Source organism: Balaenoptera ricei, chromosome 19, assembly GCF_028023285.1.
Source record: "Balaenoptera ricei isolate mBalRic1 chromosome 19, mBalRic1.hap2, whole genome shotgun sequence".
Classification (NCBI taxonomy): Eukaryota; Metazoa; Chordata; class Mammalia; order Artiodactyla; family Balaenopteridae; genus Balaenoptera; species Balaenoptera ricei.
Window position 1 is genome coordinate 39,586,732 of NC_082657.1, and position 63,318 is coordinate 39,650,049.

Genomic DNA, 63,318 nt, shown 5'->3' on the forward strand with positions numbered 1-63,318 from the left:
CTAGGTATTTTTTTATTTCCTCTTTTATTTCCTCAGTGATCTCTTGGTTATTTAGTAGCGTATTGTTTAGCCTCCATGTGTTTGTATTTTTTACAGTTTTTTTTTCCTGTAATTGATATCTAGTCTCATAGCATTGTGGTCAGAAAAGATACTTGATATGATTTCAGTTTTCTTAAATTTACCAAGGCTTGATTTGTGACCTAAGATATGATCTTTCCTGGAGAATGTTCCATGAGCACTTGAGAAGAAAGTGTATTCTGTTGTTTTTGGATGCAATGTCCTATAAATATCAATTAAGTCCATCTCGTTTAAGTATCATTTAAAGCTTATGTTTCCTTTTTTATTTTCATTTTGGATGATCTGTCCATTGGTGAAAGTGGGATGTTAAAGTCCCCTACTATTATTGTGTTACTGTCAATTTCCCCTTTTTTAGCTGCTAGCATTTGCCTTATGTTTTGAGGTGTTCTTATGTTGGTTGCATAAATATTTATTTATTTATCTTCTTCTTGGATTGATCCCTTGATCCTTCTTTGTCTCTTGTAATAGTCTTTAGTTTAAAGTGTATTTTGTCTGATAACGAGAATTGCTACTCCAACTTTATTTTCATTTCCATTTGCATGGAATAACTTTTTCCATCCCCTCACTTTCAGTCTGTATGTGCCCCTAGGTCTGAAGTGGGTCTCTTGTAGGCAGCATATATATGGGTCTTGTTTTTGTATCCATTCAGCCAGTCTGTGTCTTTTGGTGGGAGCATTTAATCCATTTACATTTAAGGTAATTATCAATATGTGTGTTCCTATTACCATTTTCTTAATTATTTTGGGTTTGTTTTTGTAGGTCTTTTTTTTCTCTTGTGTTTCCTGCCTAGAGTAGTTCCTTTAGCATTTGTTGTAAAGCTGGTTTGGTGGTGCTGAATTTTCTTACCTTTTGCTTGTCTGTAAAGCTTTTAATTTCTCCATCGAATTTGAATGAGATCCTTGCTGGGTAGAGTAATCTTGGTTGTAGGTTTTTCTCCTTCATCACTTTAAATATGTCCTGCCACTCCCTTCTGGCTTGCAGAGTTTCTGCGGAAAGATCAGCTGTTAACCTTATGGGGGTTTCCTTGTATGTTATTTGTTGCTTTTCCCTTGCTGCTTTTAATATTTTTTCTTTGCATTCAATTTTTGATTTTTGATTAACATGTGTCTTGGCATGTTTCTCCTTGGATTTATCCTGTATGGGATTCTCTGTACTTCCTGGACTTGATTGACTATTTCCTTTCCCATGTTAGGGAAATTTTCAAGTATAATCTCTTCAAATATTTTCTCAGACCCTTTCTTTTTCTCTTCTTCTCTGGGACCCCTATAATTCGAATGTTGGTGTGTTTAATGTTGTCCCAGAGGTTTCTGAGACTGTCCTTAATTCTTTTCATTCTTTTTTCTTTAATCTGCTCTGCTGTACTTATTTCCACTATTTTTTCTTCCAGGTCACTTATCCATTCTTCTGCCTCAGTGTTTCTGCTATTGATTCCTTCTAGAGAATTTTTCATTTCATTTATTGTGTTGTTCAACACTGTTTGTTTGCTCTTTAGTTCTAGGTCGTTATTCAACGTTTCTTGTATTTTCTCCATTCTATTTCCAAGATTTTGCATCATCTTTACTATCATTACTCTGAATTCTTTTTCAGGTAGACTGCCTATTTCCTCTTCATTTGTTAGGTCTGGTGGGTTTTTACCTTGCTCCTTCATCTGGGGCATATTTCTGTGTCTTCTCATTTTGCTTAACTTAACTGTGTTTGGGGTCTCCTTTTTGCAGGTTGCAGGTTTGTAGTTCCCGTTGTTTTTGGTGTCTGCCTCCAGTGGGTAAGGTTGGTTCAATGGGTTCTGTAGGCTTCCTGGTGGAGGGGACTGTTGCCTCTGTTGTGGTGGATGAGGCTGGATCTTGTCTTTTTGGTGAGCAGTATCGATTCCGGTGGTGTGTTTTGGGGTGTCTGTGAACTTAGTATGATTTTAGGCAGCCTCTCTGCTAATAGGTGGGCTTGTGTTCCTGTCTTGCTAGTTGCTTGGCATGGGGTATCCAGCACTGGATCTTGCTGGTTGTTGAGTGGAGCTGGATCTTAGCGTTGAGGTGGAGATCTGTGGGAGAGCTTTCGCTGATTGATATTACTTGGGGCTGGGAGGTCTCTGGTGGTCCAATGTCCTGAACTTGGCTCTCCCACCTCCGAGGCTCAGGCCTGACACCCAGCCGGAGCACCAAGACCCTGTCAGCCACACGACTCATTTGCCAGGGTGGAATTTCTTCTGGACTCTGCTGTTTACTTTCCACTCTCTCCTCTTCAGAAGTAGAACAGCCAGTAGTCCTCCCTCCAAGGAAATGGCGAGCTATGTCGTGACTATGCAGCAAGGTCTTTTTTACTCCATTGGAATCACTGTTTAAAATTTCATGTTGAGCTTTTACATTTCCTTACTGACCTCAACCATAGTGGGTAGATTGAAGAGATACGGCAAAACGTTTAAATTTATCCACATTTAGCAAAGCAGTACCCTTCCTCTCCTCTGCCTTCCCAAGACTGCTCATTCCTGTTTCTCAAGACAGTTTATATCGTTTTATTCTGCTTTATGATATGATCTGTTTATTTTTTTGTTATCACATAGTAAAACATACACACACATAAATATATACATGTATATGTGTTTATGTATACATGTATATGCACATGTATGCACATGTGCATATGTATGTCTTTATTTTTAAGTTAAAATATCTTTATTGAACTTTTTGGTGGAAACCCAATATTCCATACAGGAAATGAAACACTGGAAGGACAGTAGCCTGAGAGAGTAACCTAAAACAATTTCACGCATTCCTTTATATATCACCATTGTATTTATTCAAAATACCTATAGATTACCCAGAAAAGAAGTGTTCTGAAGGACAAACCACAAAACGAATGCTTCTCGGTAAAAGTGTAAATACCTCAGTCAGTTATATAAGACACTTCATGAATAGGTGAAGAGACAGCTCAGAGGTCTGGGGGAGATTTACATCCTGTGTTTAGAATCAAGCACTTTCCCTTACTAGACTCACATTTTTATAAGTCACTTTTCTAGGTCTACATTTTTCCATTTATAAAAATGAAATGGTTAAAATGTTTATCTCTGATGGAATTTCAAGTTCAAAGAAATCCATGATCCTGTTTTTAACAATATTGCCTTCTACTATATTGTAACATGAAACTTCTTCTATTTGGGTCTATGTATTCTTCTCAAAGTAGATCATTAATATTCCTGGTGGAATCAAAATGAGAGCTTGAATATGCAAGTTTGTGGATATGTAACATACTACATTTAAAAAGTTTTACCCCTCCAGATTTGCTCCTAGCCTTTTCTTTGTTTTTTAATTAATTTTCATTGGAGTACAGTTGATTTACAATGTTGCATTAGTTTCTGATGTACAACAAAGTGAATCAGTTATACATATACTATATCCACTCTTTTTAAGATTCTTTTCCCATATAGGACGTTACAAAGTATTGAATAGAGTTCACTATGCTATACAGTAGGTTCATATTAGTTACCTATTTTATATATAGTAGTGTGTATATGTCAGTCCCAACCTCCCAGTTTATCCCCACCCCCCTTTACCCCCTAGTAACCATAAGTTTGCTTTCTACATCTGTGACTCTATTTCTGTTCTGTAAATAAGTTCATTTGCACCATTTGTTTAGATTCTATGTATAAGCAATATCATATGATATTTGTCTTTGTCTGACTTGCTTCACTCAGTATAACAATCTCTAGCCTTTTCTAACCTTACTCCGTGACTCAGAAAGCTAGCCTCTATAGACTGTATCATCTGGGCTCCCTTGCCCTTGAATTTCCGTTGTGTTTGGCCTGTGGAGATTGGATGATGGAAAAAGAGTGAATGCAAACTCCTTTCCTGCTGAGCTGCACTTTGATAATAACCTTCTCTACCCAAAGCCACAACTCCTGACTTACAGTTCTCTTGCCAAGGTTTAAATATAAGATGTTGTGGATATACACAAGAAATAAATCTTATTTAAAACTATAGATAAATATGTAAATTAATTAGGGCCCTGGAGAAAAGCTGGCACATTAAAAAGAGACGATTGAAGAGACTTTAATAAAGCATCTGCTTTTATCAGGACCAGGACCAATACATACATCTATCATGTCATTTCAAGTAAGTATTATTTGTTTCTTGTGCCTACCTATGCATCTTACTTTTAAACCTTGGTCAGAGTGACAAGATAGACTGACTTGGTAAGGATGTGAGAAAACAGACTCTATCGGTAGAACAGTAAATTTGTGCAATCTCTTTTGAGGTCAATTTGGCAGTATCTATCCAAAGTAAAAATGCACATATATGTTTTGTGAGCAAAAACATTGTTGAATGAAATCTACAGATGTATATAAATAGGCTATGTACCTTTACACGTTTGTAAGTAAAGGAAGGTTTTTGTCACATTGTTGATAAGCGCATAAGACTGAAAATATGCTAAATATCCATCACTAGGAGCATGGTTACATTAGAATACACTCCATTTGTTTAAAAAAAATAATCTTGTGTTAAGGGGAACAAAAAAATCAAGTTTTCTGTGCATGGAATAGGAATATAAAACATAGTGGTTGTATCTAGAAAGAAATACTGGTGTTCTATTTTGGTAAATAGACTCATTGAATACACTTTTGTACTCCTTTTAATGTTTATTTTGTGCATATTTTACTTTCACTATTTTTAAAAGCTTCTTAAAATCCACTGAATAAACTAGAAAACAGTTTATAAGCAGAAGGTGTAATATTCACTGTGACTATTAAACACAAGGAAACAAAACTAGTTTGAGATGAAGATGTTGGTTGTTTTAGCTAGGCTGCATGATTAATTCTGCTCACCAATCACATAGCAATTGGTAATTGCACAGAGGCATGAATTTGACTCTAACTAATGTATTATACACCTTGCAAGTTACTTCCAGAAGTAGGAATAATGGTTGTTGAATGGATGAACATTAAAGGTTTACTATGTTTTTTTGTTTTGTTTTGTTTTGTTTATTTACTATGTTTTTATTTAAGTAAACACTTATTGAGGCACTCTGGACACATACAGTACACACTTATTTCTAAAATCTAGAATTTGGCAATGTTGAGTCCAGGTACAAGGTTCTTCTTGAGAGCCTATTCAAATGCTGCTCATTCTGTGACTCAAACTTCAAGTACCAGTTGAAATTTAATCTTCTCTCTTTAGTCTGCAATGAATATTAATTATATCTACTGACCACTAAATCCATGTTCTGTGGTCAGAGTCCTTCTGCAATGAATGATGCATGTGAATTTTTGCAGTAGTTATGAATGCTCATATTCACTACCTAGTTCTATGGAACCATTTATGTATGTTACTTCCATTCTACCAAAACCTTTTGAATACATGTATTTACAAACTAATGTGCTAGACACTATGAGAATATAAGGATAAATAAGATACAATCCACTGTAATGAAAGTTACATTTAAGATTAGAGGATGTGAGAAATCATAAAATCAAATTGTCCAATACTATAAAGAGAGTCTATGGTCTAATTATTACATTACTCTGTTAGTGCCTGGCATTGGGTTATGCTTATTAAATAAAAATATTCCTAAACTGAACTCTTCAACAGCTTTTTAGTGAAATTTTTGTTTTATAACAGTTTTATAATTACAGAAAATTTGTGATCATAGTAGAAAGTTTCATATACCTCATACCCTTTCCACTATTATTAACATTTTACGTTACTATGATATCTTTGTCATAATTCATTAACCTATATTGGTGTATTATTATCAAAGTCCATAATTTCTTAGATTCAATAGTTTTTACCTAATGTTCTTCTTCCAATCCAGGATCCTATCCAAGCTACTTCATTAGATTTAATTATTAGATCTTCTTAGGCTCCTCTTGGCTGCAACAGTTTCTGAGACTTAAAAAAATTTTTTTGATTACGTTGAGAGTATTGAGGAGAACTGATCAGGTATTATACAGAATGTCCTTCAACTGGGATTTCTCAGTTATTTCTCAGTATTGGACTGGAGTTTGGATTTGGGGGAGGAAGATCATGGTGGTAAAGTGTCATGTCATATCAAATCAAGTGTGCCTACTATTATCATGACTTATCACTGTTGATGTTAGCATTGATCAAACCAGCTGCTGTAGTGCTTGTCATGCTTTTCCAATGTAGAGTTACCCTTTTCCTCCATTTTCTTAGTGTAGTTTTGGAAAGAAAGCAATATGCACAGTGGGAGTTACACTCCACTTCCTTGAGGGTATACTATCATCATTCATTATTTAGAATACTTCTACATAGGAGACTTTTCTCTTCCATTTATTTCTTTTATTCCATCATTTATTTATAGCAGTATGAACTTACAGATACTTATTTTATACTTTGAGTTATAATCCAATACTACTTTATTTTTTCTTCAAATTATTTTATCCTTGCCATTGGGAGCTATTTCAACTGGCTCCTGTATCCGTTTGACATACTTCCATCCTTATGTGTGTATGTTTTGTACACTTCCTTTCTGGAACTATAAGATGCCACCCTGGTCTTAGAATTCACCATTTCTCCAAGAAACCCTGGGTCCTCTTTTTTTGGAAAATGGTATTAGAAACCAAGTTCTATACACTGCTGTGCTCATTGCTACTGGGTTGTTGTCGATTCTTGGATCTCTCAGCTGACAGAGCAAAGGAGTATGTGTGTATACACTAACTCACATATATGCATATCAATAAGTATGTCTGTATCTATATTAAACTAAACATTAGTTTAGGCTGATGTCTCCAACTATAAACCATTATACATGGATCATTGTAGCTTGCTCCCTTTGCTTATTTGTAACCTTTCACTTCAACAGTTGGAACCTGAATTCCACCATCCACCATCCCTCTGTTTAATTGTTCCATTCCAGTATACATGTATAGTGGTTTTAGAAATGTTAACCAGCACCACTGTGGGGAGGGTACTTTATCAACTAGAGTACAGTGCTTGTATTTAGTTCTGTTTGTGTTTAATCTTACAGACTCCACTTACTTCCAAAGTTTAGGTCAGCATCCTTTTCCCCACCTCTACAATGGGGTAGTTTTTTTTACATTCCTACTATAGTTTGATTCCTTGGTCACATTCTGCATTCCATTCTGGGATCTCCCAACCTCCTAAATAATGTTGAGTTTTAATTTGCATGTATTAGGTTTCACTCTTTTGCTATAAATTTCTATGGATTTTACAAATATAATGTCATGTATCACCAGTACAGTACCATAAAGAGTAGTTGTACCACCCTAAAAAAGTCCCCTGTGCTTCACCTATTTACCCTCCTCTTCTTCCTGATCTCTGGCAGCCATTGATCAGTTTACATTGTCTATAGTGTTGGCATATAAATGGGATTATATAGTATGTAGCCTCTTCAGCCTGGCTTCTTTCACTTGGAATTATGCATTTAAGATTCATCCATGTCTTTGAATGGCATGATAGCCCATTCCTTTTTGTCACTGAATAGTATTCTCTTGTGTGAGTGTGCCGCAGTTTATTCTATCCACTTACTTGTAAAAGACATCTCCGGTGCTTCCATTTTTTTGGTGATTGCTAATAAAGTTGCTATAAATATTTGCATAGAGATTTTTGTGTGGACATTGTTTTACTACTTTTTCACTTTTTTATTCTTAAGTAAAACCTTCAAATTGAAGAAATTTTCTTCATATTTCATTGTATTTCACTTCCAATACAACTGAAGTACATAAGAGTGCTTCTTAAATGGTTACTTGTCTAGCTTACAAATGCATTTTAAATTCCAAGTTCTGCCTTCAGAGGTGGCTGTTCTAATCTAATCCTTTAATCTTATCCCCCATTCAATGTTGTGCTGATGGTAATTACCTATTTTATTGTCTGTCAGTCAGTTTTATGTAGATGGACGCTGGTAGTTTCAATCAGACAGAATCCTTCTAATTTCTCTATTAGATTTCCCAGCAGAACTTTTTTGAATGGTTTAATAAACTCTAAATAAATTACACCTTCTGAATTGGTTTCCAACTCTAACAAGAGTCAAGGAAAGCTATCAGTTGTGTCTGACATGCTCAAGTTTTATTATCAAATGCTATATGTCTGCCAGCAGACACTTTGTCTCCAAAAAGAGGCCTTTGGTCCATTCATTAAAAACAACTATGAATGTTGATGTATTCTTAGTAAAACGGTAATTTTTTAAAATGTGTCTGGATGAACATTATTTGGGTCTGAGGAATCCTGGCCTTTCTCTCTCTCTTCTATGAAGAAGATTCTGGCTTTATCTGCCTACTCTATTTCCATCCTCTCTCTGCAAAATATTTTGCTGGTTGTTTATTCTTGGTGCTTTGAGCAGAATCTGGAGACAGAGGAGAGGTAGGAAGAAAAGAATTGTGATGGCTAGAGAAGAGATATGGACACAAGCGCTGCTGTGGATTGGAGGAAAGTGATGAGGAGAAAATGGTGAATTTTAAGAAGATTCTCTGCATCATGCTCAAGAAATGCAATAAAACACTTGAGCTAGCTTGGAATTATTTCTGCCTTCCTGACTGTATTTTCTAGACTGTTACTCTGCTCTGAGTTTGGATCAAGTGGTCTACAGCTTCAAGGAGGTTACAGAGTATCTCTATGTCTCATTCAATCAGAGCATACACAAAAACAACAGTAGCTATAGCAAATACAACCACAGCAAGGCTAACCTAAGTTGGTGTAAAATGCAGGTGTTAAACGAAATAGAAATGTAATTTTGAGTGATTTGGTTTAAAAGAATTAAAAAAGACTAGCAGAATTAGAAATTTCAGAGCTAAAATGAACCACTTTAGGAACCTAGAAGATACCAAAAAAGTGTTTCCCAACTTTGCTCAATCTGTTGTTATTTTGCTATAATTTTCTTTAGGTCTTGGCTCATTCTCCTCGAACGATACATTATAACAGGAGCACACAGTAGAAAAGCCAGAGCTGGCCCAGGTCAGTTCATAGAGTCATTGACTTTTGCAGGGGGTTGATGGAAAGAACACAAGACAGAATTAAAAAGCTCTAAATTCTGGTCACGGTTCTGGCTCTATAAACCCTGAGACCTTGAGGAGCTCACTTGCCCACTTGACTGCTATAGTCCTTAGTTTTCTCATATGTAGAATGAGTTCAGGTAAGATTTCTATGCCCTTTGGACATTAAACTAGTATCTGATCTCTCTATCACTGAAGCATTTTGAAGAACCCGGCACAGAACCAGAAACTAAAGGATCTGACTTCTAGTCCCACAAATGCTATCTACTATCCATCAATTAATAACAGTCTTCATCAGGAGCCTGCAAATTACTACCCATGTGGCAAATCTGGCCTCTGCCTCTTTTTATAAATAAAGCTTTATTGGAACAAAGACACACCCATTTATTTACATATTGTCTATGGCTACTTTTGAGCTACAATGTCAGAGAGGAGTACCCACAAAGACAGAGATGACAGAGAACATACAGCCTGCAAACCCAGAAATATTTACTACCTTGCCCTTTACAGAAAACAATTTGCCACATCCTAGTCTATATAAATGTCAGTTTCTTCATTTATAAATAGAAGAAATCATATCTGTTTTGATCAACTCACTGAACTGTTGTGACAATAATTGGGGAAAATGTAAACAAAAAAATAGTTTAGAAAATTACAGATGCTGGAATTTTTTTAAAATATTATTTCAAAGGATGAAGCTGATATTGTATTACTGTCCTTTCCACCTATTAATTTTGAGATCATGCATCTTGCACTTGTCTCTCTCCCCACTGCCAGATCTTCCCTTAATATATGCAGGGCCTCTCACAAAATCACACGTGGAACATACAGGCCACAAGCCTGAGCCTGACCCCAAGCCCAACCTGCTTCTCTTGTACCCCAACCTCTAATCCACATCTGAAGAAGCTAGTGCACATCTATGTGATCACCCCAGCTTACAGTGCATTATCCGCCACTCTACTACTAATAGCAACCCCTTAGCATACATTTAAACCAATGGTGTGGGCCTCCCTTGGGAGATCACATGAGGAAGGAGGTCTGCATAGGCTCTGGAAGAAAACTGAAGGCCTTATAAGAAAGAGAAAAGTTGGACAGGGCCCAGAGCAGGACCCTCTAAGCTCTGAAACTCAGAACACCAGTTGCCTGAGACTATGAGCAGGCAGAACTGCTCACTTCCATCTTCTGTCTAGTCCAAGCTACTATTAGCTTCTGTGTAGAAGTTTGCAGCAGTCTCCTAATGGTCCTCGGCACAAATATTTTCCCCTTCCATTTATTTTTAAACCTGATGGCAAAGTAATGATTTGAAAGGCAAAGTTCCTCCCATAAACTTTCTACCTTCATTATCCTAAGAATGATAAGAATCCATGAAAGGTTTTAAAGACATAGACTTAAAAATGTGTGTGTTCTGGCCCCTGTCTACCTTATCAACTTCATCTCATGCCTCTTTCCTGTGTGTATAAGCCATGCTGCCCTTCAAGTGTGTTAATAGTGCCATGTTTCTTCTAGCCACAGGGTTTTTGTCCATATTTGTCTCTATGCCTGGGATGCTACACCCCACATATACTACCCTTGCCTTGGTTAAACCCTTCCTCTTCCCTCGGAACTTGTAAACTAAGTCAATTTTTCCTTTATATATTTATATTTCTCCATCCTAGCTGCACATTAAACTTCTCAAATACCAATGCCTGGGCATCAACTCAGATAAATTAAATCAGATTCATGGAGGTAAAGAGGTAGACATTAGTATCATTACAAGTATGAGAATAATAGTTTCATATGCTACATCGTGACTATATTCATGTACCTGTCCTTTGTAATTCTATAAATTGAAAGAAAAATCCAGAAATATACCAAATATCTTTCTCCCTCCTTTGTAAGCCTCATGAGGGCAGTGTCACCCCCTTATTAATTCTTTGATTAAGTTTGTTTTTTTTTTTTTGGCTGTGTTGGGTCTTCGTTTCTGTGCGAGGGCTTTCTGTAGTTGCGGCAAGTGGGGTCCACTCTTCATCGCGGTGCACGGGCCTCTCACTGTCGCGGCCTCTCTTGTTGCGGAGCACAGGCTCCAGACGCGCGGGCTCAGTAAATTGTGGCTCACGGGCCCAGTCTCTCCACGGCACGTGGGATCTTCCCAGACCAGGGCTCGAACCCGTGTCCCCTGCATTGGCAGGCAGACTCTCAACCACTGCGCCACCAGGGAAGCCCTGATTAAGTATTTTTTAAGGATCTTCTGTGTAATAGACTCTGTTCTAGTTGATAGGGATGGAGCAGCAAACAGTATCTTCGTTTCTTCTCTTACAAAATTTACATTTGGGGGCATTGTAGGGTTTCAATATATATTTGATGGGAGGCTAAATAAATATTCCTATGTATTCAATTTTATTTGTCTAGAAATGTAACATTTCCCTCTTCCTGAGGTAACTCTTCATTTCTTCCAAAATACTTAGAGCAGTGAAGTTCTGAGCTGAGCTTTTTGAGTACTTTAAGTTCAACTTCCTGCTTCATATTGTCTTTTATGACAGTCTTTGGATTTCTTAATTATTGCATTTGTCTTTCTCTGTAGCTCTGATAATAAAACCATAGTCTGGCTCACCATTCTTCAGACAGGAGAAAAAATAAAAAAACTTTCTGCTTTATTTTGTGACACTGCTACGTCACCATTCCTCTCTGCCTTTGGAGATAAATTGTTGGCAGCTCTGCAATTTCTTCTGTCTTGCTCCTCAGAACCCTTGGCAACATGTCACCTGTTCCAACAGATTTTTATATTCAGAGCACAGTTCAGAGCTCAGCAAGAATTCTTTACTGATTTCTTCCAGTCATTAATCATCGCCTACTGCCTCACTATTAGGGAAGCATCTCAGTCTACACATGTGCATTCAGTTAAGGGTTGATTGTTTTAGCTTATGGATTATCTAGCTACTGTGTTTTTTTCCCCTTCTCCATTCCTCTCCAATCCTTATTTCCTAACTTAATCCTTCATGGGCTTTTGTCATAAACAGAAGCATGGGGAGTGGAAAAAGTAAAAATAAAGTTAGTCTTTAGATCTCTGTTAGTAAATCTACCCCCAAATTTAGGGATAATCAAGCAATTTGTTATGGAATAAATAGATTATATGATCATTACATTTGCTTCTGTTATTTTTCTTGTCCCTTCATCTTTCTGAAAAAGCAGCACAGTGAAATGGGAAATTTCGATAAGCTGAGAGTCAGACAGCTTGGCTTTGAATCCTGGCTCTGTCACATAATAGCTGTGGTCTCAGCCGAATATCTGAGACTCAGTTTCTTCATCTGTGAAATCAAGTAATGCCATGACTTCCTGCATGTATCAAAGAAAAATTGATAGATTACAATAAGATTCCCGATTTAGAAGCTTTATGATATACATATAAGAACATCTTATTATATAGATTCACAAAAGTTATACCAAATCGATCTGTGTCAGTAAACAAATACCATAATACTGATGCTTTAAGATTCACCTGAAAGCTCAGTCACTTAAAGTACCCATCACTCACCATCATGGGTCTCTGGGTGTGACTGGAGAAGCTCATCCTGCCTGAGCCCAGCTGGTGGTTCTAGTCCTTGTATGCTTTTTCTGTGGCCCAGACTGAAGGGACGGAGCTGATCTAGGAAAGCTCTTCTCATGGCAATGGCAGAAATCAAGAGGCCCAAAGTTCAATGGGGACAAGCACTTTCCAAGCCCCTCTTAGTGTTATGTCTGCTAGTATTTCATTTGCTAAATAACATCACATCGGCAAGTTCAAAATGAGACAGGGAAGTACATTCTAGCTTCAGGGGGAGGGATTATGAAATTACATAGCAAAGAGCGTGGATACAGGGAAGGGTGACATACTGGGGACAAAAATACTGTCTATCCCACTTCTGATGATTATTCCAGATTCTGTCTATCCTCTTCAGCTGTCTGTCCTTCCTCTGACCATCTACATGCCACTCACCCTTTTATATTTCTCATGTAAGAGGATACAATTTTTATTGGAATCTTCAGTCTGTATTGTGAGAATGAGCCTTATGAATTACATATTACACACAGACACACATGCAGTATACTCTTTTATGCAAGCACATTTGTATAAAATATTCAAAATGATGCTTGATTTCTTCTTGCCATTTAAGAGGACATAATACTCCATAAATTTTCAATGTAACAGGGCTATATCATTGAACAAATTTGAGTAAAAAAGTATTCTTGCTTGCAAATATTTCTAGATTTATTGTATATCTGCCATCTTATATGTAAAGCAACACACAGACACATATCTGAACTTTTGTAACTTAGGTCCTTGTGATATTGTAATTTATAAAAAAGAAATATATATTTGGGCTTCGTCCAGCTTTCTGGGGTGGACAGAGCTCCTAAAACTGTTGAAATTTTCTAAGTGATGAGAATGATAGAGGTGCCTATTGTTATGTTAATGATGTGACTTTTGGAAAGCACCTGGGGAAACTTAAGGATAGGGGCTGGTGGCTACCCAACGATGTGATTAGAGGGTTGGAACTTTCAGTTTCACCACTGCCCCCCAACCTCTGCGGAAGGGAGAGGGGCTGGAGGTTGAATCAGTTGCCAATGGCCAATGATTTATTCAGTCATGACTATGTAATGAAGCCTCCATTAAAAACAGCAACAACAACAACAACTAAAGGATGGCTTTCAGAGAACTTCCGGGTTGATGGACATGTAGAGATTTGGGGAGAGCTGGCTATTCAGAGAGAGCATGGAAGCTACACACTTTCTCCATACGTTGCCCTATGCAGCTCTTTTATCTGGCTGTTCCTGAAATTATGTCCTGCTGTAATCTACTAAGTAAAATGTTCATCTAAATTCTGTGAGTCACTCTAGCAAATTAATCAAACCCAAGGAAGGTGTCGTTGGAACCTCTGATCTACAGCTGGTGGGCCAGAAGCCTAGGCAATAGCCTGAGCTTGCGATTGGAGTTTGAAGTTGGCTAGGGGTTGCGGGGCGGCAGGGTCTTGTAGGACTGAACAGGACACAACCTATGGAATCATCCAGTGCCTCAGTGGAAACACAGCGCAAAATGCCAGTTTCAGCTCTCAAAGCTTTTTGTCCCACCTGAGACCTTATCCCTCAATTGCTCGCTTTTCTGACTTGGTATTCCTGTAGTAACTTCAAACATTTTTTAACTCTTAATTTTTGAATTTTTTTTTTTTAAACTTAATTTCTCACTTTTTTGACTATTTCTCCAGTAACTTCAAACTTTTTTTCTAGTTTTCTGAGTGAGAGGGTTAGCCAGAATCACCTAGTCCTTGACTGCCTGAAACACTACCTTCAACTATAAAATGTTTAAAGAAAAAAAATCCAAAATAACACTTTCTAGCTCCCTTTATACCACCACCCCATTCCCCTAAGGCTGTTAAGTAATAGAGTCAGTTAGACTTAATAGAGAACAAATTAGGTGAATTATTTGTTGCTAGCCCAGGAGATAATGCTCTATATTTTTCAAGGCTTGTTATTCTGTTTAAAGCTATAGGGTTTTAATTATTACTTCGATTTGTTCTTTCAAAAGAAACTATAGTGGTGTAATCACACTATTTTTTTGCCTTTAGATCCAGATGAAATTTACTGATCTAAAGGTGAAGACTGGGTCATTTCACTCATTCAACACAAAGTAAAGGACATATGTCACCACTCTGTAAAAAAAAAAAAAAAATGACCAACTAAACAACTTGGCTTTTCTTCCGGTTTTTTTTTGCATCTGATACACAGGTTATAAAATTACACATCAGATATTCTATTCCTTTTGAGATAATATATTGACTATAAATAACCCTATTATTTTGGTAGAAGTTATTTTAACTTTGGGTTTGGGAAAACGTAAATATTGCTTCTCAGCCTCCAGCAAAAGACTATGTGGTTCATGCCTCATTCAGCCCTGCTGGCGTGTTTCCAGTTTTTATCCTTCTCATCAAAGAATATAAAACAGCATATACTTCATGCTCCATTAGTGTACAGATTGTTTCATTTCTCTTCATTTCTCTCTCTCTCTGTCTCTTTCTCCATGCCCACCTTCCTCCAAAATCAGTATATGGCACTTAGAAAATATTTTTTTGGATGACTGCACATTTCTCATAGTAAGCTCTCACTCAAAAGGGACATATTTACTGGAATTCTAGTTCCTTGGTTTATAGTGAAGACACTTACTGTCCTAGGGACAAGAAAACTTGCAAGTAAATCATGTATTCTTTTTATTAACACTCTAAGATGCTACATAGAGTCTGTGCTCTTAGGGAGCCTGCCATCTTGTGGGTTTCATTCCTTCCTCATAATGTGCCAGGCACTGTGATTGGCATTTGACAGTCATTGAATAAATATTCACTTAAATGTGTGATTGAACAAAAGAAGGAAATGAACTGCTGATTGCTAGGTGACCATAGAATTAAAAGAATTAGATGTTTCAAATACTTAGTATCAAGCTATACTAACTCATTATATTCATCTACACTATAGTAATGTCTTTCACATAAGTAAAAGGTCCTGGCCCCTGTTTTAACGTTATTAGCCTGGGTGAGGTATGGTAAGACCAGACACAGATCGAGAGAGAGAAACCAGAAAGAGTTTTGCAGTTTTGTTGTGCTCACCGTTTCCTGGAGACAACACGGAGTGCCCTACAGAGCCATTCTGTACCAGGAAAGCACTGGGGTTGGTCAGGAAGCAGAAGAACGGAGGGAAAAGGTGGAAAAGAGCATTTATTGTGGTCTCTATGGGAAGAAAAGAGTGAGGCAGGGCAAGTAGTTTTAGGATTGGTTAATTTTAATGATTTCAGCAGGCTCTGGGGCATAGATGTTGTCCCTGGTTTTCTGATATCTGACCCTGGGTGACTAGGGTGGGTGTATAGTGGCCCATACTATGAGAGTTTAATAAGGGAAGTATTAGGATGTTGATTTAATCTTCCACTCAAAAAAGGGAACTGATTGGCCTCTAGCCAGGGCCTCAAAACTGGAGCAAAACAGCACACACACACACACACACACACACACACACATCCCTATATTACAGTTCCTGCATTCCCCCTTCCACCTCTGTGAAAAGTTGCCAATGGCCTTGCCAACAAATGCTTCACAGATTTGGAAATAAAATTTTAAAAAATAATAATAATAGAAGAAAGAGAGAGAGAGAAAAGAAGGAAAGAGAGGAAGAAAGGAAGGAAAGAGAGAAAGAAAGAAGAAAGGAGTAAGCTAATAAATTCCTCTCCTCCTTCATTAACAAACTCTTGATATAATACTAACATTGGTTAGTAAGTAGTCAGTTCATTCTTTTATGCCTGCGTACAGTTTCATTTTTTAAGGTATCTTGGATTCTGAAAGCAATAGAAAGAATGAGATAAGATAAACTTTAAGTAAGAGACTCCTGATTGTTATCACTCTGTTCAACACTTATTTTCTTCTGAGACAAAGGGAATGTGGAAGAAAAGTAAATGTCTCTGCTGTAGATTGAATGTGTCCCCCTCCACCAATTGATAATAGTGAAATCCTAACTCCCAAGGTGATGTTATTAGGAGGTGAGGCCTTTGGGAGATAACGGATCATGAGGGTGGACCCCCCCTCCCCCATGAAAGGGATTAGTGCCTTTATAAAAGAGGACCCCAAAAGCCCCCTTGCCCCTTCTGTCATGTGAGGTTACAGCAAAAAATGGCCATCTATGAGGGAGCAGGCCTGCACCAGACACTGAATCTGCCGATCCCTTGATCTTGGACTCCCCAGCCTCCAGAACTACGAAAAATCAATTTCTGTTGCAAACCACCCAGTCTGTGGTATTTTGTTATAGCATCCTGAATTGACTAAGACAGTTATTTTCAAATAACTTAGATTAAGGGAATAAAATGTTGTTTAGTGGACAAGCTACACACTGGATTGTACTTCCATTTGTGATGACATTGGAAAACCAAGTAGAAACAATTAGCAAACACTGTGCAATATCTTTAATCATTCACTAAAATGAGGCTTATGAATTTTAATTGCAAAGTTTTCAAAACCTATCTTGGGTTATTTATTCTTACAGAAAAATTTGCTTTCAATGTTACCAGGATTTATTTTCCTATAAAGGTTAGTCCAGCAAAAGGAAAGAGGAGAAGAAAAAAAAAAAACACATACAAACACATACACCAACCAACAATGAGCATTACCTTCCTTGATACTTTACGGTGCAAAACATTGACTTGTCACATGACGGGAAATTTTGTCAGATGGCAAAGACCCCAAGACAATTAAATTTGATGTTGAATCTAATCGCTTGTATTTTTCTTTAAGAATATCATGCTACTGTAAAAACCGGTTGCTAATGAGGTGATTGACTTCAAATGTCACCTCAGTTGCTTTCTAATGTTTGCTTAAGCATATTCTTTTTTAGAGATATTTAACCATAATTTGAATTCTACATGGTATGTTGGCATAAATTCCAAGTAGAGACATAAGTATGACAATGTGTCACCCAGTTTTCCAGATAACTATTGGTTTTCATGGGATTACAATATAAGAGGGACTGCCATGGTGGCCACCCATGTTGAATTACAATTATGTAACCTAATGTGTCAAAAGCTCAACAGTTGCCAGGTCGATATACAACAATTTAGCACACTTTTAAGGGGAAACTTTCAATGCTATATTGGAATCCTGATAATGAACTTCCACATTTTTTCCTTCTCTTAGTATCAATCATCAAGAGTTCACATCTTATTAGAGCATATAGCATGGAGTTGGAGAAGTAGAAGGAAAGCTATGAGCTTTGGAAGAGAATATTGTGAGGACTTCCAAATTTATTCATTTTTTACTTTATTTAGTCATTCTTTCCACATAAATGCATTGTTTCCAACACATGTCACATACACTCGTAAGTGCTGAAGATATAGAGATGAAACAGGTAGTTGCTGCCTATCACGGTTATCAGTCTCATTGTAGGACAAATTGACTGTGCAGTATCACACTCCTCAAGATGGGTTTTTTATCAAGTGCCCTTGTATCTTTATGTGATGGCTGTGTTGACGTATAAACAAAACATAGAGGATGAGTAATTTGATATGAGACTTCAGGTGAGAAGAGTCTTTTGTCTTGAGAATCCTGTTCACCTGAGGATGTAAACAGAATTATGTTTACATGTATTATGTATTATGGTTGCAAAACATTACAAAAGCAAGTGTGTGAGTAACGCTGGAGTAGAATTTGCAAAATGGAGACACACAGAGATAAGGCCATGCAAAACATTTAATTTTCATTAAAATTTTGACAGGATAATAATATCAGGACCAAATTTAATTGTAATACTAATGACTACATGATCCTTCTATATGATGGATTGCAGAGTGTGCCAGTGAATTGTTTGTGTACTTTCCAATCTATTACCTGCCCTTCTCTTGTTCTGGTCTCTTATTCAGGGTAACTGTATTTTCCAGAATCCACTTTTCTCTGACTTCTAGTGTGTTCTTCATTCAATAAGACTCCCTGGTAGAAGTTTGGAAGGGAGAGAGAAATGATGTATTTCTTACCTTTCCTTTGGCTTCCTATGTTGCCACTGACGATGGCTGCCTTACTTATCTGGTCCAGATCTCTTTCCCCTCCCGCCATGGTTGCCTTTCACAACTCTTGAAAACTCCTGCTCTGGCTCCTTTCGGATGATTCTGCATTAATGGGTCTGGTATACCTATTTCTATTAAACACCCAGCTCTAACGGTGTAGTGTCTTCCCGCTGTTGCTAATCTCTGGATTTCCTCACTATTCTCTGTTGGGTTTTCCAGTTTTTTTCTTTACTAATGTGAACAAGTGTCTATCTATCTAGCTAGCTAGCTAATATATAATTAAAGTATCTATATATAATTGAATGTCCTAGAGTTGTTCCTGTTTTCGTGTCGAAAATTGTACTAACATCTCGAAATCAGTCATGTAGAACAGTGAGATGGATAATACAGTAGACTCTCTGAGTATAGGCCCTCTCTATCAATTATCCAGTGTATTTAGTAATATAGAGAAGTATAAGTTTATTTAAAGTATTTAAAGATAGAATTACAATTTTGGAATTTTTTGATGGTGAAGCAATGTCTGCCAGAGTACAATCTTTCTTTTTGTATAGATTTAAGTTTGCATCAGATAATTTATTTCTTCTGCCTAAAGATTTTTTTTTTTTTTCAAGTTTCTTATAGTACTGGTCTGCTCGTAATGGAGTTTCTGTTTTTATTTGTATGGAAAAAAACTTTACTTCTTTTTCAAATTTGAAAGATAGCTTCACTTGATATAGAATTCCAGACTGATATTTTTTTCTATTTACATCACTATCCAAATATCACTCCATTTCTCCTGGTTTACATAGTTTCTGACAGGAAGCCTGTTATATTTCTTATCTTTATGTAAATACAGTATGTTTTTTCTTTCTCTGCCTACCTCCTTCAAGATTTTCTTTTGATCTTTTGATTTTCAGAAATGTTGAGTATGTGTCTGTGTGTGTGTGTTGTATTTATTCTGCCTACTGTTCTCTGAGCTTCTTGAATCTGCAGTTTGACATCTTTCATTATTTTTGGAAAATTATCAGTCATTGTTTCTTCAAATATTCTAGGATTCCAGTTTCACAAATGTTAGTCCATCTGATATTTTCCTATATTTCTTGATAATATCATTATATTTGTTTGTTCACTCTTTCTCTCTTTGTGTTTCACACTGGGTAATTTCATTGACCTATCTTCAAGGTCACTGTCTTAGTCAGCTTGGGCAGCCATAACAAAATACCATAGACTGGAAGGTTTAAAAACAGAAACTTCCTTCTAACACTTCCAGAGGCTAGAATGTCCAAGATAAGGGTGCCAACACGGTCAGGATCAGGTGAGAGCCTATTCCTTGCAGATGGCCACCTTCTCACTGTATCCTCACATGGTGAAGAGAGAGAAAGCTCTGTCCTCTTTTTCTTCTAATAAGGGCACTAATCTCATCATTAGGATGCTACTCTTATGACCTCATCTGAATCTAATTATCTCTTAAAGACCTCATTTCCAAATACCATCACATTGGAAGTTAGGGTTTCAACATATGAATTTTGAGGAGACACATTCAAGTCATAACATTTGCTACTGGCCCCCCAAATTTTATGTCCTTCTTACATGCAAAGTGCATTCATCCCATTTCAACAGTCCCCAAAATCTTAACTTGTTCTAACATCAACTCTAAAGTCTAAATTCTAAAGTCTCATCTAAATATTACCTAGATCAGATAATATAGTTTAGACCGCAGGTACAATTTATCAGGAGACTTTTTTTTTTTTCTCTAGCTGTGAACTTGTGAAACCAGGTTAAGTTATACTCTTCCAAAATATAATGACAGAACTTGCATGGGATATTGTTCTCATTCCAAAAGGGAGAAATTGGAAGGAATAGGTGTTGAGTCCCTAGCAAGTACAAAACCTAGCAAGGCAAGCATCATTAGATCTTAATGCTAGTATAATCCTCTTTTATTCAAAGTTCCACCTTCCCTACTGGGGTGGTGGTCCTGCCTCCTTGGGTCTACCTGGTGGGAGCTGAACCCCCAAGACTCTGGCAGCCCTACTCCCAAGGCTCCAGGCAAACGTCATCTGGCCTGTTGACATTGAGGCAGTGGCTTTCCCCTTTGAAACCAAAGAGGGAGCCCTGGTAATCTCTGAATCACCTTCAGAGTCATTCTTCTTTTGTCTTGAAGAATAGCACATGTTTATAGTCAAATGGTTCTGTGGTCTTGTCCTGTAGGACCTAAGAAGTCTGACAGCTTTCCTTCATTTTTATCCCATCTACATCCCCTTCAGTTCAAACTGATAGCATTTCTGCTGGAGTGGATGATTATGTCTACGGTTCACACTCAGACTAATCACTTTATAAAATGGTTGCTTGTATACAGTCTTAGTATTCTCTTCAGAAAAAAACTTTCTCATTTTTTGCAATACGGATAGCCTGAACATTTTCCAAATCTTTAAGTTCAGCTTTCTTTTGATTAACAATTTTGTGTTCAAGTCATTTTTTTTCACTTCTGCATTTTACTATAAACAGTCAGCGGAAACCAAGCTACTTCTTCACCATTTTGCTTAAAAATCTCCTCCACCAAATTTCATCTTTTGCGAGTTGTATCTTCTACAAAACACTAGAATATGAACAGAATTCATCCAAGTACTTTGCTGTACTATAACAAGGATTACCTTTTCTCCATTGTCCAATAACATCTTCCTCATTTCCATCTGAGACCTCACCAGAATAGCCTGTAGTGTCCATATTTCCACCAACATTTTGCTCAGGATTCTTTGTGCATACTCTTAAGAAGATGTAAACTTTCTCTATAGCAGGGCTCCCCACCCCCTGGGCCACGGCCTGTTAGGAACCCGGGCCGCACAGCAGGAGGTGCCTGGCGGGCAGGCGAGCGTAGTTTCATCTGCCGCTCCTCATTGCTCGCATACCGCCTGAACCATCCCCTCCCACCACATCCGTTGAAAAATTGTCTTCCATGAAACTGGTCTCTGGTGCCAAAAATGTTGGGGACCACTGCTCTATAGCTTTCCTCTTCTCTTTCTGAGCTTTCACCAGAATCACCTTTAAAGGTCCTTTCATGGCAATCTTGGATTTTTCTATCGTGCACCTCAAAATTCCTCCAGCCATTACTCAGTTCTAAAGCTGCTTCCACATTTTTAGGTATTTGTTATGGCAGCAATCCACCTCTCAGTACCAATTTCTGTCTTAGTCAGCTTAGGCTGCCATAACAATAAGTAGTTTTAAAACAGAAATTTATTTCTCACAGTTCTGGAGGCAGAGAAGTAAAATATAAGAGTGCCAGCATGTTCAGATTCTGGTAAGGGCCTTCTTCCTGGTTTGCAGACAGCTGTCTTTTCCCTGTGACCTCACATAGCAGAGAGAAAGTGAGCATTGGTCTCTTCCTCTACTTATAAGGAGCCTAATCCCATGATGGGATCCCCACACTTATGACTACATTTAAACTTAATTACCTCCCCAAAGTTCCACCTACAAATACCATCACCTTGAGAATTAGGGCTTCATCATATATATTTTGGAAAGACACAAACATTCAGTCTGTAACAGTTGCTGAATCTCTTTTGACTATGTAGAATCTAATGAGTCTGTCAAAGACATTCTGCATCTCTGCTACTATATTTTGCTTGGTTTTGTTTTGTTCTGTTTTAATCCTAACATTTTCGTTTGATTCTCTCTTGCAGTTTCCATATCTTTACTAAAATATCCCATCTATTAAAATATCTACCACTTACACTAAAAACTTTTACATATTAATCATAGTTATTTTAAATTGCTTGAATGATAGCTTCAACACCAGTCCTTATCTGAATCTAGTATTGATTATTTTGTCTCTTGACAGTGGGAATTTTTTTTTCTTTTTATGTTGTTTGTTTTTGTTTTTTAGTTAAAAACTGATGATCAATAGGACAGTAGAGAATAAGATATATAATACATATGCCTGGAAATAGACATCTTTCTTATTCTATAAGCCTTAGTGTGTTAGTCTATTTGGGCTACTATAACAAATACTACAGACTCAGTATCTTATAAACAACAGAAATTTATTTCTAATCTTATTTGGAGGCTGAAAGTCCAAGTTCTGGGTGACAACATGGTTGGGTTTTAGTGAAAGCCCACTTTCTGGTTCATGGATGGTGTCTTCTCTCTGTGTCCTCACATGCAGGAAGGGGCAAGAGAGCTGTCTCAGGCCTCTTTTATAAAGGATTACTCTCATTCATGAAGGCTCCACCCTCATGACTTAATCATCTTCCCAAAGGCCTGCAACTCCTAACACGATCACATTGGGCATTAAGATTTCAACATATATATTTGGGGGAGGGGGACACAAACATTCAGACCATAGCAGGAAGGGAGTGGGAACTTGAGTCAATCAACTCAATAGCTGAGCTGGGTTAGGGTTTTGTTATTGCTGTGGTTATCCTCAAATTCATTTGGTGTTACTGAATGGTTAGGATAAAATGTGCTTTGCCAGAGAGATTTTCTCAATGTCCTTGCTCCATTCTCAGCTTTAGGCTTCCCCTAGGAACCTGATCTCCCACAGGGTCTTTCTCCATCCTTTTGCTCCTCCTCCTGTGCCATATTGCTATTTTTTGTTAATCCTGTTTTTTAGATTGTGAGTGAGAGTGGGTAGGTCACGTGTGTCTGTGTGCATGCGTGTGTGTATATGTGTGTGTGAGTGTGTTTCTGTTGCCCTGGTTCAGCCTAAGTCTCAGGCAATTTCTGTGTCTTTAGATCTAAATGGTGGGGCTTTCTCAGAGGTATGCCTGTGCTCCAGAGATGGTGTTCTACAAAGGTCTGGGCTCAGGGTAGTTTGTAGCCCCTCTCCCATGCTTCCTGCCTTTCCACAAGCAGCAACTCTCCTTCTCCAGGCATGCTCCATGAGGAAAGCTTTCTGTAGACGACTGCCCTAACTCCAGTCTTTCACACTGTCACCTGGCGAGGTTCATGGAAAAGAGTCTGAGAATGCATGTGGACTCTTCTGTGTCTGCAACTCCCAGGGCTTCTGTATTCAGAATCTATCACATACTCAGCATTTGCAAATTCTTTAAATATGTTAGCTAAGTTCTTCTTTCCTAATTGTATGACTGCATGTCTTCTTCCTATGATTGGCCCAAGGTGAGGTACTATGCCTGGCTCTCCTTGGAGGCACTTTTATTTTCTTAGATTTCAGGCTAGTTGGTTTCACTATAATCTCAGTTCTCCGATCAGTATGATTTTGTATATTATCCAGCTTTTCCTTGTTAGGATGAGTGAAACCCTCTTTCCAACTTTCCACATTCTAAGAAGAAGATGGAAGTCCTCAGAATATTTTCTATGTCATATTTTCACTTTGTCCTTACTTCTTTAATTATTCAGGAATTTAATTTATAATCAATAACAAATGCAAAATTTGACTTCTACCCATGGTCATGTTAGTTGCTTTCTTAACACTTCTCTTATCAGCTCTGGAAAAAAAAATTTGGGAAGCAGTAATTCCAGGAATTCCCCTCCCCATAATAAGGTTTTAAAAATGCTTCTTTGTTCAAACCCAGGAGCATTATCACAAAGGTGTAGTTCTTAACTATGTGGTGCATCTGTCTTAGTTTGTTTGGTCTACTATAACAAAATATTATACGCTGGGTGGCTTATCAACAACAGAAATTTAGTTCTGGAGGCTGGGGAGTCCATGATCAAGGCACCAGCAGACTGAGTGTCTGGTTTGAGCTCTCTTTCTGCTTCCTCATAGATGCTGGCCTTCTTGCTGTGTCCTCACATGGTAGAAGAGAGAGGGAGTTCTCTGAGTTCTCTTTTTTAAGACCACTAATCCCATTCATAAGGGGTCCATCCTCATGGAGTGTGAACCATCTCCCAAAGGCCCCACTTCCAAATACCATCACACTGGGAATATAAATTTAACACATGAATTTTGAGGGGACATAAACATTCATTATATAGCAGCATTCGTTGACATCATCTCCTCTTTTATACATTGAAAGCCAGTATGTACTACTACAGTGTAGAGTCTTCCAATGTTGGTACACTATATGCAAATATCTGACATTGCTTCAAATCCTCAGATCTTTACATTGACTGTATCATCTTAGATTGCACATTTAAAATATTACAGACTGTAGGCAGACTGGTGAGACCTCAGTAGTCAATAGTTTTGCTTGTCTATGTGTTTTGATCAGTGATGTAGTCTTTTAAAAGCTGAGACAATTATTTCATGGGTCTGTGTACTATTACTATGATTCTGATTCTCTATGGTGATAAGAATATTTGCTTATGTTTCATTTTCCCACTGCATCACTCTTATCCTTCTTCTGTGAACACAGAGGTCACAGAGGTCTCAAAAGTGACTCATCTGTCAAATTTCAACTCCAGTTTCCTTTCTGAGTGCCTACAGTTTTACCCAGAAATAATGTTTACCAACCCCACCATCATCACATTACATACAAATATACACCTGCTATATGAAAGGGCAGAGACCTCTTTTTACACATCTGTAGTCAGGGTCATTGGAGCCATGGTCCTTTGTTAATACTTAGAGGGGATTAATCATAATAATTAGAGAGTACAAAATAAATGGCATTTTAATATTATGTTAATAATGGTAAAATGAAGAGATTTTCAGTCATTCTAAATATGGCCCATGCATTTCACATTAGCCAGAAAATAACAACAGAAATAAAGAGAAACGGCATTTATTAAGCATGTACACCATATAAGATGTTGTGAAACATGTTAAATACAGTATCTCTAATTCTCCTTCCTTAATCCCTGATACCCAAGGGATTGAATCAGTTCCCTGAGGTCCAAGCAGGATATGAATTCAGCTCTTCTACATTCCAAGTCCTGCACTTTCTCCTCTCAACTCACATGGATTATCTCTAATATTGGAAGTGCTCAAACATATTTGTTAAAGATATAAGTGAATGAATGAATAAATGAATGAATTATGAAGTAGCCTGAAGCTTTACCCCTGAAACTCCATGTAATATACTTTCTATGCATTTAGTCTCACCAAACCAATTCTATGATAAAAATCTTCTTCATAACAAAGACTATGACTGACCTATGATCTATATAAGACTATATAGCTTAATTGGGAGTATAAAGAGAGATAGAGAAAGAAAATTCCTGACAGAAGTGGTATTATGGGTAGTCAGGTTGAAACCATAAACTCATTCCTTCATGCAGGAATAGGAGAGTAGGTTATTAAACCAATTAGAGAGTCAAACTTGTCTAAATTGACTCCCAGCAGTTGGTTCTTACTGCAGTTGCATGGTAACAATTGCAACGCATGCAGGGAATGAAATGTAGAGGAAATAGACAAAAGGTCGAGGAAATTAACAAGAATCAGGAGGTTAGGGAAGTAGGGTCACAATATAAAAAATAAAAAATAAAAAAATAATTAAGGTATAGTAGATTCAATTTTTCCCCAGGCCTGAAATTGATAACTGATTGTCTGCTGATCCAGAGAAGTGACGGTGTGAGTGGCTAAGAAGGGAATGGTATGGTGAGGAGACATGTAGGAGGAAGGGGCGGTAGGCCATGACTTTGGTGCAGGAAAACAGTGTCACGTGCAGAACGTCTAGGATACATCTCGCTGTCTACCATTTAAGTCCGAGGACCCTCAAAATGAAGAACAAGAAAATAGCTTCAATAATAACAAAAATAAATATCATCAACTGAGTCTCCAGTATCAATTGGCTGTATCTTACTAAGTCAAAGATTACATTCATTCACTTCTTGTTTTTCCTTTGTGCACATAAATATCCTGTGAAGTATTAATTATTATTATCATTTGATAGGTGGAAAAACTTGCCCCAGAGCTTCTCTGATAAAAATTGGTAGAGGCAAGATTCAAACCCACGTCTGTCACACTCCGTATCTCTTTTCATTATAATATTGATTCATGGCACATCCTTTACTACCAACTCCCCAATTTAAAAAAACAAAACATTTAATCAGATATAAGTTGAGTTTAAGTTTGAGCCCAAACATCTGCACAGAAACCAGGGTCCTTGACATAAGAGATATGGTTACAAGTTATCAAGATGGGAAATTACAGGATATTTAGGGAGACCGGTTATAATACTATTTGAGGATTGTTTTGTTATTTTCTAAATGTTTACTTGCTATATTCTTATCGCATCCAAGAAAAGGGGGCTGGAAAAACATTGGATTATACTATATCTGGATGAAAGGAAAGTAATGATTACTGAATACCTACCGTATCTCAAGTACTGTAGAAAATGTTTGCTATAAATTACCCCTGTTTAATCCACTAAGAGCTATGAAATCTCATCCTATTTCACAGATGAGGAAACTGGGAGGTCAAAGCTCTAGGCCCTAATTCCAATGTCATAAAAGCGAGGACATTCTGGGACCTTCCTGGTGGTCTGGGGTGTAAGACTCCATGCTCCCAATGCAGGGGCACAGGTTAGATCCCTGGTTGGGGAACTAGATCCGCATGCATGCCTCAACTAAGAGTTCGCGTGCCACAACTGAGTCCACATGCTGTAACTAAGAAGCCTGCATGCCACAACTACAGATCCCACATGCCGCAACAAAGACCTGGCACAACCTAAATAAGTAAGTAAGTAAATAAATAAATACATACATACATACATACATAAAAAACTAGGACATTCTGATTTCCTAACCTATGCTGTTTTCACACCTGGGTGCTCATTAGCTAGGATAAGGACATGAACAGCAGGGAGTTGTGCTGATGGTTGAATAATTGTATTCTCCTCTGTTGCTAGTGTGACAGCCATTGGAAATTGTTTGGAAGCTCCAGAGGAGTAGGAAAAGGCCATGACAGCGATAATTAGGACTTGTCCGATGAATGTTGATCCTGGAGTTCTGGGAACCTAGCGATTTCAACTATCCACTTTGGTTCTTTGAATAGATTTATGGCATTTTTATTTAAAGATATACAATATAAACAGGCAATGGCAGTCATCATAGAGTAACACAATAAAATATCATTAAATCATCATCAAATAGGTACAATGCCCAATAAGGAGTTAGAAATAGATTGAGCTATGCACAATTATCAGCACAATGCTACAAAAACACAGAAGGCAGGATTTGGATGTAAATGAGTGGATGAACTAGAATACACAAAATATTTCAATAAAATGGAAGTTGATCAGACTGTAAGATTAATAAAAATGTGGAGGAGGAGAGAGTCATATATGAAGTGAGCACAACCTGCTTAGGGTTTCATTTGTCCTGTCCACATAAAAGGCACCAGAGGAAAATCTTATGCAACTCACCAGGCATTCCAGAAAGAGCCCTGTGGGAAAAGGAGAAAGAAGACAATGTGACTTGTTCTCTCCTCACCCTTGGTTGCAGATTCCCCAAAGCTTCCTTCCTTGGCATTTTATTGTGCACTAAGTCTCCAAGTATTGGTGGTCTTTACCTCATTACCAGATATATTCTCCTATGTCAGATATATTCTCCTATGTAGGAGAATTTATAAACTGTCCAATCCTGATACCCTTGAATGATAAAATTCTATAACTCTTCAGGTTCTTAGTCTATACCCATCAAGGAACCATCTTATTATATTTTGAATCAAGCTCATAGGAAGAGAATGTGCAGGTAACTTCAACTGAGCCTTCTAGAAGGCCAAATAGGCTATTTGTTGTTTGGTTTATAATCATCCCCAAGGTTTACGGTTACCATGAGTCCATCTTTACAGAACCCACCAATCCAGAAGTAGTAAAGAATCCAAATTACTGAGGCTACAATTGTGAAGTTCATCCCCTGGAGGACCATGAATTAATAAATGTATGTTATTCAGAGATTTTTGTCTTGGCATCTGTTAAAGGATCCTTAGATGGGGCCTGAGACACCCTGTAGTTGCATTTCATATTTTTTTTCCTCAGAAAAAACAGATAATATTGATAGATGGGACTGATATTCTTAACATCAAGTTTATGATACACTTTTCATAACCTAGGCTTCTCCTCTTCAATGAGGGAAAATGTTGTCTAGCATCTGTAAGAACCTTTTAAAAGCCCTTTTAGAAACCCTGCTTAAAATTTTGTTTGTCTAAATAAACTGGGGACAAAATTTCTCCTATACATCCACCTCACTCTTTTGCTGGAGGAGTTGGCCTGCGTTTCTTGTAGGGACTTCACCCTGGAAGGGGACAGGATTGACCCACAACCTAGAGCCAAAGAACCAGCCATACAAAGTCTGAGGACCCAGATTATTGATACCACTGAGGAATCCCATGTTTACTAGACAACGATTAGGTTCAGTGCTAATACCTGGGTAGTATTGGAAGTATCTTGGATAGAGACATTGAGAAAATTAAATTATTGAACATGTTTTCATCAGTTGGTGCCTTGTAATTTGTGTCACATTTGATCAATAGTACCAAAACCCAGAAAAGACTGTGTGTGTAGAAAGGATGTAACATTAATTATGGGAACTTTCCCTTGGTGTATCAGCTAAGATCCAATCAAGAAAAATAATGCTACTCTGAATTTCTAAAACAGAGAGAAATAATGGAGGAAACTATGTCCTCAGTTGATGAAAACTTCAAAAGCCAAATAGGGACCATAAGGCATGCCAGATATTAGCAACAGAAGAAAGCTTCTACCATCTCAAAAGAAAAAAATCAGAGGCAGTGTTAACTTATTCCAGAGGAAAATGGAGACAGGTGTGTCATTCCATGGGCACTGGAGCTGGGGAGGAAATGTGCCCCTGCTGGAGAAGCTTCTTGATGAAGGGAGAAGATAAGCATCCTGGGTTTTTATTTACAAATTTTTAAAATAATTTTTTGTTTGTAATTCTTTTAAATTTATAGAAAAAAATTTAAAAAGGGTACAGAATGTTCACACATAATCTTCATCAAATTTCCCCTAATGTTAACAAATATGACCATGGTACTTTACTATTAACTAATCTCCAGACTTTATTTTAATTTCATCTATTCTCCACTAATGTTCTTTTACTGTTCCAGAATCCAATGAAGGATACCATATTGCATTTAGTTTTCACATACTTCTGTTTTCATTTCTAATAGAGCTTTCCAAAGACTGAAATTAGGCAGAGACCAGCTGATAGAGGAGCTGAGGAACACAGCCTGTAGGAATAAGTCCACCTGCATGTATAGTAGAGCCGGAGAGGACAATGTATTGCTGGGAGGACAAATGGGCACAAGATTAGCACACTAAATTATACCCTTTTTATTGAAATATTCTTTGAAGTTTTAGATTGACTGAACTCTTATCACTATATTAAAGTCAAACTTGCATTATTAATCATCTGTACAAGAGTCTTCAAAGTTAGGTATTCTTGTCCTCAGGTCACAGAACCACTAATAAATAAAATAGTCAGGATTTAAACCCAAGTTGTTTATTTGGCACTTTCCACTTGCTACATTTAAGTTATAAAATCAACATAGTCATTTCTTAACACTATACCCAGATACCAAAAGTACATAGGCTGAGCTAAATGCAATACTGTTTCATGACTGTAATCAAAGTTGGGCACATCTCTCCAATTCTTAATTAGATTATTCATCTACAAAATGGGAAGAATTTCATATAATCCTAAAGTTCTTAATTCAAACAGAGGTAAACCCCATCTAAACTGTGTTGACCTTCTGACAGTGTCTGAAGTCCGGCTAGGAGTTGACTCTATCACCTCCTTTTCTGCTGGCTAAGTGATTTTGTGCCATGTTCAAGCCAAGGGTTAGTTTTGAATGAATGGCACACTTCGGTTGTTCAAGGTGTGTATAACAGAATTCAACCATTTGTCCTCCCCCAAAGAAGGAACAAAATTATATACATGCTACAGGGTCTTGATGCTTGATTTCTATGCAAACTCATGAAAAACATGCTAGCCTCACATTGATTGTCTGCGTTCAAATGCTCAGCTACTGGACCAGAGCCAACAGGGCAGCAAATGACGGAAAAAGGAGTTTCAGATGTCTGCAGAGCTAAGCAGAAGGGACATCTTTGTCTGTGGTTAAACCACATATTGTATTTTTGCTGTTCTGTATCCATTTTTGTTGAATCCAATAAAGTTTTCATTTTTAGTGACCAGGCTTTGGACTTGTTATGTTTGTTCCCAGCAAACCGCAAATCATTGAAGTCAATCCACACGGCCTGAGAGGCAGGACATTTTCATGTACAGATTTCTTAAATGGTTAAATGGCCAAGGTAGTGACTTAGAATTTCATAATCATATCTCCCCTCCCCCCAAACCTTCACTTGTAAACATCATGTGGAATAGAGAAAGACCACTCGGGAGAATATCATAATGGATAAGGAGACAAAATTAAATGTGTTCAACTTCCATCTCTGTTTCTTAAGTTTTCATATCCCATGTAAGTCATTTGATGCTCTGTGTCATGAGTGTCAAAAAAAAAAATCACTGATTCTAGAATACATTGATTGCTATGTTCCTTTTTATTACAAAATCCTTTTTTTTTTCCAGGTATCTTCCCTTCTTCAAGCAGTCCAGCATTTCTCTAAGGAGATTAACCTTTACTAGCTGGAATCAATTATGATGTTCTTATTTCTTCTGCCAATGATTGGTTTAGTAAAATGCCTATGACACAATTCTCCTCAATGAGAAAAGATGCCAGAGCTTCCTGAGGAAGGATTTTATTCAGGACAGTCCTGTTTTCTTCCTCTTGGATTTGTCATGTCTGGATGTGACACTTAGAATTGCGGAATCTTCTTGAAACCATATAGTCAGCCAAACCACAATCAACACCGAGTATGACAGTCAAGAAAGATTTGAAAAAACTGTATCCTCGGTGATACTATTGGTCTCTTTATTAACAAAAAGTGGGACACATAAGAGTTGGATAAATGAGAACATAAATATTTTTAATCTTTATGTTTTATTCTTTACATTTACATTAATTCAACACTCTATAATTTGGAATTTCCTGCTGGTTGTGAATGCTAAGATAACAGATGATGCAATGAAAAGAGTCTAGCACAGTGTCTGAAGTATGATGGGTTTTTAGTAAGTCTTTGTTTTCTTTCCTGTTTCCCTACTGCACATCAGGCAACCCAAGGACAGATCATATTTTCACTGAACCTGACAAAAGGATCCAAAAGTGTGTGTTTGAATAAATGGCCTGAGGATTTATATTGCACAGACGTAAGGAATGAAATATATATTCTGAAGGAGTTTTGCTTCCTCCTGCCAGGGAAAGGGGGACTCCAGTTTCCAGGAGTGACTCTTTATTACGTGTGAGGCTTCAATAGCAATATAGAGTGCAAGGACAAGAAATAAAACAAATCTCACAGAATCTCCAAAGGAGGCAATGAAAAAGAGAAAGGGCACACCAGCCCCAGAAAAATGACAATTCCAGGGCATGTATTATATGCAATTACCTGTTCTCTGCTTACAGACACCACTCTGAGAGCATCTCTGCTTATTCCCACTTACTAATGTCAAAATTGTCCTCTTCTCTTCTTTCATGAGTGGCCACTTTTGCCTGGCTGTTAACTTCCATCTCCCTGTTGTTCTGCTAATGGCATTCTATAGAATATCTTGACAAGATACCTGGCGTGACCAGAAGGCTAGTAGATTCACTGTGATTTCCAATCTCTTTCAGCAGTTTGTTCCTCAGCCTTCTGGTGAAGTGACCAACCAAGGTCAATACTTATCACCCTGCTGTGAGTGGAAGCATGTAAAGTTCTGTTTATTTGCCTACTGTCATTGGAAATGGATGTCTGTCTAATCCAGAGGATGGGCCATAGTTATTTGCCAGAAACAAGCGTCCTCTTGTTTGGGGGACTCTATTTTGTTGATAATTTACTAACTTTGAATGCAGAATTTCCAAGTGTAAAGCACTAGTAGAGCTTGTGAATAGATAGGTCACAACGTGGCCCAAACAAAACTACAAAGCAACAGGCAGTGTTGTTACTTCCTTTGGCCCGTTGTGTAAGATTATGTGAACAAATTGTTTAACTGTCCCTTTCTCCAATTTAGAAAGTTGAAGAATTTAACTGATGAGACTCTAAATTAGTGAAAACCATCTTGGAAATACCATAAGCAATGATATGGGGCTGCCAAAACCTTCTTTTCAGGCCACTTTCCCCAGTATTTTCTGTTGGAGGTGTTTTGAGGTTTCTGATATAAGGTCTCAGAAAAAAAAAAAAAAAGTCCTGGTAAGCATGCCTTCCAGTGTTCAACTAACTTTATCTTAATTTTAAATCTGATGCAATGTTTTTGTCTTGTCTTGAAAAAATGTTCTGGGAGATTGTTTCGAACTGAGTGATCAACTAAGAAATTTTAGTGACCTTAAGTATCTATAATTCCAGTTTAGAACATTTTCCTGGAAAACTTAAAAGAAAAATATTTTGGAATATGTAATAGACAGATTTGGGTAAAAACCCTAGGTCATTAGCTTACCAGCTAAGAGATCTTAAGCAAGACTCAATATCTCAAGCATCCCTAGCCCCATTTTCCAGATGAAGAATCTAATTGTCCCAAAATTTTTGCTAAAAGTAGATGACAATGAGATTATCTAGCATTCGTAATTAACAGTGGACATTGAATACATGTTGCATATTAAACCCCCTTAAGTTCTTAAGTTCAAGTCAAAAGTTCTTGAAAGACTGGCCAAGGCAGTTTTATTTTTATTTTTTTTGGAAAGAAATTAATGAGTAAAATGATTGGGGGATAGCTTTCTAAGCTAGAAGCTATGGGAATAATAATGATTAAAAGATAGCAAAACTACACATATAATTACCTTCTAATCTATTGAGAATTTATAAATGGTAGAACTGCCTCTTTGGGTAAAAAATTAATTGCCAAGATATGGAAGCAATCTAACTGTCCATCAACAGATGAATGGATAAAGCAGCTGTGGGGTATATATATATTTTATATTTAATGGAATACTACTCAGCCATATAAAAATAAAATTTGGCCATTTGCAACAACATGGATGGACTTGGAGGGTATTATGCTTAGTTAAATAAATCAGAGAGAGAAAGACAAATACTGTAGTTTATCACTAATATGTGTAATATAAAAAATAAAACAAACTAGTCAATATAACAACAACAAAAAAGACTCTCAGAAAGAACAAACCAGTGGTTACCAGTGGAGAGGGGAAGATGGGAGGCAAGATAGGAGTAGCGGATTAAGAGATACAAACTACTATGTATAAATAAGTAAGGTATAAGGATATATTGTACAGCACAGAAAATATAGTCAATATTTTATAATAACTATAAATGGAGTATAATCTGTAAAAATCACTATGTGTACCTGAAAATAATATAATACTATAAATCAACTGTACCTCAATTAAAAAAAGTGTTATTCATGAGTGAGTGTCAGTGACTAGCTTTGGAGATGTGTATCTTAGGTGATAGCTATAGATAGATAGATAGATAGATAGATAGATAGATAGATAGATAGATATTATCATTTAGTTTCATGGTATTTCAGAAACTTGTACTTTAAAAGAGTTATCTTTCAATACCCCACCTAGACACTTGCTCATTTATTGTTTATTAAGTATTTATTGTTGTATCTTTTAGAAAGAGAACTGAAATTATATATACCTATATACACAATGAATTCCATTGTAATACTCTAAAAATTAAGTGGTGCTAGTTTTCCAGTTGTCCCAGTTCCAATAAACAGCCAGTGACCATACTGAGCTGAATAAGCTCTCTCACATACTACTTAGAATAAATAACTTACCAAGTCGATTCTCCTGCCAAAAAAAAGCTGCATCTCTGGCTGACAGTCACCTGAACCCTGCTGTCCTGAGCATTTTTTAAAGACCTCAAGGTATGAGCAGTGATTACTGTTATCTGAAAAAATGTATCAAAACTGAAGCAGACATGTGTTCCCCATGGGGTACTTACCTAAGGAAGCTTCTGATAAAATTGAAGCTTCTATGTAGGTGTGTGTGGATTGGGAGGGGGGTGGGCTTGGTACATTCTGTGTACGTTTGCACGACTGTCAAAGTCATTCTGACAAAGCGCATACACAAGAATTAATTATGCCTTGAAGGTTGGTGTCCCAGGAACAATGCAGTTCTAAACAAAAATAAAGAGTGATTCTGGGGAAAGACCTATAAAAAAGTGTTTTGGGCTCTGTTGAAGACAGTGTAAACAAATGTAATTACTATCTGCCAGGAAAGCATCAGAACAGCTTTGAGTGATTGATGGCCTTTGTTATCTTCTAAAATGAAGAGAGAGGGAGGAAGCATTTAGGAAAATGAACAATGAAGGGGTGTGAGAAGAAAGGTGTGTGCATGGCTAGAGAACCCTGCCAGAGAGAACCTGATGGCACAACAGCACTGCTCCTTTCTTCTTTCTGATCAAGAAAGGAGGGATTATGAGAGAGAAATTCTCCTTATTTATCCTTGAAAATCTCACAGTTAGAGAGGCTTTGATTATTATTATTATTCTGTTTTGGGAGTGGGACGTCTATTGAAATAAGGATGGGGGCAAGTTAGAACCTTGAGTTAAAAACAGGATTCCTGATTCTAGATTATTTCTCCTCTTTTACTAATTTTATAAAACATAGGCAGCAAAATGCCTGCTCTGACTCACATTAGTGTTGTTTTGCAAAGAAAATTAAATTATGGATGTGAGTTTCAAGACTGTAAAGTGTTCTTGACACTGGTTATTTTTTCAGACACTCAAATGTAGACAGCCCATTATTAGGCTGTGGTGAGGAGACCCTCTCTTAGAAAAGAGTTAACATAAACCTTTGTACAGAAGTGGGCCTTCAAGTACCACAGAAAGATTTTAAATGGGGATTGAAGTTGCCCATTACAGCCTTTCAGATGAACCAAAGACAAGGTCTGGTAATCTTCTTCTTAGGGCATGATCTGAGGCTCTTTGGAGGGAAGTAGAAGAGAACAAAGAGAAACTGCTTCTCTATATGGATTATTAAATGACAAATGGCACTAGTACATCACAGGCATTGGAGTAAACAAGCTACGTTCATCCCTTGTCTTGATTCAGTAGTTTTGTTTTTTGTTTTTTCCAAACAAATCTAGAAAATACACAAAAGACTTTTACTTCAAGAGAGTTGAAAGAATGTCTTTTGCCTCTTTGCATTTGGCCTTTATTCAGTGGACAAAGAAGCAGAGTTTTTTTGTTGTTGTTGTTAGACTTCATCTCTGTAAAATTATTACTGAAAATTTAAATATCTTAAAAATATCTAAAGAAACCCACTTTTGTTTTTGTGAATGTGTAGATTTTGAGTATCTGTTTCAATTGCTTAAAAATAGAGACAAAGTTTTCCAAGTTTCCAACAAAACATAGGCAGCTTGTTTGCCATATCTTCTGTGTGGTAACTATCTGATGGATTAGAAGATGCTCACGACTAACGCACATACAGAGATTGTCTAAATGCTAAGTTTCAGCCAAATCTTATAATAAAACCTGCCTCCCCAAAGGGGTAATGATTCCAGCAGGAGTGACCTTACCCTCTTCTGAACTTCTCCATGATCTTGTCTGTCTTTCAAGGAACCTCTCATCTTTTATTTGACCCAGAACACAAATAACTATGACTTACTATCCATTTCTAAGATTCATGAGAAAAATAAGGATGAAATAATAAACATTAATTCAGTATATATTCTTCTTATTCTCTTACTATGTATTCTCTTACTTCTCTTAATTAAGGTATACATATTCTCTTAATTGTGATAACTTCTGATAGTTTGATCCCCTTTTTACCCACAATGAAATCTCAGGATCACAATATTACACTCACACAAGATCTCATAGCTAGTAGGTGTCAGAGTTGAGATTTGGATCTAATTCTGTCTTCAACCATAGTAGCTATAACAATCATTTCACTTTTCTAGGTTGAGGATGAAGGCCATGCCTTATAGTCAAAGAACATATTATCTATATGCCAATTCAGCCCAGGATCTTTGCTTCAGAATAGGCGTGGTACAGGAGAATGAGATTTCCAGGCACTAAAACCCACTAAATACTAAGAGAATTGTGAAAGACATATGCACATCTGTGTTTAAGTGCAATACATGTAAATGTGAAAAGGTTGCACCATCCAATTTAATGGAACTAATATATAAATCTCCTCTCATTCAATAGCTTCTTAAATCACTGTTGCCATTTGCATGTTTGTTTTCGAGTGATTCTTGTCTTGTGTCCTACTTAGGGAAACTCTACGGCATAGTACAATAAGCACAGGATTTGAAGTACGCTTGATTTAAGTTGCAGCAAATCAGTCACCTACTTTATGTGTATTTGTGCATAAATTGTTGTATTGCTCTTAACATTATTCACCTCATCTTCAAGTGAGAATAATTGCTTCACAGGGATGTGATGAGAGTTAAATGGGATAATATATATAAAGTAATCTATACTCAATAAATGTAAGTTTTTTCACACTCCATAAATTATTAGGACAATGGGTATTAATTTTTAAGTGCAATATAAAATTCTAGTCTTTTTATTGTCAAGTAATATGTCTCCTCTTCTAGTTTGAAAAATCATGTCTTATATGCCCCCAGGGCCTGTTATAGTAAATACTGCGAGGAGAAATTCAGTTACTACTGAATACATTTATTAACACTAGACTTTATTCAATAAAGTCTTCAAAGGGAAAAGTTTTGAGATAATGCCTCTGTTGTTGCCAAAATAATTGTCTCTATTCCACAGTCATTCTTCTCCCACCTACTTAGACAAATCCATGCTGGGGGTCCTTAGCCAGCTGCTTAGAGTATGTGTATTTCAGCTTCCCAAAATTAAGGGGGTTTGCCTTAGGTCAGGTTCCCAGAAGCAGACTCAGAAATGAGGAACATTTAATAAGGAAGTGCTCTAAAGAAAAACAGGGAAAATAGGGAAATAGGACAAGAGGAAGTGGGGGAGATTTGGCAAGAGGAAGAAGCCAAACAAGGGTGAAATTTTAGGGTAGTCTCAGCCTCCATTCAGTACGTAGATGAGCTCTGAAGTGTCCAAACTCTAGGAAAGGAAGCTGGGCTTTCCTAGTCCTGAACTAGTCCATCCTTGGCTTTGAGTTGTCCCTGTTTGGTTTGAATTGTAAACAACCAGACAATTCTAATTTCTGTACTTTCAGGAAAAAGCAGCTCCAGTAACCAAAGGCTGTCCTGTAAGAAAGTTGCAGGTACAAGACAGAAGACACACAGATTGCAGATGGGCACACAGAACAGGTAAGAAGGCTTGGGGTGGGAGTGGAGGGGGGTCGGTTTGGGCAGAGCAACTGCCAAAGTCCACCACTGGCCCCCAAACAGATGCAAGTCCATTTTAGTGCCTATCTTATGTTTATCTATGGAAATTTCATCACCAAAGAGTCTTAGACAAAGTCTAAAAATAATGATTTTGGTTTTCTTCTAAAACTCATCCTTTCAAGGAAGAGAAGACCAAACCATAAAAACAAGGGAAACTTTGGTGCAGAAATGCAGGGAGCTTTTGAAAGTTAGCAGACCAGAACCATCCATCTGTTCAGTCATACAAATTAATATTAAGTCTTAACCTGCTCAGTCCCCGACTGGTTCACATAGTAACAATACTAAACAAAATTCACATAGGTCTTGTTGGTTTACAAAGTATTTTTCCCCTTTATTGTCCTAACTGAGCTTTTCTCACAGCCCTTAGAATCTGTCAAGTTAGGTATCAGTGCTTAGGTTTTGCAGAGAAACTCAAGGTCAGAGAGGTGATGTGATTTATTCAAGGTTACTTCCTAATAAAGTGGCAGAATTGGGTCTTATATTTATTATTTTGTCTTCAAATCTAGTCTTCCTTCCTTACATATATAAACGAGCATGAACTTCAGTTCTAAACACTAGATGTCCATCAAAATAACTTTATATATTACTTTTTATATTCTATAGCAATATTTTGCAACTCTGAAGCTAGTCCCTATGGGCTAGTAGGATAACCTCAACAAAAAAGAAATAACCTCTGTCTTATACATTCTTCCATGGCCCCAGTATATCCTCTCTCCAAACGTTTGTCAGCTTCAGTAAAATGATGAGTAATTACCTGTATTCCAGCTGGTCAGTCAGCTCTGTGATGGCAAAGTCTTGATTGGACTTTTCTGTTGACTTTTGAAACCCACTACCTAGCTCCGTGCCAGGCACAGGACAGGTGCTCCCTAGGAAGTTGCTGTTGAATGAAGCAGTAGATTAGACTCATAGCAGAAAGGCAATAAAGTTAGCTTTCATTCCTCTCCTTATTTCCAAGACGCAAGCTTGTTCCAGTGTCAGTCTCATATTTATCAATGGAAATTTCACCACTGAAAATCCGCCTCAGGTGATGAATCCTCCACTCCAAATGTCACTTCCCAAAGTCACTTTCCTTTGTTTGATGAGGGCCTCATATCCCTTCTCCTAACAAGTCTCCACACAAATCAAACGAGAGAAAACAAGTACTTTGTTGAGTAGTTTTCTTAATAGAGCTATTCTTTTTTTAAAAAAATTTTTTATATTGGGGTATATCTGATTAACAATATTGTGATAGTTTCAGGTGCACAGCACAGTGACTCAGCCATACATATGCGTGTATCCATTCTCCCTCAGACTCCCCTCCCATCCAGGCTGCCACGTAACATTGAGCAGAGTTCCTGTCCTCATTGGTTACCCTTTTTAAATATAGCAGTGTGTACATGTCAATCCCAAGCTCCCTAGCTATCCTTTCCCTCCAGCCTTCCCCCGCTAGTAACCATAAGTGCATTCTCTATGTCTGTGAGTCCATTTCTGTTTTGTAAATACGTTCATTTGTATCATTTCTTTTTAGACTTTGTGTATAAGCGATATCATACAATATTTCTCTTTCTCTGACTTACTTCATTCAGTATGACAGTCTCTAGTTCCATCCATGTTGCTGCAAATGGCATTATTTCATTCTTTTTTATGGCTGAGTAATATTCCATTGTATATATGTACTACATCTTCTTTATCCATTCCTCTGTCGATTAGCATTTAGGTTGCTTCCATGTCTTAGCTATTGTAAACAGTGCTGCAATGAACACTGGGGTGCATATATCCTTTTGGACCATGTTTTTCTCTGGATATATGCCTAGGAGCGGGATTGCAGGGTCATATGGTAGCTCTATTTTTAGTTTTTTAAGGAACCTCCATACTGTTCTCCATTGTGGCTGTTATCAATTTACATTCCCACCAACAGTGTAGGAGGGTTCCCTTCTAATAGAGCTGTTCTTTATCCATCTGTCTTACTGACAGAGGGTAGGGTCAGGAGTTAGAAAGAAAAACAGCAACTAAAAATGGGATTGTCTATGATTGGGATGGCCATCAGCCAGGCATAGGATAAGGCTCAGGTCTGTTACATGCATGATAATAGATGACCTACTATTTATTACAACTATCTAGCAGAGTGGCTGCACAAAGCTGACTCCAAGAAAAGCCTTCTTACAGAGAAGAATATATTTTAAAGGGAAAAAATATATACACACATATAATCTTGATAAAATTTGCTGTAAATAAACAGAAAGGGTAGGTATTTTATTGTCAAGTCATCCAAGGATGGTTTCATACTCTTTTCCTATCTAAGCTGCACTTCAAAAGTGTAGTCAATATTAGGCATTAAGAGAGGTATGGAATGGCATCTCTTCAAGAGGGAGCTGCATGAACAAAGACATTGGGAACCTTTAAAAGGTGATGATGACTGAGCTGAGTCTAAAAAAGATAAGCTGAATTAGCTGGTAAGTAAAGGTAGAAATTTGAGAGGGAAGATCAAGCATAATGGTGTGGAGGTGTGAAAAGGCAAGGTGTATTGTTTGTTAATAATAAAGTTTAAATTAGGAGAACAAGCTGTGGCTGGAGTTAAGAGAGAGGAACTTAGGTGCCAAGTCTGGAAGCGTTTGCAAACCATGTGAAAGAGCTTGTTCCTTGACTTGGGTGGTGTGGAACACTGTATTGAATAAACAGATTTTCAGAAGGCTTGTTGGCCATGGGAATGTTAATATACCAAGTCATAAATGCACACACAAATACACACACAGACAAACACACACACACACACAAAATCTCTGACCAGTGATTTCAGGATTTTCTAGTCTTATTGAAGTGCAAATCATTTCAATATTGATTTACTTCTTAGGGAAAAATAAGACATGCTAAAGAACTTGAGATAATGCAAAATACAATTGTTTTGGATGTTCACAGGAATATGAGGAAGTAAAGAGTGTGCAAAATGGAGAGATGTGAAAAGTGAGGTGTGGTTGAGGTCTGGTTAAAATTTTCCTGTGACGGGAAGTGATGATAGGTGAGCTGGCGCAGCACATGGGATAATGTGTATCTTAAAAAGGAATTTTATCACTTCTTGAAGGAGGATGTGTTTCTGAGGCAAGAGGGGTGATAATCAGCTATTTGAATGGAAGGGTAATAGAAGTTCAGATTTGAGTTATAGAAGGTACGCCCACCTGCCCCCTGCGAAACAGTCTGGAGAATGGGTAGCCTGGTAACTAACTTCAGGCAAGAAGTCCAGTAAGTCAGCCTTTAAAGTAATCCATATAAAAATAATTAGTTCTGAATTAAAAGAGGTGAGCACGAATGGGGAATATAGGGCTATTGAAAAAGAATGTGAGAGAGAATTCCCCGGCGGTCCAGTGGTTAAGACTCTTTGCTTTCACTGCAGAGCACCCAGGTTCGATCCCTGGTCGGGGAACTAAGATCCCACATGCCACGCAGCACAGCCAAAAAAAAAAAAAAAAAAGGAGAGAGAGAGAATATGAGAATAAGCCTCAAATTTGTAGCTAGATTACCTGAAGAAAACAAAACACTAATTCAAAAAGATACATGCACTCCAGTGTTCATTGCAGCATTATTTACAATAGCCAAGATATGGAAGCAACCTAAGTTTCCATTAATAGATGAATGAATAAAGAAGATCTGGCACATATATACATTAAAATCTTAGCCATAAAAAAATGAAATCTTGCCATTGGCGACAACATGGACGGATCTAGAGAGTATTATGCTAAGTGAAATAAGTCAGACAGAGAAAGACATATACTGTAGGATCTCACCCTATATGTGGAATCTGAAAGCAAAACAAACAAACAAAACAAAATAAAAAAAGACTCAGAGATAGAGAGAACAAATGGGTGGTTGCCAGAGGAGAAGGAGGGTTGGGGGGCAAAAGAGGTGAAGGTGATTAAGAGGTACAAACCTCCAGTTTTAAAATAAATAAGTCACAGGCATGTAATATACAGTGTAAGGAATACGGTCAATAATATTGTAGTAACTTCATATGGGGATAGATTGTTACTAGACTTATCCTAGTGATCATTTCATAATGTATTAAAATGTCAAATTACTGTGTGGTACACATGAAACATACATAATATTGTAGGTCAACTATATTTGAATCCAAAACCATGTAGCTAGAGTGCCTACGTGGCACTCCTTAGCAAGATGAATAAAGGCAGGATCCTCTAAGTTTTTAAGATATACTAGAGTTTATGGTTCATTTTGTTGCTATTAAGTTTGTGTCGGACTGGGAATTCCCTGGCAGTCCCGTGGTTAGGACTCCACACTTCCAATGCTGGGGCCCAGGTTCAATCCCTAGTAGGGGAACTAAGATCCCAAAAGTGGCACAGTGCAGCCAAAAAAAAAAAAATTGTGTCAGGCTAAGGGACCAGTATTTAGACCTTGCCTTAATCCAGCTACTGTTCCTCCCTCTGAAATCCCCAAGGGAGAGAGATCCTAATGGGAAGCATGGTGTCATATTCTTAATATTACTGAGAAGATGCTTACTGCAGAACTCTGGCAAATGGGGATGAGGATAGTTTGGACTTGAGGCAGAAGCTGGGTTACCATTTCCCTGAATTAAAAGCTAGAGTTAACCCTGATTCTCTGCAGACCTTGAGGTGACTGCATAGACAGTGCATAGGCTGGAGGAAGACAGGAAGGAGTAGGAATGAGGTGGAGGTTTCATGGCTGTGTCTGATCTAAGGCGGTACAGGTGAGAGATAGCTCCAGGTGAAGCCACACTGGGTGAACTTAAAAACAACAAACCAACAGAAACAACAACAAAAGCTTACTGTCAACAATTGTGAATACACATAACAGCAGAGAGAATAGCATAAAGAATCCCAGTGTACTTATCATGGAGTTCAGCAATTATCAAAATAAGGCAAATAATGTTTCATCTATGCACCAAGCCCTAAATAATTATTATAATGAAGATCCAGGACATCTTGTCAGTGCATCTGTAAGCTCTTCTGTTTTTATATCTAGGAGATAACATTCCCCCGCCCCCATTTTAGTAAGATTTTAATCTCTTAGAATTTTGATCCAAACAGAATAGCCTGGTCCTTAGGACAGGGGTGGGATGTGGGTATAACTTTCTCTTTCTCTCACCTACATACACATGGGACCTCCAGTAGCACATTATCCATGGGACTTGCTGTTTTAGCTTCACCTGAAAGAACTTTAAATCAATACCCAAGTGTCACCTTCAAGTTGTAATGCTGCAAAGAAAAGAAACCCAGGAATTTAAATGAAAAAAATTTTTTTCAGAATAATTTATAGGGATTTACATAGCAATATTTTACAGGAGTGAAAAATTAACCTCAGTATATTGCCTTAAAATTCAAAACAAAACAAAACAAATTTTCAGTTCTCAATCCTGTTAAGTTTTCTTCAGTCCAATATCACAAGCAGGATATTGCCTTTCTCACAGCTAGAGAATTAAAGTGGATGAAGACTAGGGGCCAGTGGGGAGACTGTCAGTGAAGTGAAATCCAGTGGTTAAATATCAGGCTTTTAGCTCTGATTTTATTGATGATGGAGCGGATTTAGGCAGAGAGCAACCCAAAATCTCATACCTAGAAGTCTATTTATGAACAATTGAAATAGTTCTGAGACATAATAGACATTTATTATTTTGGCAATTCTCATAATCATTATTGTAGCAATAATATTTCTCACAGATTTATAGTGCATTATAATGTTTTTTTCATATTTTAAAATAAATCATTCATGACATTAAATAATGACCAAATGAATAGCTGCAGCCTCATTACAAAGTTAGAATTTTCAATATTTTAAATAGGGGCTGGTTGTATTTTAGTCATATTCACAGTGTATTTTTTCAGGACTTTAATAACAATGTGGGACAAACATATTCTCTTTGATATCGGCAAGAACAGATTAATCTTCCTAAGTAAAACAATCATTACTGAGAACTTCCATGTGCCATCTCACTTAACCCTCACTCATCTCCATGAGGTGAATTTTAATATCTACGTGTAGAGGTAAAACACTGGCCAAGTTGTATAATATCACATAGTGAGTCCTGACTTTACATCTCAATTGAATTTTCTCTCTTTCTCTGAGTTTGTGCTTCCTTTTGTATATCAGCGTCTTCCACATGCCATTTTTTTAGGGGAAAAATCATCCCTTTTGCCTTAATAAATCCTAGTCATCCTTCAGGTATGGATTAACTTCCATATCACTTCTTTTGGGAACACTTCCTGGCTTCCCTTCTCCTGGGCTGTTAGGTACAAACCTCTCATGCTTTCATAGTCTTAGTAATTTTATTTGTAAATGTTCATATAAAATAGTAAAACTCTTACAATTCTCTTCTAATTAACCAAAATGTTGGTGTAATCAACACAGTACATTTTCTGGGTAAAAATACAGATACACAGCCAACAGGCTCCTCTAAGATGCCTTGACACTTGCTGCTACCATTTGCATTGTTTGTTTATTCGAATATGTTGTGTTTGTTTCCAACCCTATTTATTCCATTTGTATTTTTCATTGCAATTATTAATTGTATTTCATTGTGTTTTTGTAATATTTAATTAGAGTGTAGAAAGGAAGAATTGTTGCATTTATGAAAACAAAATGGGATATTTCATAAAGACACAATAAAGAATGTAGCAAAAAAAAAAAAAAAAAAAGTGCCTACTTTATGTGAGCAAAAGCAATACAAGAGTGGGAGAAATTCCAAATGGATGCTGTACTTATTTTGTAAGTGTAAGTTCTCATATCTCTTTGTGAAAATTAAAATCAGAAATTGGACCGGATTCATTAGATGTGAGAATCATGCAATAAAGGCAAGTCTGAAGTCTAATCAATAAGCATATAATCCAAGAAAAAATATTTTCCTTACATTGAAAGAATGATGTGTAAATTTATATGTCTAAATTAAGTTTTTTAAGTTTTGAATACTCATTTTGATTCCCAGTTTAACCTTGTTCTTAGTTGTGCTGGTCATATCATCAAAGTTCAACAATGGAACACTAAGATTATTCAATTCGTGAGTTTAGTGAAAGAGTATTTGCAGAAGTGTGAGCCAGTTTAAGGAAACTAACAATGGTTAATGAAACATCTAACTTCTGGCAGCCAGATGACAGTCCCACTTTCAGACCTAAGAAGGAAAAGGATGAAGTTGTGTTACTAGAACCAGGCATGATCTGGAACCTTGAAAGAGAAGTTTCTTAGAAGGAACTGTGGCAGTAAGTAAAGGAATCCAGCCCTTTCCAGAACCACAGCCATAAAGAAAATAGATGAGAAAGAAGTATCCTGACTTCTCTTTCTTCTGGCTGTCCTGTCTCTGGCTGATGCCTCCCATTGGCCCAAATTCATCTGGTATCCAAAGGAGCCTGGATGATGGAGTCCAACAGTTTTCAGCCTCCCAGGATTCATAGCAAGGCAGAAGGGGATGAAAATGGATGTGGTTAATAACAATATCAAGCCACTGACCAAGAAGCAGATCCTGTCATGATGGGCAAGTTGGTTTCCACAAAGTTCACTTACCATTTACCTTCCCTTTTAGACTGTAAGCTCTGTAGAAGGAAAAGCATGCCCATTTCGTTACATTCTATAGTCATCAGTTAGTAAATACCTGCCATAGTGTGGACAATCAATGTTAGTTGACTTACTGATGATTTAGAAGAAAGAGAAGTTCAACTTTAACCCTGAATTGACTTAAATGCAAGATAACTATATGAGATGGTGACAGGCACTGGCTTAAGAGATTGAATTTTGCCCATCCGTTTAGTTTCCACAAACATTGAAAGAATGATCTGCTAGATTTGGTTCTGATTACTGTAGCAGCATGTGCTGGATTGAAACCGGTTACCCAGATAGGAGAAGCAACATAGCCAAGGCTCTCAGCCGTGTGGTCCCTTCAGTAGAAACGTTAACTTAATTAGTTCTCAAGACAACACTACATCTTTCATTGTTCACCATTATTTTTCTTTCCTCTTCTACAACCTTATGCTAATTTATTTCACCATGTTCACAAAATAGCTCCAAAAAGTAAATTATATACTCTCACTATGCAGTTGATTTATAATGCTTTCCTGGAAGAAAACAACTCATGTAAAACTCTGAGAATTAGGTATTCCTCTGTTGTTTCTCTCAGTTTATTTGATTTTCTCCCTTTTATAATAGCACTTTGTCTTTTCGCATACATATCTTTGTAAGCATTAAGACCTAGAAAAGTATTTTTATGCCTTAGATTAGGTAGAAAGTTAACAAACCTAATAAATATGCTGGAAAAAAATAGGATGGGTTGGGAAATAGGTCTTAGTAGATGTAAACTGTTAGATCTTAAAGATATATTACACATTTCTTGCCCAAGTCCATTATTTTACAGTAATGTTGCTGAGGACCAAACAGGAGAATTATATTGCATATGATAACACAGAACCAGTGTAGAAAATTCACTCTCTCTCTGGCATGTTACATGGACAGAATTTCAAGATTCTTCCTTTCTGTTTGGGTTCCTCCATTTCCAGACCCAACTCTCAGAACATTAACAAAGGTACTGGGATGGTATTTCATTTGACGACATGTTATCTTAACTATAATGTGGAAATTTGAAACCAGTTCGTTTCAGTCTCAGGTGATTGTAAGCATCTCTTTCTGTATTATATTTCACTTCATATCTCATATTATTTGTGTACCCTTTATAGTTTCCCCAGGAAATTGAGTCACCAGAAAGTAGGGATTATGTTTTAAACATTTCTATCACCTCCACGGTGGGCAAAGTACTGAATACAAGGTGCCAAACACATAGCATTTTGTGGAGAAAACAAACCACAGCAAAACATATATCCCAGGTCCTTACCCAAGGATCTTTTCACTAGACTTTTTCACTGACTTTTTTTTGAGCACCTTTCTACAAACCAAATGCTGTTTAACACTACATATTAGAGGGAAAATATGTAAAGCAAATATGAAATAATTTTGTTTCCATCATTTACGCTGTGCATTAAACAAGGAAAATGTGAAAACAATTAACATGTGGAAACCAAAACCTCAGTAACATTAGGCTCAAGTGCTCTTTCCACAAAATTAAATAAATCAAAATAGTCATGACTTCTTTACAATTCCAAAGATTAGATCAGGGAGTTCTGACTTTCCTTTGTTCCTCCACATTGTGTTCAGAGCTACAGAAACATGTGTTTACAAATTGTTCTTTTGTATTTTCTACTTATCTAAACCCCCCAGATGGGAGTTTGAGAACAGAATTACAGGAAACCAACTTACTCTGACAGTTAAGCATGCAACTGAGCAAGACCTCAGTAGCTTGAAAGGGAAGACCCTTGAATGCACCAGGGGAAGCACAGGCTGTTGCTATCCCTGGTAACAGCCCTGGGTAAGTGGATCAAAGAGCAGGGGAGACATAAGCAGACACCTGCACCACGAGATGGGGGTTGGTGAAGGGTGTGGAAAGTAAAGAGCCCTGGATGTACCTGAATCCAGAGAGTCAGTGTTTGTCATTGTGACAATGAATGGGGGTGAGTAGGGGTTGGTTGTTATAGACGTTAGGAACCAAGCTTCTCTGTCTGAAACTATAGAAGTATCAAAGTTCTTAACTGTGTCACTAGATTCTGGGCGATGGCCTTTATGAAACATTCAGTTTTCCTACATTGCAACCACTTAACTAAGAAGTCAAACTATTTTTTAAATTGATAAACACACACACATACATCTGCACATATACAGGCATTTAGGAGCACATATCTAGCACTTGCTATATGCCTTTCATGATCCAAAACACTTCACAACAATAAACCTATTTAGTACTCCAAACAACTTGTGAGGTAGACACTATAGATGTTATTATTGTTTTAGAGATGAGGAGACTGAGGCATCCAAGGCTACATAATTCAGAAATAGCAGAACCTGATTTTGAATCTGAGGAATCTAGCTCCAGGTTTACAGTTGCTCACTGTATCAGACTGCCTCTTGTGGCATAATCCAGTCTCTCATAAAATATTTATTGAGCACATTCTTTGAGTCGGGCTTTATTCTTGGCATGAGGGTAACAATAATGAACCACTCAAAAGTCCAGTTCTCATGGTGCTTACATTCCTGTGGCAGAAGCAAGGATAGATAAGTGAACCAATACAAGAAATAATTTCAGCTAAAATATCAGACAAAATCAACAGAAAATAAAATAAAATCAGATAATAATAAGAATAGCTTTGAGGATATTGTTTATGAATTGACAAATAGCTAGCCTTATGAGGAAGAACATTCCAGACAGAGGGAGCAATAGGTACAAAGGCCTGGAGGTTTATTGCAGGAACAGAGAAGAACTTTGTGCCTGGAGTACAAGAAAGAGTAGAAGGAGTTACTGTGGAAAAGGTGTTCATGCTAGTGGGTTCTGTTAAGGAGTTAAATAATGTTATCCATGATCCTAGTAGCGGGGAGATACCATATGCAAATCCTATTTGCCATTCTCAGCTTTTACATGAATGCTTACTCTTTGTCCTAGCAGGTTCTATCCAACGATTAAGATTTCATATTTATAGAATGTTTATTAATACAGTTACTTATTTTTTGGCTGGCTTAACCTGTTGTCTGATTTAATATTCTGATATTTTCTGTGGAAAAAAAAAATTCTTCCCATCTAAACAGCAATTCCCAGATCAACTTCTAAATGCAAAACTAAGACACAGACTCTGAAGTCCCTGTTCCTATCTCCACATTGCTAATTAAAATGAGGGAAGCATCAGTAATGGAATGGAAGAATTAACTATTTGGGAAGTGCATAATAGAATTTTCACTCTCAGAGCATCATTAAATGATTTTATTCTTCAAAAAAAGAAATCTCTATCTGCATAGTTTGTAGGTACTTCTATTTATTTAAATTAGATTGAATTTTTTCTGGACAAAATATAGAGGTGAAAACAATTATTAAAGAATTAACTTGGGTAGTTGAAAGAAGTCATCACAATTTTAAGTTTCATTTATGTGATTTTTTAAAATCTAAGTTGCTCGTATTGAACTAATGGATTGGCCCAAAATTGATTCGAGGTTTTCCATAAGCTGTTACAGAAAAACACGAACAAACTTTTTGGCCAGCCCAATATCTGCATTCTGTGGTTTGGCTCATTGTAGTCAGAATGTAAAGGATATTCTTCTACTCATGATTTTTCTCATAAAAATGATATTCCAGGTCTTATGAGAAATAAGTATTTTATACATTTCATAAAAGTAAAGACGGGGGTATCTTTAAAACAAGGAGGAACAAGGGCAAGAACCAACTAGCATTTACAGATGAGGATTCTAAACAGTAAAATCCATTTTACAGTCAGTAATTGAGTTTGGAAAAGCAGTGACCTTGGGGTCAGGAAATTTGAGTTCTAGACTCTGCTTTATAAACTATGTACAATGTAATCATTTTATAATCAACAAAATGAAAAATTTGAACAAAATGATGCTTACTTAGAATTTAGCCAGACAACTTATTAAGAGATTTCAAAAATATCCCAATAGGCCATGCTTCATTTTTTCAAACCTAACTGTTTCCCATTAAATTGCAAATGGCAGAGATCATGCCCATCTTTATCAAATCCTCAGGTTCTAACACATAGTAACTACTCAATAAATGTGCTAGTGGACTTCTGTTAAATTAATGTAGAAGTATGACTAGATGAATACATAAATGAAGAAAGAAAAAAAGGAAAATATAAACTTTAAAAAAAAAATTATTTTTAGGAGGCTCCGTTGATTGTAATTGGTTAATAACTCAATGGGCTTTGCTCTCCAAAACATAAACTATTAGTTTATGTATCTTTCACAAGACTTCTAAACGCTACTTCAAAAAAAAAAAAAATCTCTCAAAGAATATGACAAAATTTTATCAGTGGAGAAAAAAAAAGATTTCTAAGTGCTGCTTTTAAGATATTTTATCTAAAGATTTAATGATCTAATGAGATGCTTTATATGAAAACACTTTCATAAGCTAAGTAATGTGCAGAAATGAGAAACCAGTAACAAAATGACCAACGTACCAAACTCTGTGCCTTTTCCTTCCAGGTCTGCCTCCACCCTTTTCCCAGTTATCTTAAGGCCTCAAGAACCACCTGTGTATACCAGAATTTCTCTGTCCTTTTGCTTTTAGTTGTAACAGGCCATGGGACCTCCATCAGGCGAACAGAATAAAGTCAGAAAGTATATTTCTATGGCTTATTTTTACATAGTCCACTGCAGATAAACTTTCTTGAAAATGCCCTATTTTGAGATCTTTTTTCCCCTAAAACCCTGAGTGATAAACTACCCAAACCCTCAAAACCACCAATCATACTTCCCTCTCCCAACTTAATCTCTCTAGAAAATGCCAATGGAGGAAATCTAACAAACTAAAAATGCTTGGATAGATTGGTATATTTAGTGATTTGGATTAAAGACCTAGAGTCAGAAAACCTGTTTGGATATTGTCATCATGAATTATCAGTTCATGGACCAATCAATCACCGTTTTAAAGATAAGGAAACTGAGGATTAGATAAATTAAAAGTACATTATCTCACTTTTGTTGACATTTCCTAAGTGTCAAGGATTTGGTTAAGATCTTAACTTTCCTGATGGGATTTGGGAGTATATATGGTAAAATATGAGCTTTATTTTTGCATTTAATCCTAAAAAAAGCCACTCAGATTTCTGTTTTTAAAAAATAGGCACTTTATTTTATTAGATCTTGTTTTGGTTAGCTTCTCAGAGGGAAAAGGTGGCCCATTCAAAAGAGGTGTTTAAAGAAAGGTTAATGAAGGATCAGATTACAAGGTAAGTGATGTAAAGCATTTTCGGAAGCAGCCACTGCAAAACCCGCAGCTAAGAAGGGAGAGAAACAAAGGACTAGGGAACCTGGTATGTGCATTCGGCAATGTTCCTCCTCCAGGGCACAGAGCAGGAAGGAGACAAATGAGAGTACCTTTGGAGGGTCCGCAGAGAATAATTAAGAAAGGACATGTGTGTGATTTTAAGTTTGGAAATCGTGATGGTTAATTTTGAGTCAACTTGACTGGGCCAAGGGATGCCCAGACAGCTGGTTAAACATTATTTCTAGGTGTATCTGGGAGGGTGTTTCTGGAAAGGATTAGCATTTGAATTGTAGACTGAGTCAAGCACTTTGCTTTCCCCAGTTTGCCTGGACATCGTCCAATCCATTGAGGGCCTGAAGAGAAAGAAATGTCAGAGGAAGAGTGAATGAGTTCTCTTCTTGACTATTTGACCTGGAGATTGGTTTTTCTCCTGCCCTCTGACCAGGATTTACATGTCTGGTTGTCCAGCGGGTAGACTTAAACTGGGACACACACAATTGTTCCTCCTTGTTCTCAGGCCTTTGGGCTTGAACTGGAACTATAGCACCTGCTTTCCTGGGCCTCCAGCTTGCAGACAACAGATGGTGGGACTTCTCGACCTCCATGGGCACATAAGCCAATTCTTTACAATGAATCCCTTTCATGACTGATAGATGATAAGATAGATAGATAAATAGATAGATAGATAGATATGGATATAGATAAGATATAGTTATAGATATAGATATAGAGCTGAACGCCTCAAATGGTGACCAGGGGAAGTCACCCCAATGGTTATGAGGAAGACAGTCCAAACTCAGTTCTTATTGCCATCCCCCAGGGTGAGCTTTTCAAAGAGGGATTCTGCCATGCCAGTTTCTGGGGGCCCCATCTGAGGCAGGTTGGTGAGAAGGCCACCCAACACTTTGATGGATTTGACCTGCTCATGCCAGTAGTGACGCTCCAGGAAGCCACAGGTTGAGTGTTGTTCTTGGTGGCCAATTGGTACAGATCCAGCAGGCTCTGGTTCATGTTCTTCTCCCAATGGAAGGCACAATCCATTGCCTTCAGACTGGTCTCCTAATCTTTGCGGTCTGGCTTCTTGATGTCATGGAAGTGGCCATGGGGCTGGTTTTGCAGCCCCATCAGCTTCTCTGAGGGCTCCCTCTCCTTGGGCAACTGGTGCAGGAAATATTGGATGAAGAAGTATTCGTGGACAGGTGCACATAGGAGGCACAGAGCTCCAGGTGGATCTGGCTGTTGACAGCAGCCTTGCAGCCTGGCTGGCAGTTCTGTCACGGAGGGCTGGAAGGCAATGTGGAAACAGCAGGACAGACAGCAGAGTGTTCCTGGTGGCAGGCAGGTTCCAGGATATATAGACATTCTTAGTGTTGTGTTCTCTAATCTAGGACAAATGGAACCAGCACCCCCAGAAAGGTGCCTGATTAACATATAATACTTTGAAATCATTTTTGGCAAAATAGAGTGAAAATAGTGAAATAGAAGGTCATTTACCACTACCTTCCTCCACCTGTTCCCATAATCCAAGGAAGTCTTTGTAGAATTTTACATTTGATGAGTAGTATTTTAGCCTCAACTTGTGCGGATGTAACATTGTATACTCTCCTGGTTCTCAAATTTCACTGCATATGAGATTCAGTGGAGGGATTTTAAAAACCCTAATATCATGATCACACATCAGAGCAATTAAATCAAAATCTCCTCAGAAAGGACATAAGTATTTCTGAAGTTCCCTGGGTGATTCTCATACCTGTTCAAAGTTGAGAACCATTGGAGTGATGCAGTGTTTCTCAACCTCAGCATTGATATTTGGGCCATAAATATCTTTGTTGTGGGGGCCTTCCTGTCCATTGGTGGATACTTATCAGCATTCCTAGCCTCCACATACTAAATGCCCCGCCTCCCTAGTATCAACCAAAAATGTCTCCAGACACTGTAAAATGTCCTCTGAGGGTAAAATCACCCCTAGTTGAGAAGCAATGGTGTCATGGAGATAAACTCATTGTAATTAAATCCAGTTCCTACCATTGTGGGATTAAAGTCTCTCCCATGAATTAATTATCTCACGAATTTGAGGTACCATATTAGTTTGTTCATCTGTAATTTGGGAGTACAGTTTTTAAAGTATGTAAAGCATTTGATAAGTAGTAGTGTAAAATATTGATTATTACTCTGCTTCAAATTTTTAGTGATCAAATAAAAGTTCTGTTGATTTTTTTTTATTCCTGGATAATATTTTGAAATGTATACATTTTAACCTTGGCAAAGGAAGAAACAAAAAATTGTTCTGAAAATAGGCTAGTATTTTAAGATACAGAGACTCTGAAGTTACAGTCAAATCCTTCTCTAAACTGCAAGGATATCCAGCTTAAGACATCGCTATCACGGGAAAGCAATTCCCAGGTCAGCTTCAATTATCAATTACCAGGAAGGTTGTGAAAGCAGAGCATGTCTTTGCCAACCAGTGGTTTTACACTTGTTGGTCAAATAATATATAGGCTGCAATAGTACAAAAGATAATTGCCACTATTTGAGAGTAAAACCTCTTACAGGGCAGACCAGAAACACTCATTTTTCCAAGTTCTCCTGTGGAGTACTGTGTAGCTGTAACTGAGACTTGATTTTTGTCACCTAAGTAATTGTTGGAAGAGTTATCTAAGCAACTTATAAAGCAAAATGGAATAAATACACAGAGGACTGATGCACTGATAAAAGAACTATTTCAACATTTTGCTCTTATGACATAGGCCATGCATATCATGTGGGGCCATGACTGCTAATTCGAGGGAATTCTATTCATTACACGTTTCAGAAATGAGAGTGAATTTACTCAAAAATGATATTTGGCAATTACCATTTTCCCTCTGAAGGTGGCCCAGGACATTCCTCTCATCAGAGGTATACTTCGTCTAGCATGCGTTCGAATTTGACAAAGGTTATATTCATTCAATATCCATTTTAAAATTTCACTATTTCAACATTTCTTCCATGTCTACCAAGTGCTATAAATTACATTAGATACTGTGGATTCTAAACAGTGATGTGGAGTGGAGGGAAAAATACAGGTCCTGCCCTTTCGAGATTCAGTATAATGGAGAAGATAGAGAGTAATCAAATAATTACACAAACAGTTGTAAAATTCAAGCTGCATTACTTTTTAAAATGACATTTATTGACAAATCATTAGCATGCCATAAAACTCACAGTTCTAAAAGGTACAATTCAGTGGCTTTTATTAAACTCACAGATTTGTACATAACAATTATCTGATTTTAGAATATTTTCACGACCCCATAAAGAGAACTCATACACATTAGCAGTTATTATGCATTTCCCTCTCCACCAAACCTCTAGCAAAAACTAATCTTTCTATGTCTATCGATTTGCTTTCTCTGGGAATTTTGTATACGTGAAATTACACAATATGTAGTCTTATTTGTCTGGTTTCTTTCACTTAACACAGTGTTTTTAAAGTTCATCATGTTGTAGCATGTATCAGAACATTATTCCTTTTTTTTGGCTCAATAATATTCCCTTGTATGGATATACCATATTTATTGATGCATTGATCAGTTGATGAATATTTGGGTTGTTTCTGCTTTTTGGCTATTATGAATAATGCTTTTATAAACATTTGAGTACAAAAGTTTATGTAGATGTATGTTTTGCATTTTCTTGGGTATATACCTAGGAGTGGAATTGCCGAGTTTTAAGGTAACTCTTCACTTAGCATTTTTAGGTTTCCCAAATGGATATATCATTATAAAATTCTACCAGCATTGTATGAGGATTCCACTCCTCCATGCCCTTGCCAACCTTTGTTATCTATCTCATTTTATGTCTTAGTAACTCTTGAGTTGACTGATCTTTTGTTAAATGTCCCAGATGCAAGTCCCTTACTACAGCAGTCTCAAACCTTTTTGGCACCAGAGACCAGTTTCGTGGAAGACAATTTTTCCATGGACTGGGTGAGGGGGGGAATGGTTTCGGGATGATTCAAGGGCATTACATTTTTTTTTTAAATTAATTAATTAATTTATTTATGGCTGTGTTGGGTCTTCGTTTCTGTGCGAGGGCTTTCTCTAGTTGTGGCAAGCGGGGGCCACTCTTCATCGCGGTGCGCGGGCCTCTCACTATCGCGGCCTCTCTTGTTGCGGAGCACAGGCTCCAGACGCGCAGGCTCAGTAATTGTGGCTCACGGGTCCAGCTGCTCCGCGGCATGTGGGATCTTCCCAGACCAGGGCTCGAACCCGTGTCCCCTGCATTGGCAGGCAGATTCTCAACCACTGCGCCACCAGGGAAGCCCAGGGGCATTACATTTATTGTGTACTTTATTTCTGTTGTTATTACATCGTAATACATAATGAAATTATTATACAACTCACCATAAGGCAGAATCAGTGGGAGCCCTGAGCTTGTTTTCCTGCAACTAGATGGTCCCATCTGGGGGTGATGGGAGACAGTGACACCCGAAGTGTGTTGCTTATGTCCAGTCTACTCTATAAGATGCAGCGTAAGTGTCACTTGCCACTCACTGATACGGTTTTGATATGAGTCTGCAAGCAATTGATTTATTATGGTCTCTGTGAAATCAAACCTCTCTGCTAATGATAATCTGTATTTGCAGCCACTCCCTAGCACTAGCATCACTGCCTCAGCTCTACTTCAGATCATCGGGCATTAGATTCTCATAAGGCGTGCACAGGCGGTAACATGAGTGATGGGGAGCGGCTGTAAAAAGAGATGATGCTTCACTCGCTTGCCTGCCGCTCACCTCCTGCTGTGCGGCCCAGTTCCTAGCAGGCCACAGACTGCTACTGGTCTGTGGCCTAGGGGTTGGGGACCTCTGCCTTACTAGATATATGATTTGCAAACATTTTATCCCATTCTGTGGGTTGTCTTATCACTTTCTTGGTGTCCTTTGAAGTCCAAAAGTTTTTTTTTTTTAATTTAATTAATTAATTTATTTATTTATGGCTGTGTTGGGTCTTCGTTTCTGTGCGAGGGCTTTCTCTAGTTGCGGCAAGTGGGGGCCACTCTTCATCACGGTGCGTGGGCCTGTCACTGTCACGGTCTCTCTTGTTGCGGAGCACAGGCTCCAGACGCGCAGGCTCAGTAGTTGTGGCTCACGGGCCTAATTGCTCCGCGGCATGTGGAATCTTCCCAGACCAGGGCCTGAACCCGTGTCCCCTGCATTGGCAGGCAGATTCTCAACCACTGCGCCACCAGGGAAGCCCCAAAAGTTTTTAATTTTGATAATGTCCAGTTTCTTTTTCTTGATTTCTTTTTCTGCTTGTAATTTAATGTCATATATAAGGAAACTCTGCCTAATCCAAATACTTAAAGATGTGTGCTTATATTTTCTTCTAAGAGTTTTATAGTTTTACATCTTTTATTTAAGTCTGTTATCAATTTTGATTAAATTTTTGCATATTATTTTAGGTAGGAGTCCAACTTCACTTTTTTGCATGTGGTCATCCAATTTTCCCGGCACCATTTGTTGAAAAGACAAATCTTTCCCCCATTGAATCTCTTGGTCCCTTATTAAAAATCAGTTAACCATAAATGTTATGGTTTATTTCTGGACTATCAAATTTATTTAACCTATATGTATATCCTAATGTTGGTACCAGACTGCCTTGATTACTGCAGCTCTGTATTAAGTTTTGAAATTGAGGAGTGGGAGTCCTCCAACTTTGTTCTTCTTTTGCAAAATTGTTTTGCCTATTCTGGATTTCTTTCAGTTCCAAATGACTATAAGAATCAGCTTGTCAATTTCTACAAAAATAATCCAGCTGAGATTTTGATAGGTATTGTAGTCAACCTACAGAAAAATTTGAGAAGTATTGTCATCCTAACAAAATTAGTTGTTACAGTCCGTAAACATGGGATGTCTTCCTATTTATTTAGGTCTCCTATTTATTTAAGTCTTCTTTAAGGGTTTTAGTAGATATCCTTTATCAGATCAATTAAGTCTCCTATTCCTTTCAAATACTAATATGGTAATTATTAATATCAATATGGTAATATTACATTGGTTATGTTTGTTTGTTAAACAAACTTGCATCTCTCGGATCAACTCACAAATTTGTACATAACAACTAACACTTTTTTATGATGCTTGATTTGTTTTGCTAGTATTTTGTTTAAAACTTTTGAGTTTGTATTCATATGAGTTATTGTCTGTGGTTTCCTTGTGATATTTTTGTCTAGTTTCAAATCAGGGAAATACTGGCCTGATAGAAAGTGTTGGGAAGTGTTTCCTCCTTTTCTGTTTTTTTGTTTTGTTTTGTTTTGTTTTGTTTTTTTCCTGTTCTGCTTTTTGAAATAGTTTGTGAGGAATTGATGTTAATTTTTCTTTGAAAGTTTGGTAGAATCACCAGTAAAGCCGTCTGTTTCTGGGTTTTTCTTTGTGGGTAGAGTTTTTCTTTAATTACTAATTCCATCTCTTTGTCTGTTATAAGCCTGTTCAGATTTTACAATTTCTTCTTGAATTCATTTTGGTAGTTTGTGTCTTTCTAGGAATTTGTCCCTAAATAATCATCTAGATTATTTATTTTGTTGTCATGTAATTGTTTATACCATTCACTTATAATCATTTATTGTTCTGTAAGGTTGACAATATTGTCCCCTTTTTCTTTCCAGATTTTAGTAATTTGTCTTCTCTCTTTTTTCTTGGTCAGTCTAGCTAAATTCTGACACTTTTCTTAAACATTTTTAAAAAAACAACTCTTGGTTTTGTGGATTTTCTCTATTTTTTTCTATTCTCTATTTCATTGACTTCAGGACTAATTTTTATTTTTTCCTTCATTATGCTTGTTTGCATTTAGTTTGCTCTTCTTTGTCTAGTTTCTTCGGTGGGAGGTTATGCTATTTATTTTAGGTCCTTGTTTTTTAATGTAGGTGTTGTGTTTACAGATGCATTTTCCTCTAACCACCACTTCAGCTGCATCCCATAAGTTTGGGTATGTTATATGCCATATTCATCCATCTGAAAATGTTTTCTAATTTATCTTATTATTTCTTCTTTGACCCACTGATTATTTAAGAGTGTGTTTTTTCAATTTCTACAAATTTGTGAATTTCCCAAATTTTCTTCTCGTATTGACAATTCCATTTCCTTTCAGTCAGAGAATTCAATCATTTTAAATACACTGATGTTTGTTTTATGGCCTAACATATGGTCTATCTTAGATAATGTTCTTTTTGCTTTGTGCACTTGAAAAGAATGTATATTCTGCTTTCATTGGGTTGAATATTCTCTGAGTATCTGTTATGCCTAGTTGTTTTATATGGCTGTTCAAGTCTTTTATATCTCTGTTGACTTCTCTCTAGTTGTTCTATATTTTATTGAAAGTGGAGTATTAAGGTGTTCAGCTACAACTTTTAAATTGTCTATTTCTATCTTTAATTCTATCAGTTTTTTTTCACTCCATTCTTAGGTGCATTCATTTATGATCATAAGTATAATGATGGATTGACCCTTTTTATGATAAAATATACTTTTTCATCTCTGTCACATTTTTTATCTTAAATTCTGTTTTGTCTGATATTGCTATAGCCATTCCATCTCTCTTTTGATATCTATTTACATGTTATATATTTTTCCCATTTGTATATCTATCAACACATTCATATTTTTTAATCTGCAGTATGTCTTTTATAGAAATGAGAACCCTCATACACTGTGGGTGGGAATGTAAATTGGTTCAGATACTGTGGATGACAATGTGGAGATTATTCAAAAAATTAAGAAAAGAACTACTATATGATCCAGCTATCTCACTTCTGGCTAGTTATCCAGAGAATATAAAAGCACTAATCTGAAAAGATATCTGCAACCCCATGTTCATCGTGGCATCATTTACAATAGCCAAGATATGGAAACAACCTAAGTGCCCATCAACACATAAATGGTAAAGAAGATGTGATATATATGTACAATAGAATATACTTAACCATGAAAAGAGATAAAACCTTGCTACTTACAACAACATGGATGGACCTTGAGGGAAAATACTAAGTGAAAATAAGTCATATGAAGAAAGACATACTGTATGATTTCAGTCATATGTGGAATATAAAAAGCTAATAAACAAACAACCAAAAACAAAATAAATGAACAAACCAACCAAAAACAAACACATAGATAAAGAGAACACAGTAAGGGCTACCAGAGGGGAAGAAGCGGGGTGAGGGGGAGGGTGAAATGGGTAAAGGGGGTCAACAGTATGATGATGGACGGAAAACAAACTTTCGGTGGTGAGCACATTGCAGTGTGTACAGAAGTAGGAATACAATGTACACATGAAACATACAAGGAGCACAATTTCTGGCTGATATGGTAAGAGTATGTTTAGTTTTGTAAGAAAGTCCCAAACTGTTTTCCAAAGTGTCTAAATAATTTTGCATTCCCGCCAGCAATATATGAGAATACCTGTTGCTTCACATCCTCACCAACATTTGTTGTTGTCAGTGTTCCAGATTTTGGCCATTTTAATAGATTTGTAGTGATATCTTATTTTTCTTTTAATTTGCATTTCCCTGATGACATATAATGTGGAGCATCTTTTCATGTTCTTATTTCCCACTCTTCATTTTTTAATTGTTTTTTCTCTTTGTTTTTCATATTGTATGATTTCTACTTACCTATCTTCAAGTTTAGCAGTCTTTCTTCTGCCAGTTCAAATCTACTATTGAACCCCTCTAGTAATTTTTTATTTCAGTTATACTTTTCAACTCTAGAATTTCCATTTCATTCTTTTTAATAATTTGTCTCTCTTTATTGATATTTTCTATTTTGTGAGACATATTTCTCATTACTTTCCTTAAATTCTTAGGCATAGTTTATTTTTAAAAACATATTTAAAATAACTTTCTAAAAGTTTTTGTCTAGTAAGTATGATTTGGGCTTTTCAGGGACAGTTTACATTGGTTGATTTTTTTTCTAGTATAAAGGCCATACTTTTCTATTTCATTGCATATTTCATTTTTGTTGTTGAAAACTGGACATTTTAAATAATATGATGTGGTAAATCTGGAAATTATTGATAGATTCCTTGCCTCACTCCCCAGGGTTTGTTATTGTGGCTGTCAATGAAGTTCTGGCCTGAGGTGTGATTGAAAAAGTAGGGCAGCTTTGCAAATTGGGAGTCAACATTCATTGTGTGTGTACTATTTGTGAAGTCTTGTGCTAGGTCAAAAGGAAACAATGATGTCTGATTTCTCTAGAAGTTAATGATATAGCGAGTGGACAAGCTTAGAAACAGTTGATTGTATTCATTCTGTTATGGTATTTATCTTCTTGCTAGGCAATGTGTTGCCATAGTGTTTCCATTGCAACCATCTCTACCTCTGTCTGTAAGGACTGGATGTCCTGAAACTTACAGAAACCCTCACAATAACATTGTTCTCTGAGGAAGAATTGGAATTTATTAGATGTACAAGGAGGAGTGTAATTGGGGCAAAGTGGAAGAAAATCATAAATGCAAAAGCACAGAGGTACAAGTAAAAGGGGCATGACAAATAGAAGGAAGTGAGTTTGGAGAAGATAGAGATAGCAATTTAGACCTTTGACTTGATGTGATTTATGTAAAACTGGTAGTCATTTGGATCATCATTTTATCAAGGATGGAATTGAAGTAGTAAATTTGTTCAGTACAGTGTCTTACTGTACTTCATGTAAAACAGAGGTTTTGAATATTAGTTTTATTGAGGAAACCTCAGGTCCACATCACTTATGGAGAATTTTCATAGAAATTTGAAAATATGGCAGGTCATTTGACCTGCAGATTTTTAGTTTTTTTTTTAATTGTTTCCAGATGGTATGAAAGAAGAGAGGCAGAGTGACGTGGCAGTTGAGAACGTACTTGGATAGTGTGAGGAAGAAGGGAAAGAGGTAGAGAAATAGAAATCTTCTAGTCATAGGTTATAGTTATGTTAGTGCAGTGATATTATGGAGATATTTGGGGGGAATTGAGTGGGAGTTTCTGGCCCTTAAATTGTATGCTAAAGCTCTTACTTCCCATATATATACTTTTAGTAAATATCTAGGGAACAGAAACAACTAATTTTGAGACTGTTATATTGCATATGAAAATCATTTTATTTATAATTGACTTTGTTTGTGCTGACAAGATTATTTATTATAAGAAAGATTCCCACTAAAGGAAGATCAACAGGCTCACTGAGCAGCTTGAACGTGCCAAAAACAAATATTTTTTTGAAGCATTAACTGTATGTAGTTTTTTGCTGTGCATGGAGTAGGGGAAGAAGCAGTCCAACAGAGACACTGTTTCTGGTGTAAGAACACACGTGTGTGTGTGTGTGTGTGTGTGTGTGTGTGTGTGTGTGTATTACCTTTCTCACAGATATTTTCCCATGAATTACCACTTCTTAAGTACTGAATATTATTGTCTCAGACAAGTATATAGACAATTGCAAACATCTATAAGTTCACTGCAGACATTGGATGGGTAGCAAGTCACTCTGACAACACAGAGGAGGAGAGATACTTAGACTGGACTCCTGAAAGAAGATAAGAAGGAAGGGTTGCCATTGTATTTATTTTTTTATTTTTGTTAATAAATTTATTTATTTTACTTTTGGCTGCGTTGGGTCTTCATTGCTGCACGCAGGCTTTTCTCTGGTTGTGGCGAGCGGGGGCTACTCTTTGTTTCAGTGTGCAGGCTTCCCATTGCAGTGGCTTCTCTTGTTGTGGAGCACGGGCTCTAGGTGCATGGGCTTCAGTAGTTGTGGCACGTGGGCTCAGTAGTTGTGGCACGCGGGCTCAGTAGTTGTGGCACATGGGCTTAGCTGCTCCGCGGCATGTGAGATCTTCCCAGACCAGGGCTCAAACCCATGCTCCCCTGTGCTGATAGGAGGATTCTTAACCACTGCGCCACCAGGGAAGCCCAAGTGTTACCATTTTATTAAAAATAATAATAATATGGAGAAAGGGAAATGATACATGGATTTTCATACTACATTAGGAGATCTCTAAGATCAATGGAACTATAATTTCATTGTAGAAGAAGTTTTATTTATTTATTTATTTTTAATGTGAAAATAAGTATAGGTTAGAGCCCAATTGCTAAAGTCCAAGACTTCTTGGTAAGAACTTTACTTTGGAGAGAAGAGGAGCCCCTGAGGATTTTTTTTTTTTAATTAGGGGAAGGATAATACAGGAGAATGGCAAAAGTCAAATAAAAAAGGAAATTCTTCAACATATTTTTTGGTTAAAAAATAAAGAGCTGGGGGTCTTACAGAATCAGGAAAACTGAAATAAAAAATAAACACAAACAGAAATCTATTATTGATTCTTTTAACCTGAGTATTCTCAGGGGCCTTGAATCTTCCTTTTTTATATATTTTATTATTTTTTTTTAAAAGGAAGTGAGAAGTGAAGGGAGGGTTGGAGGGAAAAATAAAGATTGAAGAAAGGGAAGAAAGAAAGCGAGAGAAAGCAGGAATGGTGATCTAATTCTACATAGGATTCTACGTAGGATACATAAGACTCACAGAAGGAAACAAAATAGTTTATTTTTTAAAACCCTACTTTCATTCGTTCATTTCTGCAGCACTGTTTCTTAGAGGTATTGCAGCATAGCAGTTGCAGGATGACGGTAGAGTCAGACAAACCAGCTGGAATCCTTTCCTCATTTATAAATTAGTTAATACATAAGTTCAGGCAAATTGCTGAATTTGAATTGTCATCCTCCCCCCTACACACACACACACACACAGCCCAATTTGACTTTAAAAGTGCTATAAAGAGGTAGAGTTTTGTGGATAAATGGATTCAGAGAGGTTTATAAAAAAAAAAATGACCTAAGGATAAAATAAGATTAATATTCAGTGAATACACAAGTTTCCACAGCAGAATATTGTTTTATGTTTATCGTTTATTGTCTGTCTCCTTCACAATACTGTAAGTACCTGGAGAGCTGATGTTATGGCTTTTTTGTTCAGTGATGCTATCCAGTTGTCTGGAACAGTGGTTACCAGGAATGAATGAACGAATGAATGGATAGACGAATGGATAAAGGGAACATAGATTGAAATCTCATAACCTTTTTGCTCCATTACTACGCTTAAAATCTACAATGAAAATTTTGTGATATTAAGTGTACATTAGTTTGTTTCAATAATTATAAAGACTCCAATTTCTATTTTACTACCAGAAGGGAAGGAGGCATGGCTAAGGAAAATGCTCTCCAACTACGCCATGAGATCATTTGATTTGGATTCCATGTGAATCTTGATTCTCCTTTGCCCACTGACCTTTGAATTGTCCTCTTCTCTATTTAAGAGCTGGATAATCACCCTCTCATATTACCAATATAAACTTATTGTTTGTCTGCAGCAGCAAGACAGTGGCTTATCTGATGAGTTCAAAAGAGCTCTCCCTGAAATGAGCCATATTTTTTATTGGGCCATGTTTCTAACAAACATGGTGCCCTATGAGGCCCAAATGAAGTCTTCTCAAATCACTGCTACTGATTCATGGGGGAAAGCCAATTTGGATACCCTTAAGTGAAGGTATTGAAGGTGGAGAAAGAGAGCTAGGGTCTCTCTGAGATGTGGCACATATTGCCAAGGGCCCATCTGAAAGAGAGATTAAATTAGGCTCTCTTTGGAGGGAATTAGGATTCTTTAAGACTCTAAATATGGCAGGATATTAGGAGTGAGGTCTAATCTTAAACCCAATTTAAGAGAACATTAGCCTGCATCCC

The 63,318-nt window shown here is 37.1% G+C and overlaps 1 pseudogene; it reads right to left on the reverse strand.

Moving 5' to 3' along the window:
* Positions 1-51,380: 51,380 nt before the first annotated feature.
* LOC132352958 (ferritin heavy chain-like) lies at positions 51,381-52,355 on the reverse strand (annotated as a pseudogene).
* Positions 52,356-63,318: the final 10,963 nt, after the last annotated feature.